Here is a 71438-nt window from a genome sequence, read left to right as displayed (position 1 = left end):
AAATATGACAAAGCTCTTTATAAAACACGCCAGGGCATCTTCAAACTATGAAGAGTGCAAAGATGACATAGTACAATGACCACTAAATTATGAATAACCCCAGCAGTGTAACAGCAAGCAGGGGTTTCATGCTTTCTACAGACTAATGCGGAGATTCAGGTTCTTGTATCTGATTTTTATTCTCACGCTGATGAAAAATGATATCTTCTGGTGAGATCTCACGTGTTCACAACTCAGTTTAAATAACACGTTGGGTAACTAAAAGTATCGCACGAGCGATCAGACTCAAAAAAGCCAATCAGGGGTCAAGGAAGAAACTTTGAGGGCGTTTCCTTCTGCTGAAAGTGAAAAGTTTCTCAAAGTCTGAGAGGCGTGCTTTGTGACATCACGCTTCAGCCAGAGGCTATGTGGAAAGCCTGTATTCACATACAGTGCGGATAGTCTGTCAATGATGCAGAAGATTATAGTTAAATTTTCGAAACTAAAAAATATTTAGTTTAATATTTTAGAATATACAACAAATTATCGTTCAAAGGACGTATATCTGCGTTTGAATTACGCCAGGAGAAGATCATTAAAGGTATCTCTATGAGTCTGTGTTGAGTTATTTGAACGCAACACTCGCAAATATGAGTTAAGGCCACATGCTCTTCGCAACCAAGTCTGAAAGTCAAAGTTTGCCCGGGTCGAGAAGTCCTTGGCTGTTTTAATCTGTGTAATGTATAAGAACCTGCCAGTGTGGTAATGGATGCCTGCCACGGTGGTGCTAAATTATTCACAGTCTGGGGAACCAGAGAGGCAGCAGGATCGGATAGACTAGGCTGTGTCATCGGGAGCCTCTGCCAACCTGGCTCCTCTTTCGGACCGTCCAGGCCGGCTTCGTGAGTTTTATCCAGGCAGCCACATGAGAAGACCGTGAAACAGCCCGAGGACTGGCGTTCACAGTGGATGGGACAAAGCCAAGGCCGTTGGGTCGACCGGTCAACCAGCAGGCCTTAGATACAGTTTGGAGCACGCAGGACCAAATCCATCCATAAAGTCATCCAAACATATCCATCCACGGTTTAATACACACTCAGTACTACTACTCAAAATGCTGCGCTGTCCTCGGTGCTGAAATGATTGAAACGGTCTTTGTGCTGCATAATAATTGCTACATTGCAGCCTGCTGTAAGCCTTTCACTCTGCTTGTCACCTATGACCTCATCGTTGGGAATGGTGGGGAGCTCGGAGGTATCCTGCATGAACTTAACACTGGATTTATAGAAATAACATAGGCTGTAAATGTCGGTGTGATAATACACATCTATATCTCAGGGGAAAGGAAATTACAAGACTCCAAATATCAAGGATGCCGTCGATAAATAGCCTTTTAATTAAAGAATTGTGGGGCTTTTTGGTTTTGCTTATTCTTAGACGCTTGCGCACAGAGTCCACGATTCTGCAACCTGTAAGTTGAGCAGAAGAGAGGGTGGGTGGGAGGAGGGAGACTGAAAGAGGAGGAGGGGAGAGGGAGGAAGCGGGAGAGGGGAATGCCGGGAGGCGCTGCTGATGTTAACTGTTCAGTCTGGTGAAGGAGAGCAAAGGAGCCGTGTAGCTGTCCGTGCCCCAACTTTTATGTCAGGGGCCACACTGCTAGCGAGGTGCTTGCAGGGAGGATGATGATGACCATGAACGGCAAGCAGCACTTCTCCATGCACCCGGCTCTGCACGAGCCCAAGTATCCCGGCCTGCACTCAGGCTCGGAGGGCATGCGCAGAGTCTGTCTGCCCGCCCCACAGGTACGTTCAGGTCAGGGGAGAATGACTGGAGTATACTGGGTGAGAGAAAGGGGAAAATATCACACTGGAAATGTCTGTAAAGTTGATTTGACAGGACTTTGTTCTATCCGCTATCTCTCCCTCTCTCTTCTGTCTGTACCCCCCTCCCCCTCCCAACCCCATCCTCCCCATCTCATCCACATGTCTATTCAAGCAATGCTCTTGCTTTCATATTAATTTTTATGACCTGCGCTTTGAGGAGGGTTCTCTTCTCTCCTCGGCGCTGCTTGCCTTTGGAAAATGTTTTTTAGATCCTGAGAGCTGCCTGACAGAATTCCCCACTGACTCCAGTATGCGCACTCTTGCTTGCAGCTGCAGGGCAATATATTCGGAGGCTTTGATGAGAGCCTGCTGGCACGGGCAGAGGCTCTGGCGGCTGCTGACAGCATTGTCTCTCACGGCAAAAGTCACCCGTTCAAACCAGACGTGACTTACCATACCATGAACAGTGTCCCCTGCACCTCAGCTTCATCTTCTTCCTCTACTACCGTGCCCATCTCCCACGTTCCTTCCACCATCGCCTCTCATCACCACCACCACCTCGGACAGACCCTGGAGGCCGGAGACCTCCTGGACCACCTCTCCACCAGCCTGGCTGTGACCGGGATGGGTGCCCCAGAGCCTCCAGGGATGACCACGCCGGCGCACCACCACCAGCACCCTCATCACCACCTGCAGACTATGGGGCAGCTGCACCAGGCGATGGCCACTATGGCCCACCCTCACTCCCTGTCCGTTCACGGCGGTATGGCTTGTGTCAACGACGTAGAGTCGGATCCCAGGGAGCTGGAAGCCTTCGCCGAGCGGTTCAAACAGAGGAGGATCAAACTCGGGGTGACCCAGGCGGACGTCGGGTCAGCTCTGGCCAACCTCAAAATCCCAGGAGTGGGGTCTTTGAGCCAGAGCACCATCTGCAGGTTTGAGTCCCTCACCTTGTCCCACAACAACATGATCGCGCTCAAGCCGGTTCTCCAGGCCTGGCTGGAGGAAGCCGAGGCTGCCTACCGGGAGAAAAGCAGCAAGCCGGACCTTTTCAACGGGAACGAGAGGAAAAGAAAGCGCACGTCCATCGCCGCGCCGGAGAAGCGCTCTTTGGAAGCGTACTTTGCCATTCAGCCCCGACCCTCCTCGGAAAAAATTGCGGCGATCGCCGAAAAACTGGACCTGAAAAAGAACGTGGTTCGAGTGTGGTTTTGCAACCAGCGGCAAAAACAGAAACGAATGAAATACTCTGCGGTGCACTGAGTTACACAGATCATGAATAAAATAGCCTACTACATTTTTGATCGAGTGATTAATAATAGCCTAAGTAACCTAACTAACAGGGATTTTGCAACGTGTCTCATTTTGGATTGCTCCCAGAAAGACTTTTACTTCATCCCCATTTCGTGTCACGCACTTTTTCGATTTTGTTATTAATACGGGACTGATAAATGTGTTATAGATCTGTAAGGAGGATGACTTTGATGTTGTTTGTCTTGTATCTTGCACACTCTAAATGTGGATTTTTAGGAAATTCACCCTGACAATTTGTCACATTCAGGGATTATTAACTCACTTTTTATAAACCATTACTTGGAGTTCATGGAGGCTGAATTTATGGGCTGTTTAAATGTTAAACTGATGTTATCTGAAGAGACAGACAGAGTCTTCAGGAATTCGAGAAGAAAAGAAAAAATACGATTTTGTAAGATAATTGGTTGAGACCTGAGTTTGTCCTCCACATCACTGGCTCATATACACTGAACTATATGTCGTTTTCACCGCTTTCTTTTTCACCTCTTTTCTTTTTGAAAACTTCAGTGGAATGTGTCCTCAGTGTGTTCACCTTTTTAAATCACTATTTTTTCTCGGTATTTTTCTTTTTTGCGAACTAATCAGCTCTCTTCGTGAACTGTGTGAAGGTAATTTACGCACAAGCAACAGTGACTCTTTCACAAGGTATATGACACTGTGAGTCTGGATATCTTTAATTATTTAGAAATGAAAATGACACCGTCTTATATATATATGAGGCACAGACGTGTGGCTTTGGCTGCTGCTATATTTTAATATTTTGATGTGAACGTGTTTTGGACCATTACAGGTGAGCTGTATATTTATCATATTGGTGAGATATATCCAGTATACAGGCCTCCATCACCTGATCTAACTATTTATTTTTTCTCACTCTTGATTTCATTTGGAAAAAACATGTGTGAATTTTAAACTTAATAAATTATCAGTTATTTTTTAAAATCCCACTGGGGCGACTTTATTTCTGTGACTTATGAAGCTGCATTCATTTACTCTTGAAGTTACAGCGCGAGAGCCGTTACCGTGACGAACAAATCGCAGGCCGAACCAATGGGCCATAACTTCATTGTAAACAGTTTGTTTTTATGGGACCTCGCCAGACTGTTTTATTTATAAATCCCCAGACCTCTGCTGGAATTAAATATGTATCGTTGTATATGATAGCCGACAAGGACCAAAGAAAGAGACGGGCCTCCGTTTCTACAGCGATGTTCACACCGCAGAGCGCTGACTGTGTGCGCCCTCTACACGCTACTTATGGCCCCTTTCTCTAATTAGCACGGTTTTAATTATGGATGCCCTCATGTCACCGTGCATGGGCTTTGAAATTATTAAGTAATGACGATGCAATATTAATTATATATTGGTATAAAACGAAGTAATGTGGAAGAGTTGGAAGTAGAAGCCTGACTGGGAACTCTGGGAACTCTAGGGAGACATTGGCTGTACCACAGTTTAACGCAGGAAAGATGGGAATGGTTTTTATGATTTTCTTTTCTGTTTATCTAAGTAAGTATTTAATTTTAATTTTTGCTATTTACATATTTTGTGTAGTTTAAAACAAATATTTTAATATTTTGATATAATTATTTGGGGGAAGCGCGGAATAGCCTATCGCACCCAGCGATTATTATTATTATTATTATTATTATTATTATTGTTGTTGTTGTTGTTGTTGTTGTCATATTTCTATATGGAAAATATCCCAGTGCTTTTAAAAATAGGCCCAACCAGTTTGTTTTAGTTTTAACAATAGTATTATTAAATTAAATTAAAATAAAATACATTTGTTAATAGTTTCGGATCAATTTACAAATACACGGAAACGTTTTGGGGTTTGTTGATGAGAAGTGAATACTCACAGTGTAATTTACGGGGAACAAAAAGAACTTGAGAGAAGACGGTAAAATAAAATGCAAATTCTCGCCCAGTTGATTTTTGACCTGTAAACGTTAATTTCATTTAATTAAGTGTTATTTTATTGGCCTGTAAGAAAACATTTCACTTTAATTGTTATTAAAAATACTCCATTAGCGTGAAACTCTTTTCAAGACCAGAGCCAAATTTCTCTCTAACGGCCGGCACGTTTGTGGCATAAAAATGAAGATAAAACAAGAGCTTGGCGGTGTGAATAATTCATTTTTGGAATACCTGCATTGATATCATAACGTCGTCCCTATGCGGTAAGTTGAGCTGAAGGCTTGTGCGTTAGCGGCATGTGGCGACTGAGGGCACCTCAATTATTCAGCAGCAGCTGAAAGGTATATTGCGTTTTCTCGTGCAATAACAGAGACGTGATCAGGGGCAAATTCATGCGTCATCTGCAAGGCTATATATATGTGTGTGTGTGTGTGTGTGTGTGTGTGTGTGTGTGTGTGTGTGTGTGTGTGTGTGTAAACTCACAGCTAAAATAGTGACGGGTGAAGGACTTGAGACTAGTAATAATAATAATGATGATGATGATGATGATGATAACAGTGGTAAAAAGAAACAGGGCTAACACTGCGATAAAGGGAGCAGAGCTCTGTGAAGATATAGTGAAGATGTTTTCATGCTGGGATGACTATTTTCAGAGGTGGCTGTACTTAAGTAAAATTTTCAGGTTTTTGTACTTTACCTGTGTATTTATTTTTGTGACAGCTCTTTACTTTTACTCACTACATTTCTAAACAAATATATGTCCTTTCTACTGCTTACATATTCAAAACAGGCTCGTTACTTTGGTTTAACACATTTGAGTGGAGTTATTAGTTCACGTCACTGTGGGTCTTCAAACATCAAACTGATCTGAGTCTAAACAGTAACACATGACAGGCAGTCCCGTTTGTGTGTTAGTTACCACGGAATGAAAGGTGCAAGGCCGTGTGCGTGTGCCATAGTTAAAGGGGTTAAAGGTTGTTTTCGTTTTGTTTTTTGGCACCGGAAGAACTGCAAGTGTACATAAGTTGCATTATCGTGATACTTCAGCATCTTCAGCACTTCAGCCCTAGGAAGAGGAGCCAGCATAAACATACAAACATTTTTTAAGCGGCAGGTCATTTCAAATCCAACGTTTCCATCAGCTTAACAAACATTAGTAGTTTGTCTCACAGTGTGTTGCTAGCTAAAAGTCCAGCTGCTGTATTTTACAGGGAGGGAAAAGAAAAAGAGCTAACTTCACTCAGAGATGGAGAAAGATAAGAAAGACAGGACAGGAGAGGAAGAGAGGTTAGGTTCAAAGGTAAGGCTGCACATTTAAAGCGTACATTAAGTCCTCATGATTTTAAATCCGATGTATGTTTTTATGTTATGTTTTTTCATATTGTGAAACGTGCTGTAAAACAAATTGAGGCAGACTGGATGGAAATCCGCTGCAGGTTAGTGCAGGGTAAACAGGTTAGTTTGCTGTACTGTGATGAATTTAAAGTAAAGAACAGCGTGAGGCTGGTGCACAGCTGCTGTGGGTTAATGCTCAGAGAAACGTTACTCTAAGTGCCTCAGAGATGAGTTTGAAGTTGATGATTAGATTCATTGACTGAATTCCACCTTCATACCAACTGTATACTGTCTAATATAAAGACAGCATATAGTACAGTTTACTGTCAGTGTAGAGGATGGAACTCAGCCAGGGCAATTCATGAAACATCTGTATGACATCTGGTTGAATATATATATATATATAAAATTGTTTTTATTGTTTGTTTGCCTAAGCCTAGGCTGCTGCCCTGGCGACCCGGCCTCGGATAAAGCGGATGAGGATGGATGGATTGTTTGTTTGTATTGTTTAAGTGAATATATTTACGAGAATCCAAATTTAGACTCATATAAAGTTTGTAATTCCATCTACTAATATAAATTAATTATTACATTAATATAATATAAATAGGTTCAGTTAGCTTTGCACAAAAACAGGTGGTAGAAACTTCAACTTTTACCTGAGTACTTTTCTAACATTAGTATATGTACTTCTACTTAAGTACAAACTGTCTGACTATTTTTGACAGAATGAAGATGAAAGCTCTGTTTAATTGCTCAAGAATAGGTGCACATATATGTACCCCCTCTCTCTTTGTCTCTCAGTTTGCTTTAAAATATGCACTCTCACAGGGTGGCTGTCATCCGTGGGAGCACACTAAGGGAATGTGAAGGGAGGGTAAAGCCAAGACACCCCAAACTCAATAATTCATCCCATGCCAGTAGCAACAAATGAGAATGTGACCAGAGCGAGGGAAGACAGCTACCTCTGGGCTCTCTATTAGTCACCTTCTATTATCATCAGAAGCCAAACCGCTGCTACACACACACACACACACAGAAATATACACACACCTGTGTGCAGCACAGACCTGGATACACATGCTCACAGGCACACAATGAGATTGTGTTACTCTCTAGAAACTTGAAGCCAAGATGATGGATGAATGTCTTTTAAAGGTACAGCAGGTGATGCTCTCTGCAGTTTCTGTCGCTTTTTCCATGGTTGGATCCACATTCTTTCTGTTTCGCTAATGCTACATTCTTTCAAATAACTCATTGCATTAGTGCAGTTCTGAAGTCCTTTTGTAATTAATTGTTTATTTACAGGGTAAGAAAAATCTACAGATTTTATAGTATAATATACTAAAGTCCATTTTTTGTTATAAAGCAAATTAAAGTATTTGCATTTCTGCAGTACTGTGCAAAGGTTTTTTGGCACTTCAGATTTAGATTCTTATTCATTCCATTAGGGACACAACTGACAGTCATGTATCATTGCAGTATTTTTAGCAACAACAATAAGAGTCCTGCAACAGATGTAATGTCCTCCACAGAGACCTTATCTCAACATTATGGAGTCAGTCTGAAATCACATAAAGAGACAAGACACTGAAGTGATGTAAATCCACAGACACATGGCAGTCATGTTGTGTGTGTGTGTTTACTGTACTTCATATAAAAGTAATAGATAAATAAACAGAAAATAAATCATTAATAATGGGGATAATCTTTTAATTCCACTGCCTGATGTGAGAGTGCTGCCTTTATTTTCTCTTTTTTGAGAATGTTTTGTACTGCTGGTCAGGCAGTTTGTGAGAATGGCTGACAGGTTTCCAAAATAACGGAATAATAATATTAATGGAGACAAAGTTATAGAGGGTAGGCTGAAACTAAAATGAACTTGCTTATAGCACTTCCTGTAATTATAGTAGTCTCTTGTTCCAAAGGAACTCAAATCAGTAATTTGACTTTAAAATACAAATATTCTGAAGCACCAGCAAACTGTCATTGCTTCCACAGAGAAAATTAGAAATGTAGGATAGAAAGAAATTTAGACTCTAACACCCTGTGCTTGAGGCCAATCGTATGCAGATACGATTCAGTTGTGGAAACATGTCTGAATAGTCTGTGTAGAAATGGCAACACTGGAGGCTGCAGGCGAGAGATCCTTCCTGCCTGATGACAGATGAGAAGCAATTAAAAAAAAAAAAAGAAATAGCAAAAATTAAAAAACATTTCTAGCAATTTCATTTCTTTCACAGAAGAGCACATTCATGTTCCAGCTCCAAAAATAGAAATAGAAATGTAGGGGTGTATATTAGAGGCACTCACAGAAACTCACTTATATGCACTTGCTAAATTCATTCAGCGGGTCTGAAGAACAGTATTATATACCCCATTCATTATTCAAATCCTCTCCATTATCAAAGTGCCCAGAGAAATAAAACTAACCCAGCCAGAAATAATTCACTGTGGCGTGATTTTTTTTTCCTCTACAAAGCACTTAGCTGGTCAGAAGATGAGCTACACACAAACCCAGATTAGAGTGTAAGAACGCATAATCACAATAAGGTCTTCTGAACATAATCAAACTCCATAACTCCACTCACATGTGGCTGTAGTGTGGCAAGACAAAGGAAAGGAAACGGGAGAAAAGGACTTGTGGGAGGCATAAGTTAAGAAACAGACTAAGGAAAGAGAAGATGGAGGAACAAAAGACAGAACATACTCAGAGAAAATGAAATTAGGATAAAATGAACGGTAAGAGGAAAATAAGGTAAAAAGAAAAAAATGGAATCAGCAGAGAGAGTAAAGGAAGGTTGGCAATGTGCAAATGAAAAAGGAATGTAAAGAGAAATAATGTAAAGCGAAAGTGAGGAAGAGCAAGAGTGAAAAGTCAGGAACGAGCAAAAATATGAGAGAAGGAAGGAAAAAATCCCTAATGGCTGACATGTCTGTTACCCTGACTGTCTGGATTTAGTTCTTTTCATTTCAAGGTTGATCACGTCAAGGTAAGCGCGTCCCTGCTGGCCACGGACAGTTTGACACTAAACACCTGTGACAGCAGGAGCACCAAGAGGGTCCACTATGAACAGGAGGACGGGAGGCGGGGCATGAGGAGCGTATACCAGCCAGCAGAGTACTGTAAATGCAAAAATAAAGCTAGGGGGAAGCTATAGTATGTGACTGACCTAGAGCTATAAAAAAGAAGAAATGAGTAGAAGCATGCACTACATTATCTATTTATTTGATTAATGATGCAGCTAATTAATATTCCTCAGATGTACAACCTCTCAAATGCTGCAAAAGTGTATTTTAAAGTTGATAACTGTGAAACCAAAATGAATCATTTGCAGTGTATGAATGATAATCATGCCACAATTAAAGTATACATGCCATAGATAGATAGAGAAGTGAAAAGCAGCTCAGAGTTGACATGCTCCATCATCCACATATTGTGTATTAACAGAGGGCACATGGGAAACTAACAATGGCAGTGCCACTGCCGATGTACTGTCTTCTCTCTGTTTCTCACCACAGGGCTGTGCCTTTGAAGACAGACATGAAAACTGAGCCAGGCCACTGCGGGGCCCCTGAAGGAGGTCCCCTAGCAGATGCAGCCACCCGCCCTCCCCCTGTCTGCTCCCACCGGCCCCAGGCCCTGAAGACAGCCCCGAGGCTAATCGACCAGGAACACAATAAAGAAGCAGCAGAGGCAGGCAGTGCTGAGCATGTATGTCTGTGTGTGTACAGATGAAGGGGAAGAACATAAAACGACATCCATCAAGCCCCTCTAAAGACAAGTAATGATCCAGAATCAGTATGGTTGTCGCACACTTAAAGAGTTTTATGTTTACACGAGCCTGGTCAATGAACAAAGAAGTCCTATTGTTCGCTATGAAGCAGAGAGGATTCTTTGAATGACAGCACGGTATCTCCTACATCCCATCAGATCTGCCAGGAAAAAAGCCGGTTTGTATCGTAGCAGAATAACAGGTTATGTTGCCTTAGGCTAAATCAAGCTTATTTGCATGCCTGCAATGATTCCCACATGGAGTTTTTAATTTGTAGTCCTGATAATGTTTTCTTTAACCCAAACTAATAATAGTCAATAGGCTTAAAAATCGTATTTTATTCTTTGATGACGATATAATAGCAGTATCACAGATTGCTTAAAAATATGGATTTTCCAATATTTCCGAACCTTTTTTATTGTGATTTTTTTACAGTATGAAATATTGTAATAAAGATTTATGTAAAGCTTCTACAGAAACATGATAAATCTGGAGAGAGAGTAAGTAAATAGATAAGCCATTAATAAAGATGAATAGTCTTAAGACTAATAACCAGAGTTGGTTAGAAAAAGGCAATATATTGGAAAAAAAAGTATCTAGACATTTAATTCATTTTTCCAATTTAAGGCATTTTTCATGAGATAATATGAAATAAAAAATAAACTTAAAAAACAAACCATACAACTAATGGCCACATACAAGCCTCAGCTCTGTGGCTACATATGTTTTAAGTTTATTTGGTTAGTTTGTTTGTAGTATCCAAATCTAACATAAAATATAGAACACATTACACAATGATTGTTGAAGGGAATTAATGCAAATGAAATCAAACACATTCAAAAATATTTTTAAAGCTTGCTCTAACATATATACACACATGTTTACAAAAAATAGCCCTAATATTAAACAATGTATACATGGATTTTTAAAGACAATTATATACCTCATAAAGCAAATCCTGGTTATTTAATACTTACGAATCAACACCTCTTGAATGTGGATCTGTTGTTTACAGTGGATAAAATATACTAATTTCCTACTCAAGTTCTGCATCTCACATGGATTTGAAACTTTACCTTTTGGTCCAGGGGCAGTCTCCATATAAAAAAATCCACTACTTTACAAAAACATTTAACATAAAAGAGAATAAATCACCAACAGAATTGTCCAGAATGCAGTGGAGTGAATTTAGCCTTTTCTTACTTTACATAAATACTTAAACTGGGCTCCTCTTGACCTGCAAAAACATGAAATAATATTTAAATAATATAATGCTTTCAAAATTTAGTAATTTTAAGTATATAATAGTAAGAGATAAAAAAAAAGTCAACTTCTGACCCCAACATACTGTGTCGCATTAAAATGGTAAAATACTGTAGAAAGGATTGCATTCTTGGCAGCATTTTCTGTTTCTAGTAAAATACTAAAATACACCCATAATGTTTTTTTTTCTTGTTTTTTGCTTTATAATGGAAAGCAGTAATTTAACTGGTTTCTCACAGCACTTTGTCAAATATTTTTTGTTATTTATGTAACACTGCGATTGCTGGACTTGTGCTTATGCGTCTTGTACTTAATCAAAAATGGTATTTATTCCACTAAAGGTTAGTTGGGTTAGTTTATATCTTATAAGAAAGTTATCACGCAGTGTATTGCCTCTGTTTATTCTCTTTACACAATGTTAAATGAATATTAGAGCTGATCTGTCCTTCAAGAAAAAATGGGTTACACATAGTTTTGGGAATATTTCAACAGTTCTATAAAAAGAACTGGAAAAGAAGAGTCTCTTTATAATTAAGTAATGAGGGAGCCATGGTTCAGTAGCGCACATACACACAGCTGAAAGCCACAAAGAGACCCAACCACCACCAACGGCAAGCCTCCCCATAGCTCTCACATTGCATCAAGTCACTGAGTGATGGGTAATTGTGTAAGGCAAGAGGGAAAAGAGTGGTGAAACGTGTTTCTTTCAGAGAGGGTACCAGCATTTGCACAAATGTATTTCTGGGGTGCCCCGATTAGTTGAGTGCATTCTACTAAAAAAAGAGGGTTCTTTAGAAGTTCTGTGGGCTGAATGATTTACAGAATCATTAATATTTGAGCAATCATTTGAACTTCTAAACGCTTCTGCAACGCTTCTTCAAGACCCATCACGGCTAGTGCACACAAATAAATGACATGTAGACTCATTATAGTTCCTCCTATTAAAAAAGTAAATAATTAAAAAATGTAGTTTCACATTTTAAAGTGCAGTTGAAAGTTGTCTTGGTCTTATTTTGAATTAACACCTCTAGACTTTTTAGGTACACTGCTGTGACTGTGAGTTCGGCAGCTTCAACCAGCTGCTTTGGGAGGGGCAGCCAATCAGAAGAAAGTCTGCTTAAAGGGAGCCATTTCAGACAGTGGATGACCTCAGGGTCTGCACCATGTTCTGGTGTGAGGGAATCCTGCAAAGTTACTCTGATAGAGAACAAGAATTAGACCATAACCAAGAACTGCTGAAAATGAAATTAATATGTTCCCTTAAAAGGACAGAATGAGAAACGATGGCATGCCAAAAGTTCAGCATTATGAAAATACAACCAGAAGCCATCAGAAAATGGGTACACTGTGGTCATCAGAAGGATAGACATGATCAGCAACAGTACTAAGGCTTCTACAGTTTAATGATGCTCAGTAGGTACAAAGGAACCCAAAGTGTGCCAAGAAGATATCAATTATCATTGTGCCATCACCACCACCACCACTAGCTTAGACTGCTGATACAATGTAGGATGGGTCCATGCTTTTATGTTATTTATGTCAAATTCCGAACCTGCCTGTGTGAATGTTGTAGCAGAAATAAAGTCATCAGACCACACAACATTTTTGAAACTTTCCAGTCTCTAACTTTGGTGGCACTGTGTGACTTGTAGCCTCAGTTTCCTTTCCTTAGGTGCCAGCAGTGCGACCTGGTGTGGTCTGCTGCTTGTCGATCGTCAGGGAACAGCACCCCAACACAGGAAGCCTGGATTGGCCTTCTGCTAAAAAAAATTGTTAACATCTGATCCTATTGATCTTACCCAGTAGGCAGTGCAAAGCTGATGAAGCCTGAGAAGTGAGGGGGCATGCCCAGCTGTAACTACCTCAAAGGTTAGACGTCTTCACTGCCTCCACTGATAATGTCTTGGTTAGATCATGTTTAATAAATTAGTTTATATTTAAGTGAACTTCTTGTCTGAACTCCCTTCCTGTCACCTATTTTAAGCCTTGGGGACTGCACATTGCCAGACTATAATATTGCACCTGTCCCAGTTGACATAAAGACAAACCCAGTAAAAGAACAGAATGCTGTTTAAAATACGGCCTTTAATGTAAAATCAACCAGGGAAGAAAAAAAATGACAAGAGGAAAGAAAAAAAACAGTGACACTATCACGCTTTCAGCCTGTCCTTCAACTCACTGATATGCTTGCTGTCCTCTTAACCATTACTTGAATCTCTGCTTAAAGGCAGTATAATCACAGCGTGCTTAAATGGCAACTAGATCTTCTCAACATACTCTCTTTTCACACATCTTCTGAAATTATATCTCTTCTCACCCATAGAGACATCCAATCACATTATTAATATCTAATCACCAAATATCCAGCCACACCTCAACATCCTCTCTCTATCCATCTGACCTTTCCACATACATGATTTAATATAGGATTTAAGCTTAAATTGCAAACTCACGTCATTGCATTTCTTCCATATTTGTTATATTGGTTAAACTTAAATGTACTTATTTTTTAAAATATTTGATTATATTCTGGTAAGTATTAAGCATCATTTACTATCAGCAAAAATCACATATAAATTATGCTCAGTTTGCCATTTTTATTTATTTATTTATGTTTACTTTTGCTGCTGTGTGATGTCATGGTTATCTCAAGTACACAGCTCTGACTGCCAGTATTGCACTTCCACCCACCTGCAGTTCAAACCTTCTTTTAGGGATGGGCAGCCAATCAGAAGAATGTTGGCTTAAAGGGAGTACAGATATGAACTGAAAATGAAGGCTTGAACAAAGTATATAAAACAACCCCCCCAAAAACTGTGTGTATGAATGTTAATAGTTAACAGTCAAGAAAACATTTGTGCTTATAAGATGAGCCCTTACTTTAGTGAGAGTTTCATTGTATTGTTCAAAGATATGTTTAGAATGTCATGATAGACAGGATTTCCAGTACAAGGATGGATTGCCACGACCACAGCAGACACCAGCATAAACATCATCATCTCATAAACAATTTCAAGAAACTGGCCTTGAAGACCTTGTTTCTGTTGTGTTGCTCAGCTTGTAAGCTGTTGTGATGTCTTGGCTGAGAGCAGATTATTTGTATTTGCTTTGCCCATACCTTCATCACATTCACCAGTTACAAAAAAATCCAAATGCAGACAGTAAGATGAAATGTGTAATTAATTTGTGATCAATGAATAGAATCAATGTTTCTCCAAAGAACAACCTATAGACAGTAGAGAAAAAAAGTGGTACTTTCAGAAGAAAGTTGATAACAGAATCCACAAAGTAGTAAACATGTTTTCAAGCAGAAGCCCTTAAAGTGGTTGTTTTGCTCAGTTGGCAGGTTGTTGTGAGATGTTGGTTCAGATCAGATTACTTATACTTGCTTTGCCTACGTCTTTGGCATGTTTGTCGGTTACAAATGCAATCTGAGGTGACTGTGAGATAAGGCTTATGATGAAGTTGCGGTCAATAAGCAGAAAAGGAACTGTTTCTCTAAAATGAACGTATATGTTTGTTTGCATTACATTTCCCCCCCTCATTATCATGTTGAATAAACCACTTTGAGATTACTTGAGCTTTACTTGAGTCATTCTGTGCTCCAGATGGGTTAATTGCTTTAATCGTGTTAATTGTGATGATGGATTGATATGCGTTAACGTTGACAACCCTAATTTATTCATGTCTTACTTGAATCAATGTGTCAGTTTACACAATTGTGACCTCTCTATGATATTCAAAACTTGTATTGCATTACCTTCTGGGCAATTCTTCCCAGACATTTTTACAGTTAGTTTGAGAGGTATATGGCTCAGGTTAGCATTTCTATAACCAGTGTTGGGGAGTAACGGAATACATGTACCGCCGTTACGTATTTAAAATACAAAATATGAGTAACTGTATTCCGTTAAAGTTACCGTTTAAAAAGGTGGTATTCAGAATACAGTTACTTTGTTGAAATAAATGGATTACACTGCAGTACTTTCCTGTTTCATTTTGTCGCGGGTCAGGACTGTTTGGGTTTTGTTTGACAGCTACGTTCTGTTGTTCCAGGCGGCAGCATTACGGTTGCCATGGTTACAGGGCGACGCTCTCTCTCTCTGCGACTGTGTAGTTCCCTGGGTGAGAGAGCGCCTTTTCGTTGTTGTTGTTGTTGTTGTGCTAAGCTAACAGGCAGAATGCTACAAGCACAGCTCTAAAGAATGTAGCATCATGGGCAGTGTAGTCCGTGTTGCAGGGAGAATGGACTGCCATACACGTTATGGGTCTGTGAGCGAGGAGGGAGAAAAAGGGGAGTGGAAAAGTACGAGTTGTCATCGAGGAAAAACGGGAGCTGGAAGCATGTAAATATAATAATAACCACTTCAGCCAAGAAGAGTGCCTGACGAGCCCAGTTGTAAGTAAGCTATTAAGACTCGACTGTACACCGTGTTCGTGTTTTCCTCCGAAAACAATAAGTTCCGTTGGAGCAGTCTTTCAACGCCTCTCTCTGTCTCTCGCAAGAAAAGTTGACCCACACAACAAAGTAAAGCTATTTTTCGGCTACGAGCCGACAGGGACCCCGCCGTATTAGTCAGAGGTCCCTTTACTACAGTTCGGAGTCGCGGACCTTCAGTAATAGTAATAAATCACACAGCAATAGTACATTCACGTTGTTGTAAAAAGCATGATAATATATTAAGTAATCCAAAGTATTCAGAATACGTTACTGTCATTGAGTAACGTAACGGAATACGTTACAGAATACATTTTGGGGCATGTATTCTGTATTCTGTAATGGAATACATTTTAAAAGTAACCTTCCCAACACTGTCTATAACTGTAAACCAGTTTGTACTGGCAAATATAGGCTATAAATTTCACCAATTATGGAATTCTACAACTTTGGACTGTTTGTGCTATCAAAGCGACCCATACTTCAAAAATAACCAATTTTCTACCCACCATATGTCACAAACCTGTCAAAATAGAACACAAAACTGTCAAAGTTACCCATTATTAGATCTCTAAATAAGTTTCACTTTAATAGGTATTAGAATTGACCTAAGTATGTGGGTAATAAACAATTTGAATATATGATTGAACTGCTCAACGTTTTAATGACAATATATCCATTCATCTCTTTAGCTTAAGGGTCATGGGTGGCTGGAGCCTATCCCAGCTGCCATAGGGCAAGAGGCAGGGTACATCTTGGACAGGTCACTTGTCTAAAAGGATGATAAAGGCATAAAAAAGAAAAGAAAATACTAATAGCTTACTAAACTATACTATAAGCTAAAACAAATATCCAGTTTCACAACCTTTGTTCTTTTTTGTTGTATTCCAAAAAGGAATTTGTATTTCTGGCCAGAATTGAATCGGAAACTTATGCTTGGCAAACAAATGGGCTAACCCGTACACTTTATGAATTATGAAAAACATTCAAGTGATCACATATCAGACAGTTCAAATATCTCTCTAACATGGTATTTTCTTGAAACAAAAGTAAAAGTCTGAAAAAGACTTGTCTGTGGAATCCATTTCAAATACAATACAATACAATACAATTTTATTTATATACCACATTTAAAAAACTAGAGGTATGCCAAAGTGCTTCACAATTAGAGCAATAATAAATACAAATACAAAACACAAAATACAAATAAAATATACTAACAGGCAGGTGACATAGCTAACCAATAATACACCAGGCATAGTAGGCACAACCCGAAAGGCTGAAGGTTAAAACATTATAAATATTAATAAAGCAAAAAAGACAACTTACAGTACACCAAAAATGCGGGCTCTAGGAGCCGGGGAAAGCAAGGCTAAACAAATACGTTTTTAATCGAGATTTAAAAGATTGAATTGAATCAGACGCCCGAATAGCTAGAGGGAGGTTATTCCAGAGGTAGGGTGCGACAGCGGCGAATGTGCGGTCACCTCTGGTCTTGAGCCGAGATCTAGGTCGCACCAGGAGCATTTGGCCTGCTGATCTAAGCGCTCTCCCGGGGGTATAAAAGCTGAGGAGATCTGTAAGATAGCTGGGCGCGGTGTTATTTATGATTTTAAAAGTGAGCAATAAGATTTTAAAATCAATACGAAATTTAATAGGGAGCCAGTGGAGGTCGGAAAGAACTGGAGCAATAGACTCAAACCTGCCAGTTCCAGTTAAAAGACGCGCAGCCGCATTTTGAACGAGCTGCACTTTGTGAACAAGGGCAGAATGTAGACCAGTGTAAAGGGAATTACAGTAATCTAATCTTGATGTAACAAATGCATGGATAAGTTTCTCAAGGTCCTTACGTTATAAGTAGGGCTTGGCCTTAGAGACTAGACGTAATTGATAGAAATCAGATTTAACTACAGAGGACACATGTTTGTCCAGCTTGAAGGAACTGTCCAAGACAACACCCAGGTTCCCCACAGTGTCAGAAAGGGAGTCAGCAAAGGGCCCAAAAATACCAATAAGTTCAGCCCGAGAGGAGGGAGTATCAAAGATTACAATTTCAGTCTTCTTATCATTTAGAATGAGGGAATTGCTCAGTACTTCATTCATACAATCGGAGAAGTGTTGCAATGACGACGTGACATCCTCAGCTAGTTCAAAATAGATTTGAATGTCATCCACATAGAAGTGGAAAGAAATATTGTATTTATCAAAGATTCGGCCCAAGGGTAACAAGTATAAAGAGAACAGCATGGGACCCAGCACAGACCCCTGGGGGACACCAGAGGTAACAGGGGCAATGGAGGAAGCGTAGGTACCTGTGGTGACAGAAAAGGACCTTTCTGAGAGATAGGATTTAAACCAGCTAAGGGCACTGCCCGTGATGCCCACCAGATCCTCAAGCCTCATTAAAAGGACATTATGGTCCACCAAGTCAAAAGCAGAGGACAAATCAAGCAAAATTAACACCACAGGGCGCCCAGAGTCAGCAATTGAGAGAAGATCATTAAAGACTCTCAGTAATGCAGTTTCCGTGCTATGGCGTGGCTTAAACCCCGACTGAAATTTTTCCCCAATATTATTTGCATCCAAATAAGTTTGAAGTTGGGAATGAACAATCTTCTCCAAGATTTTAGACAGAAACGGGAGTTTGGAAATGGGTCTAAAGTTAGCGAGGTCATTCTGATCAAGGGAGCTCTTTTTAAGTATAGGTTGCACTACAGCGTGTTTAATAGCAGCCGGAACACAACCCGATAACAGTGACAGGTTAATTAATGATAAAATACAGGGCCCAATAATGTTAAACCAATCTTTAATAATGCGAGATGGTAGGATGTCATGAGCAGCGTTTGAGTTTTTTAGGTGATCTTATACCCTTAAGAGTAGGGAGCGAAATTGGATCAAACTGATTGAGGTTAATAGAGAATCGTAATGCTGGGGCCTGACTCATCACAGGGGGGTCTGAGACTCTTAGAGATAAGATTCTGCCTGTAAAATGAGTTAAAAAAATTTAACAAAGGGCTAAGGAAGCCAATCTAGGCATTTCAGGACAAGGATTGATCAATGAGTTAAAAGTCTTAAATAAAATACGTGGGTTGTGACTATTATCCGCAATGGCACCCGACAGAAAAGCCGCTTTAGCCAACTTAGCAGATTTCTGAAATTCCAGGCAGGTCCTGCGAAGGATATCAAAAGACACCTGGAGCCTATCTTTTTTCCACCGTCTCTCAGCTTGGCGGCAAACGCGTTGTAAAGCGCATAAAGAGTCATTTAGCCACGGCTGAGAGCAGCTTCTAGGCCATTTTACTTTCATAGGGGCCACAACGTCCAGTAAAGAGGAGCAGGTAGAGAGAAAGGAGTTAGCAAAATCATCAACTGAAGAGGGTGTAGAATGATCAAAGTCAGGGACAACAGATTTAGAGAAAGCAGCCGAAAATTCAGCCACAGTCCCAGGATATATTATGCGCACAAGACGTCGAGGACCCTCAACGTTCTGGTCCAATTTGCATAACTCAGCATCAAAGATGACTGGGAAATGATCGGAGATTCCAATGTTGCTGATGTCCCTGATACAAATGTCCAGTCCATAAGAAAAAATCAAATCAAGGGTATGTCCTTTAAGGTGGGTAGGTGCATTAACCCACTGGATAAGATTAAAAGAGTCAACTAAGTTTAGAAAATCCTTGGCAAACACATCATCTTTACAACAAATGTGAATGTTAAAATCACCAGTGATAAGAACATGATCATAATTTAGATAAAGAGATGCTAAAAAGTCACCGAAGTCGTTAATGAAAGTCTTATTATATTTTGGGGGACGGTAAATCACAACACAGAGAGTCAAGGGGGGACCAGCAAGTTCCAGCAGCTGAGCTTCAAAGCTAGGGAACATAGGGGAAGGCAGGTGCTGTACTCGGAATTTATTCCTAAAGACCACTGCCAGTCCTCCACCCCTGCCCGAAGGTCTCGGTGAGCTAAAAAAGGCACAATTCACAGGAAGGAGCTCTGAGAAAGGGAAAGACTCACCGGGACGAATCCAAGTTTCCGTCATGAATAAATGAGTCTGAAAAAGACTTGTCTGTGGAATCCATTTCAAATGGATTAGACCTCCTTAGAATACATTTGGTGAGGTTTTCCAGCAAATCAGGTAGTAGCTGTTCTTTGTCTGACAACTAGAATATGAAAAAAATCTTAAATTATGAAAACCCATGACTTTTGAAATACACTTAAAAGAGTTATCACGTTAGCCAGTTCAATGATCTTGAAGGTATTCAGGCAGCTTGTGTTACGTTTCCCATGACATTTCTTCTCTGAATACATTTGGTGAGGTTTCCCAGCAAATCAGGTAGTAGCTGTTCTTTGTCTGATGGCCGTACTTTCTTGAGTACTTCTTTGCAGTTTATCTGAAAGACAGGAATCTGTGTTCAGTATATATGCTCAGTTTTGCAGATGCATTTGTCTACCTAAAGTGAGAATAGCACATTGTCTCTAAATATTTACAACACAGACTGACGCTTTTCTTTCCAAGCTCCTTAGACTATGATGACCTGGATGACTGAGAACCTTCACAGACTACACAGATTTGTTGTTCTTAAGTTGGAGATGTGTCAAAATAGATAACTTACATCTGATTTCTTAATGAATATTTCCAGGTTTCTCACAATTTCTTTCTCGTTGTCATTTTTGGCATGCTTTTGTAGGATGTCATTCACTTTGCAGAAGAAGTTATTCTGTATGGAACACAAGGACGGATTTATAAGCTTTTAAAAACACATGCATTTACAATTATACAAGTTGGCTAATGTTTTTTCTGCAGTTTGTCAAAATAAATAAATAACCAACTCAAACTGCCAATCAGCAGAACAATTCAAGAAAACTGAATGAATTAAAAGGAACATTGTTTCAAAGACATGAAAAAATGTCTCCTCACTCCACATCCACTGTCAGCCAGGTCAGACACATCCTCCACACAGAACCTCTGTAAGAGCCAAGAAAAAATTACTTTGTCAGCTAACACTTTTAACATATTGAATCGTTTGTCTAGATAAGGTACCAAAAAATTTAATAGAATTTAATAGAAAAAAAGTATTTGTAACTGAACATTGCAAACACCTTTTAAAGGTTTTAACAAGTTAGGGCACCAAAAAAATGTTACAAAAATTTCAAGCTAAGTGTCACTCAAACAATTGTGCTTATGCGATGAACCCTTACCTCATTCAGATCTCTGTTGTATTTCTTAGTCAGGTCAATGATACGGTTTAGGTTGTCGTTACTGACAGGATTTGCAGCATATGGATTGATCAGCATGGCCACAGCAGACATCAGCACAAACATCATCATCTCCATACTTGTTGTTCGTTGGCTGAAAAGCAGAAGTCCTTGAAGTTGTTGTGAAGTGCTGGCTGAGAGCAGGTTATTTATACCTGCTCTGTCTACGCCTTCATCACATTTGCCAGTTACAAAAAAACCAAAAAACAGTCTGCAGCTCCTTGGCGATAAGATCCATGATTAGTTTGTGGTCAATGAGCAGAAACGAAACTATTTTTCTCAGAATAACCAATAGACTTGGTTGCATTACAGAAAAGATGAAAAAAAAAAAGGTACTTTCAAAAGAAACTTCATTACAGACTGTGATCCACGCAAAGTGATACTGCTGAGAAAAATGGGGGAAGACTCAAACAATCTTAACTTTGATTTGAGGTGTGATTTTAAATCTGGCCAAAGGGGGGAGTCCGGTGACGTAGGCTGTCAAGATGGCAGCTTGAATGGGGAAGCTCCGTCGCAGTGGCAGCTAATTTGCGTTAGACTTAGAACATTGCGCTACACAACACTTACAAAATATCACCCCAGGGCTGTGGGAAGCTTGAAGACTCTTTGTGAAAGCTCATAATGCAGAGTCACTAACAAAAACTTACGCTTCAACGGCAAGAAGGCGCTAGCAAGGAAACCTCGGCGAAAGCTAATGATGTGCGCCCGCCCTCACCTTCAATGTCGGATACTATCCAGGCTGCTACAACTGAACAAATGGCCAAGGACATTGCAAGTCCATTGCAACCGAGACACAAGAGAGCAAACTCAATTCTATCCAAATTGCTACGAGGGCAGTGGAGGCTAAGCTAGAGGATATGGCTACTCGAATAAGCAACGCCGAGTCTCACCTGGATTTCCTTGAGGATGCTAGCAGAGTGCTAAAGGAAAATCCTCCTGCTACTAGTGACGAGGTAAACGCTCTACGACAGAAATTAGATGATCTTGAAAACAGAGGATAGAGAAAAATGCTGCACTTTCCTGGCTTTCCCGAGGGCTGTGAGGGTTCGGACGCTCTGACACTCGTGCACAACACAATTCCACAACTCCTTACAACTTCCTGGGCGGGCTGGAGATTGACTGCGCACACCGCAGCCTAGTGAGACGCAAAACTGACAGTCATCCCCCAAAGATCATCATCGCCTGATTTCTACGGTTCCAGGACAGGGAACGGATCGTGGAAGCTGCGCCGAGGCTGGGGCAGCTGAGCTGGAACAACCACCACATCATGATCTTCCCCGACTACTCCAAACTTGTCATGGACAAACGAGCAGCATTTAATCCCTGTAAACGGTTGCTGCACGAAAGGAAAATGAAGTTCTCCCCACTTTTCCCAGCAGTGCTGGTGCTGAAAATGACGGCGGGCAGACGTGAGTTTACCAACCCAAAAAAAGCCCAGGACTACATTCTGTCTTTACCTTAAGGGAGTTATTTACAGTCATGGGCTTGGATTTAAACACAACCTTTTTTTTTTGCCCTAGTGTTAATTAACACACTATACACGATATACTTTGTACAAACTGTTTAGTTTCAATATTATAGGGCTTCGTGGTTTGATTTCTTGATCAATCAGCTTGATCATCAGCTTGATCAATTGCGATTGCAAAATTCTGGCCAAGGTACTAGCAACCAGATTAGATAAGGTCAAGACTTACCTAATACACCCCGACCAAGTCGGTTTTATTTGGACTCGCAGCTCTGCCGATAACATTAGATGCCTAATTGATATTATGTGGGCAACCCAGAATAAATCCCCTACGGGGGACTCTTCTCCAGCTATAGCCCTCTCCCTAGATGCAGAGAAAGCATTTGACAGGGTAGAGTGGTGTTTCCTATTTTGTGTAATGGCTCAAAATTCACAAGGTGGATCAAACTTCTCTACAACAATCTAAGAGCATTACTACTAATGAACCGTATTATATCACAGTCCTTCGACCTCCACAGAGGTACAAGACAGGGCTGCCCACAGAGTCCTCTGCTTTTTGTTCTAGCTTTAGAGCCTCTGGCAGCGACAATACGTAGAGACCCTAATTTTCCAGGTATCCAGGTCCACAATAATAATCACAAATTGATGCTCTATGCTGACAATGCTCTGGTCCTGATATTGTAGCCAGAACACTCTCTACCTGCTCTCTAAAGAATTATTAACCGGTTCTCTAATATATCAGGATATAGAGTAAATTGGTCAAAGTCTGAAGCGCCCCCTGTGACAGCCTTCTGCCCCAAAACCCTGTTCCAGCCAGGGGATTTCAGCTGGCCTCAGACTGGTATTAAATACTTGGGCATTACGTTCCCCCCTTTGTTATCTAACATAGTTCAGGTTAATTTTGAACCTCTATTGAACACGTTCAGAACCAACATAATTAGATGGTCCCCTTTGTTTCTCACCCTTTGGGGCAAAGTTAACATCATCAAAATGAATTGTGCTCCAAAATTTAATTACCTACTACAAACACTCCCGCTAAAAATCCCATGGTTTAGTCTTGAGAGTACTTTGTGGTCACCACTCCCTCCGATGCACATTTTAACCACCAAGCTCTCACCAGATATACAAACCCACCCCATTCTTTCGTTCCTGTAGACAGTCTGGAAGAAGGTGGCCTTGCTATTAAATTTTAACTCCTACCTTCATACTAAGGCCTCCATATGGCTCAATCCCAAACTCTGCATTAATAAGTCTCCGTTCTTCTGGAGACTGTGGGTCCAGAGAGGGATACTTGTTCTTGGAGACCTGTATCAGGGGAGAATTCTCAAGTCCTTCAACGACCTTAAAGCACAGTTTCAGGTGCCACAGAGTCAGTTTTGGAGATACTTGCAGCTCCGGCACTTATTGCTCAAAACCTTTGGTTCTTCCTCCTCACCACCTCCAATTATTGAATATCTCAGCTACATCAAAAAAATCTTTGGGGGAAGTCATGAAGTCTCTAAATATTACTCAATGCTTGTTAAGGGCACGAGTAAAGGGCTACCTGCCCTCCGATTAGCTTGGGAAGCTGACCTTGGTGTGGTTTTTACAGATCAGGAATGGACTACAATTTTGCAGAATAGTAAAAAGGTGTCCAGGGAACTTAGAACGAGACTAATCCAATTCAAATTACTACACCAGATTTACTGGTCGCCACACAGACTGTACAGGGCAAACCTCATACAGTCCCCTGAATGCTGGGGATGTCAGACTGGGGTGGGCACATTGACCCATATGATTTGAAGCTGACCTAAAACCCAAATCTTTTGGACTGAGATACATGACTTTATCAAATCAACCATACGATGGGATATTCCTTTTTCACCAAGACTACTCGTTTTGGGGGACCCATCACTCCTTAAACATGCTCTGCCTAAGGCTGCTGAGTGGGTACAGACTGCATTGATGCTGGGGCGTAAACTCATTATCTCCCAGTGGAAGGCCCCTTCCACCCCACCTGTCTCTGTATGGCATGTTCAACTAGGGAGACTTGCTGCACTAGAACAACTCTCATACAGGCTTCTGAATAAAGTGGAAAGCTTCCACCTGAAGTGGGATCCATATCTGTTCAGAGTAAAAGGATCAGACTAGAACTTAGAGTGGCACAGACATTGGGATTCTGACGAAGCACTCTCAGGGATGACAGAGTGTGGCATGCAGCAAGACCCACGTAGTCAAAGGATGGCTGTGTTTTTGTTTGTTTTTTTGCTTGTTTGTTTATCTCTTGTTTTGTTTGTCCCCCTTCATTTTGGGTTTGTATTCTCTACTGTTCTGCTGATGCTTTTTTCATGTGACGTAATCTGTATCTACAGTGGACCGTAGTGTTCTAAAAATACAATAGAATATTAATCACAAAAAAATCTGGCCAAAGGGCCAATGATTTTGGTTTCCACGGAAAATTGTTACATCACTTCCTACACATGATGGCGCAACATCTAAACACAAGAGGAGGAGGGGGAGTAAAGTGTGCCTGCTCTGTGCTGACACAGGAGCGGCGAGTCCGGCGACCTGGCTGTTTCGTCTTTTCCCAAACCACAGCACTGCAAACAAGAGCGGAACTTAAAGTAAAGAATCAATCTCACCAGGCTAGTATTGATCCGATATCGATGCCGACTTGGTATCGATACAATCGATATTTGGATCGAACCGCCCACCACTAGTACAAAGTGTGCCAAGAAAATATCACTCACATTGCATCACCACCGCCAGCAGCCTAGAGCGTTCATACACGGCAGCATGGATCCATGCTTTAATGTCATTTACACCAAATTCTGAAGCTACTGTCTGAATGTCACAGCAGAAACTAAATCATCAGACCAAACCACATTGTTCACATCCTCTATTTCCCAACTTTGGTGAGCCTGCATGATCTGCAGCTTCAGTTTCGTGTTCCGAGATGTCAGGAGTGTGACCTGGTGCAGTCTTCTGCTACTGTACTCAATTTGATTCAAGGTTCAACATCTTGTTGCAGTTGTGTACCTGACAAAATGCTGGTGATTATATATATATATAACTGATAGACGTTTTTCTGTCAGGTTCGGTGGCTTTTCATCCACATCTACACCCCTTACATGTGGGGTCCCTCAAGGATCTATCCTTGGCCTAGTCCTCTTTTCTCTTTACATGCTCCCATTGGGCTCTATTTTCAGGAAAGATGGAATCTTATTTCACTGCCGATAATCCTCAAATCTACTTTCCTCTTAAAAGAATTCTACAGACTCTCTAAAAGTTTTGCTAGACTTCTTTGATGACATTAATTCATGGTTTGCTTTCAATTTTTTGAATATAAACGATCAAAAAACTGAGATTGTACTATTTGGACCTTCTAACCCTTATTTTTCTTTTAAGGGTACGGTGGCCCTGAAAGACCAAACGAACTGCAATTTAAGAAAACACCAGCAATAAGAAAAACGCTGCAAAAGCACACAAAATGCAACAGAAATAGGAAAAACGACAACGGAAAAAGGAAAAAACTAAACAGAAATAGGAAAAATGACTACGGAACTAGGAAAAACGAAAACAGAAATAGGAAAAAACATATTTCCAAAAGCACAAGGAAAGTGTTTCTGTGGAGACAACCCGTCGGACCAGTTGCAGGAACCAAAATATGCTAAGAATTGCGCTGGGAGACTCTTAAAAGAAGTGGAGGATCTATCAGTTTTGTGAGGAAAGAAAAGGTGAGAGGTAAGTTTGTTAGCCTAACTATTAGCCTAAAAATCCGTCATCAGTTTTATATGAATCATGATAAAACACACCTCCCATGTTTTGGGTTCTCAGGGCCACCATATAAGGGTGACCTTGGGCCTCTGGAAAAGTCTAGAACTCCCATTGCAAAAAATCTGGTAGTGTTCTTTAATAGCAATTTTTGATTTGAGAAACAAATAAATTCTGTTGTAAAAGCCAGCTTCTTCCAGCTCAGGGCCTTTGCAAAAATTAAGAACATTTTGTCATCTGCCCACTTCGAGAAAGTAATTCATGCATTCATTTCATCCAGGCTTGACTCCTGTAAAAGTCTTTATTTTGGTATCAGCCAGGCTCTGCTCTCTCGTCTTCAGCTTGTTCAGAATGCTACAGCCCGACACTTGACAGGCACTCGTAAACATGACCATATTTCCCCAGTCTTGGCTCATTTACAGTGGCTTCCAGTACTTTACAGTACAGTAGAAATGATTTTAAGATTTTACTGTTTGTTTTTAAGTCTCTAAATGGATTAGCTCCATCAGACCTCTCTGCTCTTTTAACTAAAACTATTCCAAATAGGTCAGCTGATAAGTTGCTTCTAGTTGTCCCTTGAAGCAGGCTAAAAAAACAGTGGAGACCAGGCCTTTGCAATTTCTGCTCCCAAACTTTGTAATAGTGTCTCTTCAAATTAGGATCTGATCCGTCTGAAAACACATTTTTAATCACTAGCTTTTAATTGTGACTGAGTTTTTGTTTTGTTCTTTGTGTGTGTTTGTTAGACTTATAGTCAAGACCGCCTAAACCAAGACCAGGGCAATACCAAGACCAGAGGGCATCGAGACCAAGACAAGACCAAGACAGACCGAGTCAAGACAAAGATAAAGTCGAGACAAGACAGAGACCGAGACAAAAAAAAAAGTCTTTATACTGCAGCCAGATGCTGCTTCGTTTATGGGTGTCAGGCATATTTATGTGTTTTTGCGATGCACCTGCACAGCCCTTCTCACCCCTGTCTACTGTCTCACTCACTTACTGAGAGGACAGACGCACGCTCCACTTGACTGTCGCGTATCTCACCCTCTCTGTTTTTCACATAATGATATTATCCTATATCCTCGCATGTGATTGGCCACAATATGGAGGAACTGGAGCATAGCTGAGCCACTGTGTGAGAGCTGAGCAGTGAAAGGAAATTAAGTGAGGAGGTGGCTCTTGCTCAATGGGAATCGACTCTTCTGATTCACTACAAAGCACTCTCTAAGCACGGCTTTTAGAGCTGATGCTTTTGCGCATGACACATTATCGAACGTTGTGTATCATGGATACTGATTAATATTAATACTGTTACATATTAAACCTAGCCATATTTTCAAATTATGAGGAAAGTTTATATATACGTGATACTGAAAGCTTCAAACCACTATGAATGCTCAGTTTGCGAGTTCTTTTCTATTTACAGAGCTGTGGGATGTCACAGCTGTGGCTGTGAGTTAGCAGCTCCACCCACCTGCTTTGGGTGGAGCTTGTGGTTGTTTTGATTAGACTGCCAATCACAAGGAAGCTGACTTGAAATGCATGCAGTATCAAAGCCAAAGGTTCACTCCAGAGCATGGATGGCATGGGGAACTCTGACAGAGACCAAGAACTGCTGCAAATGAATATAATATCTCCCTATTAAGATGTTGAAAGGGCAGAATGATATGAAACGATCTGCGAAAGGTTCAGTTTTATAAAAATTCAGGTTTAAAATAAAGAAAATAAAATGTTTGTTACAGTAGATTGACACAAAGCATTTCCACACAAATTCCACTTCTGGGCAAATGTGATTTATTGTTCTGTAAACACTTGTTACAATGTGGTGTTAGAGAATTACAATAAAAATATCACTCAAATATATTATTAGAACCAGAATTACTTTTACTTAAAAAAGAAGCAAATTTGCAGTTGTACAAAAACACATTAAGTTGCTTTCTTAAACTTTGTAATGATCAAAGACAGCTACAGATATATTTCTGCTTTTGCAGTTAAAACATAGTTCAACCAAAATAAATCTTTGTCTTGTACTGAATTTAGTATCAATAAATAATAAAAACTGCATAAAAAAGACAGAGAAAAATCAGTGATAACTTACCAAACTATATAAAAAAAATATATAATATGAAAAAAATGCTTGAATTATGAAAACCCATGACTTTTGAAATACACTTAAAAGAGTTATCACGTTAGCCAGTTCAACGATCTTGAAGGTATTCAGGCAGCTTGTGTTACGTTTCCCATGAAATTTCTTCTCTGAATACATTTGGTGAGGTTTCCCAGCAAATCAGGTAGTGGCTGTTCTTTTTCTGACGGCCCTACTTTCTTTAGTACTTCTTTGCAGTTTATCTGAAAGACAGGAATCTGTGTTCAGTATATATGCTCAGTTTTGCAGATGCATTTGTCTACCTAAAGTGAGATTAGCACATTGTCTCTAAATATTTACAACACAGACTGACGCTTTTCTTTCCAAGCTCCTTAGACTATGATGACCTGGATGACTGAGAACCTTCACAGACTACACAGATTTGTTGTTCTTAAGTTGGAGATGTGTCAAAATAGATAACTTACATCTGATTCCTTAATGAATATTTCCAGGTTTCTCACAATATCTTTCTCGTTGTTATTTTTGGCATGCTTTTGTAGGATGTCATGCACTTTGCAGAAGAAGTTATTCTGTATGGAACACAAGGACGGATTTATAAGCTTTTAAAAACACATGCATTTACAATTATACAAGTTGGCTAGTGTTTTTTCTGCAGTTTGTCAAAATAAATAAATAACCAACTCAAACTGCCAATCAGAAGAACAATTCAAGAAAACTGAATGAATTAAAAGGAACATTGTTTCAAAGACATGAAAAAACGTTTCCTCACTCCACATCCACTGTCAGCCAGGTAAGACACATCCTCCACAAAGAACCTCTGTAAGATCCAAGAAAAAATTACTTTGTCAGCTAACACTTATAACATATTGAATCATTTGTCTAGATAAGGCACCAAAAAATGTAATCGAATTTAATAGAAAAAATATTTGTAACTGAACATTGCAAACACCTTTTAAAGGTTTTAACAAGTTAGGGCACCAAAAAAAATTTCAAGCTAAGTGTCACTCAAACAATTTTGCTTATACGATGAACCCTTACCTCATTCAGATCTCTGTTGTATTTCTCAGTCAGGTCAATGATACGGTTTAGGTTGTCGTTACTGACAGGATTTGCAGCATATGGATTGATCAGCATGGCCACAGCAGACATCAGCACAAACATCATCATCTCCATACTTGTTGTTCGTTGGCTGAAAAGCAGAAGTCCTTGAAGTTGTTGTGAAGTGCTGGCTGAGAGCAGATTATTTATACCTGCTCTGTCTACGCCTTCATTACGTTTGCCAATTACAAAAAAACCAAAAAGCAGTCTGCAGCGCCTTGGCGATAAGATCCATGATTAGTTTGTGGTCAATGAGCAGAAAAGAAACTATTTTCTCAGAATAACCAGACTTGGTTGCATTACAGAAAAGATGAAAAAAAAAAAAAGGTACTTTCAAAAGAAACTTCATTACAGACTGTGATCCACGCAAAGTGATTTCTTGGAAGTATACTGCTGAAAAAAATGGGGGAAGACTCAACCAATCTTAACTTCGATTTGCGGTGCGATTTTAAATCTGGCCAAAGGGCCGATGATTTTGGTTTCCACTGAAAATTGTTACATCATTTCCTACTGTACAAATTACAGTGAATGGTAGTGAAGATTTTTGACTTGAGTATTTCATTCACAATCTGATACGTTAATTAAATGTTTCCTTAATCCCTTGGATGGATTCTTACTTTAATGTTGTTATACTAAATTCTGGTTCTACCATCTAAATATTGCAGCAGAAATCGAGACTCAACATACTTGGCGATGATTTAAATGGTTTCTATTGTAGAATTGTAAACTGTAGCCTCACTATGTTATTCTTAGCAAACAGGAGTGGCACCTTATGTGTCTTCTGAGGATGTACCCTTTCTGCGTCGAAGTTCAGTGCAATTGGGCTACAGTACAAGATGTGTTGTGCATTCAGAGATGCTCTTCTGCATACGATCAATCTAACAATTGGCTATTTGACTTAGAGTGTTCTTCCTATTAGCTTAAAGCAGGGGTGGGCAACCACATGCCTCGAGGGCTGGTGTCCTGCAGATTTTAGAAGTGTTCTTGATCCAATATAGCTGATTCAAATGGCTAAATTACCTCCTCAACATGTCCTTTAGTTCTCCACAGGCCTGGTAATGAACTAATCATTTGATTCAGGTGTGTTGACCCAGGGTGAGATCTAAAACCTGCAGGACACCGGCCCTCGAGGCATGGAGTTGCCCACCCCTGGCTTAAAGCAGTCTGGCCATTCTCCCCTGATCTCTGCTATCATGAAAGTATTTTCGCACAGATAATTCGGTTTTACTTTTTCAGTTCATTCTCTGTAAACCGTAGATTGTTGTGTGGGTAAATCCCAGTAGATCAGCAGTTAATGAAATACTCATCTGGAACCAAGAAACTCGTCACGCTCAAAGTGACTTAAATCACTTGTGGTCCTGATTCTGATGCTGTGTTTAAACTTTAGCAGGGCATCATTACCATGGCTGCATGTATAAATATTTGCTTTCCGCCATGTGATTAACTGCTTAGATATTTTTGTTAATGAGCAGTAGAAGAGATATACATACAAAAGTGGCCAGTAAGTGTATATGCATACACACAATGTTAGACTGAGAGGTGGTGGTATCCTTAATATTGTTATCTCAGGTACACAGCTCTGTCAGTCAGTACAGCAGCTCCACCCACCTGCAGGTTAAACCTTCCGTTAGGGATGAGCAACCAATGAGAAAAGTAGCTTAGGGAGTGTAGTTTTCAAGCAAAAGGCTAATTTCAGACAGTGGATGGACTGAGAGTCTGCAGCTCGGTCAGTATAAATGAATCATGCAAAGTTATGCTAACAGAAGCCAAGAACTAAAATAGTGAGCCACAAATGACGCCATCATCAAAATGTGATCTTAACAGCCAAATGTGTGTAAAAGTTAATTGTCTTGCTATAAAGCCCAAAGCATTTCCATACAAACTGGGACTTGTGGATAAAAGTGATTTATTATTGTTCTGTAAACACTTGGTTCAATGCAATGTGAGACAATTGCAATAAATATGTAATACAAATATATTAAAAATCCTTAACTTAAATAAAAAATAAATACGCAGTTGTACAATAACATGTCAAGTTGATCTGTTGTGCTGTTTGACGACAGCTACACATAAATTTTTACAAATGCAATTAAACACAGCTCAGTCAGATATGTCTTTGCTAATGTACCGAATATAGCTACTATTAAATAACATCAACTGCCTAAAAAGGAAGAAAAATACTGTCTTAAACTATAGAATGAAATAAATATCCAATGCTTGAATTGTGATAAATTACAAAAAGAAAAAAAAAAAAGAACAAAGAAAATGACTTGGAAGCATTATGGCAGACAGTCCACAGATCTGGAAGGTATCCAGGCGTGTTTTTATTTTCCACTGAAGTTTCTCTTCTGAATGCATATCTTGAGGTTTTCCAGCAAAGCCGGTATTGGCTTTTCAGTTCTTGCCTTCGGCACAGTCTTCAGTACTTCAGTGCAGTTCACCTGAATGACAAGAAATCAGCTGAGCTCAGTACAATATGTTTTATTGTTTTGCAGATTCTTTGTCTCACCAAAGACACAACAGGTAGATTTAGTACATTGTCTCTAAAGGTGCGTAACACAGATTTGATGTATACCTTATATAGGAAATATGTCAGAGAAGATATCTTACATTTGTGCCGTTAATAAACACTTCCAAGTTTCTCACAATCTCCTTCTCTTTATATTTCTGCTGCTTTGTGGCATGGTTTTCCAGGATCTCGTGCACTTTGCAGATGAAATTATTCTGTATGAAACATAAACAAGTATTAGCGTTACAAATAAACACAATTAAAATGTTAAAAAGAGATCACTGTTCTTATTGCAGTCTCTCAAAAAAGAAACCTGAATGGAAAGCTTGCAAACTGTTTCAAAGACATGAAAAGTAGTCTTCTCACCCCACATCCAGATTCAACCAAGTGTGTCACATCCTCCACATAGATACTCTGCAACGTTGGAGAGACAAATTGTCACAATCAAGTTTTAAAAACTTGAACAAAGCAGAAAAAATAAAAGTAAACTAACAACAAGAACAACAAAAAGCTCTATGAATGCTAAGAGGCAGTTAAATGTATAAGATACGGTCTTACCTCATTCAAAGTTTTACTGTATTCTTGAACAAGGTCAATGATATTGTTTAAGTTCATATTGTAGATGGGATTTGCAGCACATGGACTGATAAGCAGGGCCACAGTAGACACCAGCACAAACGTCATCATCTCCATACTTGTTATTAGTTGGCTGAAAAGCTGAAAAGCCTTTAAAGTATTTCTGCTCAATTGTCAGCTTGCAGGTTGCTGTGAGGTCTTGGCTGATGAACAGATTATTTATACTTGCTTTGCCCACGCCTTCACCACAATTGTCAATTACAAAAAAACCCCCAAATGCAGTCTGCAGCGATGGAGAGATAAGACTCATGATTAAGTTGTGGTCAATACGCAGCTTGAGAAAGGAGAACAGTTTCTCTGAAATGAGTCTATACGGTGGGCTGCATTACAAAAAAGGAGAAGAAGAAAACAACAACAGACATCTATTTACAATGGTTACTTGAAAATATTCTCATAAAGTTGAGAAGACTTGACTAGTCTGAAGTTTGATTTCTGATGTGGTTTTCAATCCCGCCCTCATACAGGTGCTGGTTTTTGTTTAGACTGATTACTATTTCATCCGTTTCTACTGTACAGATTACACAGAGTTTGGCAGTAAACATTTTTCGACTTGATTATTTAATTCATGAACATCTGATGTTTTAGCCGTTTCCTCAATCGTTTGGTCAAACAGTAACTGTAATCTGCAGTTTTGCCCTAATTTTCTTACCAAGAAACAAGTCTGAGATGATTTGAGCTTCGTGATTTATGATCACTATTTTTTTTTTATTAGTCCTTTATCTATCCACGTAAAAATCTCATTGAGATTAAAAAAAGAGAGACCTGGCATCATGGCAACAAAAGTCAAAAATGCATGTACCTCATAAGTATATAACATTTAAAACAAATACAATATCCCCGTACGAACATGTGAAAAATATACAATAACAGATCAAATTAAGAGCGATATTAAAAACAATCACACTGAGTAAAAGAGTTATTCCCTCGTTCCTTTAAGATGGACTTAAACTCCCCCAAGGTAACCAATTCTAATAATTTTAGTTCCTTCTGCAGATTATTCCAGGAAGCAGGGGCAGCGTATTTAAATGCCCTTTCCCCCAATTCTGTTCTGATTTTTGGGACAGATATTGTGAAAATTAAGGCTGTACTGGTTGTGGTTTTTACACATATAAACACATAAATAAGAGGGAACCAGCCCAAGGAGAGATTTATAGGTAATATGGTGCATTATCCTGATGGAAATGCACCATATCATGCTGAATGCAGTGCATCCACTGCTAACCTTTGTATATTGTATATTTTATTTTATACATATGTACACACACACACACACACTTGTATATATACATATTTGGTATGCATATTCAACATTAATGAATCAATGGTACGGAAATGGAGAAAGTAAGGAGAATGAGTTGAGCAAAGTTTGACTTATCTGGCTGTTCTGTTTCACTTAATGCGCCTTATGGTCTGAAAAATACAGTAAGCATATTCCTACGAGAATCCACCCTTGTGTATATGCAACTACCAGCCATTTTGTTAGGTACACCTGTTCAGCTATAGCATCATGTTGACCTTTGAATCAAACAGACTAGCAGCAGATTCTGCTTTTGACATCTAAGAACAGGAAACTCAGTCTACAGTCCACAGAGGCTCACCAAAATGAAACAAGGGGACTGGAAATCGATTTTTTGGTCTGATAACATTCAGACAGTGTTGTGTGGCAGGTGTTTTGTTGCCAGACTTGGGAACGCTTGCGGGGTGGCTCTAGCTCAAGAGACACCGCAGACATTCTTATATTTGTTCTTAGAATTCTCATTCTTATATTTTGCTTTGTTCTTATGTCATTGTATTTTGCACACCTCTGTTGCTTGTGAAGCTTGCACACAAGAATTTCACTTACATGTGCTGTACCAGTTTACCTGCACATGTGATGTGACAATACAAGTGATTTGATTTGAAGTGGTAAATGGACCGATTCTGCTTTTCTACTCCCAGAACATTCAAAGTGCTTAATCCAACATGCCTCATTCACCCATTCACACCTGCACTTTCTTCTATGCTTAAATGCTTTCCATCTACCAATCGCACACATTAATGCTCCAATGGATGCAGGTTAGTATTTTGCATAAGCATATTTGCCATGCAGATCAAAGCAGCCAGGACTCAAACCACCAATCCTCTGATCAGCAGATGAGTAGATGATCTGTGGTGTCTCTTGCGCTAGAGCCACCCCACAAGCGTTAAAAAGTCTGGCAACAAAACACCTGCCACACAACACCGTCTCAATGTTATCAGAACAAAAAAAAAATCGATTTCCAGTCTCCTTGTTTCATTTTGGTGAGCCTCTGTGGACTGTAGCCTGAGTTTCCTGTTCTTAGATGTCAAAAGCATTATCTGTTGCTAGTCTGTTTGATTCAAAGGTCAACATGATGCTGTAGCTGAACAGGTGTACCTAACAAAATGGCTGGTAGTTGTATATACACAAGAGTGGTTTCTCTTAGGAATATGCTTACCGTATTTTTTCAGACCGCCAAGCTCTCAGTCAGAACATGCTATATCATGTTTAGGTAGAAACTAGTGAACTAACGTCCTGCTAATTTCCTACTCCATTAAATGTAATAAATTCTGTTTTCATGGATGCCTGGATGTTAAACTTAATTGTTACACCTGGTGAAGCAGCAACACTCATCATTTTTATTAAAGATGAAAACATTTAGACAGTTTTTAACTCTCAGTGATGCTGCAGTATTTGTCTGACTTTGGGACCTAAAGCGGACGGAGTTTTGGACCCAGATTATTCCATGAGGCTCCTGACTACAGTAGCCGTAATGCTCCAACAATCCATCAAGTGGTGCGGCTTCGTAGCTTGCCAAAGTTGTACTGAAACATTTTTTGACAGATTTTTAAGCGCCTTGTACCACATAAAATTGGTTTGAGGTCAGTAAGCACACTACATATGATTTTTGAGAAAACTTGAAGGATTTTAAGTGTGCCTTATAGTCCGAAAAATACAGTACATGAATCTAAGGTACACAGTTGTGGCTGTGAGTACAACCAGCTACTCCTAAACCTTCTATGTAGGAGGAGCTACCAATCAGAAGACAGCTGGCTTACAGGGAGTGTAGCATTGAACCAATCATGCAAAGTAATTATAACAGAAGTCAAGATACTGAACTGAAAATATTGACAAGTATGTCCTCTTTTCAGACAATAGGGACTGAAGGACTGAATAATACGAGACAGCTTGTCAGAAGTAAGGCGTCATCAAAATTTAATATAAAAATAAAACAGGATCAAAATGTCTGTTAAAGCTGACTGTCTTAACATAAAGTACAAAGCATTTCCATACAAATGCAGCTTGTGAGAAAAACGACTTCTTGTTCTGTAAACACTTGTTTCAATGTGGAGTGAAAGAACTACAACAAACATCCAAACATATCAAAATGTGAACTGAACTTGTTTTAAATAAAATATAAATATGCAGTTTACAATAATGTGCAGTTGCTGCCTTAACTGTTGTAAAGTTTAATGCCAGCGACGGATGCATTTTTACTTATGCAGCTTAAAAATAACTCAACCAAAAACGTCCCTGTGAAAGCACTGAATGTAGTTGCTATTAAATAACAAATAAACTGCATAAAAGAGAAAACTATACCAGAAAATAAATATCCAGTACTTTAACTGTATCAAACTGTGACTATGAAAAACATTTGAAGACGTTACCAGATGTCAGACAGTTCACGGATCACGAAGCTAATCAGGCATTTTTGTTTTTAGATTCCCATGAAGTTTCTCCGGCGAATGCAGTTTGCAAGGTTTTCCAGCAGAAACGGTATTGGCTTTTCGGTTGTTGCATGAGGCACGTTAATTAGTTCTTCTGTGCAGTTCACCTAAAAGATAAGAAAACACCTGGGTTCAGTATGATCTCGCTCACTGTATTGCAAATGCCATTAGTACATAATCCTTACATATTTGTAACATAGATGGGACATTTTCATTTGGCAAAAAGATATCTTACATTTCCTTCTTTAAAAAACACGTCCAGGTTTCTCACAATCTTCTTATCCTCCGTTCTGTCATGCTTTTTCAGGATGTCATGCACTCTGCAGAAAAACTTATTCTGTATGCAACAGGAGCGAGAACATATTCACTTCAGACGTGTTTAAAATGAATGACATTTAAAAATGTAATCCAATAAAACTGAATGCTCTACAGGGAACACAGTTTCAAAGAGATGGAAAAGGATCCTCTCACCCTACATCCAGATTTAACCAAGTGTGTCACATCCTCAACATAGAACTTCTTCCACATTAAATAGAAAAAATATTTGTCAACATTTAAAATTTTAACAAGTCAAGGCACCAAAAACGTTATAAAATGTTCAAGCTAAGAGTCAAAAAAATACTCGTTCTTATGAGATGAGCCCTTACCTCATACATAGTTTTATTGTATTGGTCAGCCAAGTCAATGATATGGTCTAGGTTGAGACTCCGGACGGGATTTGCAGCACATGGACTCATCAGCGCAGCAGACACTAGCACAAGCATCATCATCATCATTTCCATACTTGTACTTAGAGTGAAAACCTTTAGAAGATGCGTCCTCAAAAAAAGCCCTTGAAGTGGTTGTTTGGCTGTAGTCAGATTCAAGTTTGTTCTGAAGTCTTGGCAGATAACAGATTACTTATACTTGCTTTGCCCACGCCTTATCACATTTGCCAATTGCAAGAAAAAAAAATGTACGAATTGTGTGACAAAATTCTTGATTAAGTTGTGGTCAATGAGCAACTTTGAGATAAAGGCGCTGTGTTTCTCTGAAATAAATCTACAGCAATTAAATAATCTTACCTTTGATTTGTGGTGTGATAATAGGTTAATAACTTTGGTTTCCACTGAATGTTCTGTAATTTTATTCTCAGCTAATGACAAATGTACACCAGCTAAGATTTTCAAGTTGAATATTCCATTCATCACAATCTGATATGTGACTTATGTGTTCTTTAGGGTTTTTTTTTTTTTTTTTAGCTATATATGAATTTCAATGTGTAATTTCCCCCTATTTTTTTAAGCAAAGCATGTGCTGTTGCTGAAAATGCCATCTGATGGCTGCTGGTCACTAGTCAGAGCAGTATTTCAATAAATATGTAGAAAAGTTTCGACAGTTTTTAGCAGTTTTATTTTTCCCCCAAAACAAATCCAAACAGCTCTTTTCCTCACGCTGGATTCCAGCACAACAAGCAAATTCTTCATGGATTAGAATCAAGCTTTTTGTCCTTAAATATTTCTGATGTTAACAGAAGCCTATTGCTTTTGTTTTGGCACTTCTTCTAACAGTTTCTTAAGGATAATTACGGTTATAATACGTTTATATAAGGTTATTGACGACTGACTTCAAAAACAAACACTATCAACCAAACATGCCTTTGCATATCAGTTAAATTATAGTCAGTTATTAAACAAATGATGTGCGAATGAGTTTTCTTCATGCCTCCTGAAAAGCAAACCTGAACGTGGTCTTTGCCCAAATAAAATCAAAGCAAAGAGATAAAGCATTAGTTTACATTTCCAAAGCAGCTTTTCGAATCACTTCAGTGCTCAGTGAAGATAGGATGAGAGGGAATTGATGCTGCACTTTGTGATTTCAGAGTTCTGATCCTGGTTCTTACGGATACGATAGAAATGTTCAATGTAGCTGGATCGCCCGAGCAGCTCCACAAAGTCCTCGTCGTGAGTGATGATCAGCAGCTGGAAGTTGCGCTGGCGAGAGCGACTCTTAATGATTCTGAAGAAAACAGCAGGAGATAAAGAGTTACATCCCACTGCAAGGAAGACAGTGGCTGCCAAGGTATACAACTAGAAGTCTGTGTTTAATGTTTTGACAGGTCGGATGCTGGTTTCTCTGTCCGATACATTACACGGTCTGCTCCAGTAAAGCCAAAATAGTTCAACTTTTACAGAGGAATGGGCATGACAACCTATACATCCTGTAACACTTCAGTGGGCACTGTGTAGGGACACAGTATGAGGCTTGAAGGATAGCACCAATCTACATTAAAACAGAGGAGTCTGTTTTTTACTACTGCAATAATTAAACAGTTCTTTTTAATTCAGTATCACCAGCTGTGCACTTCTTTTTATTTCCTGGTTTGAAGCCCATCTACTCCTCAGTATCTATAGCAACATATCTACATCAAAGGGGCCTTTTTGGTACAAAGTTAACTTGGATTTAATGACAGCTTTTAAGCCCAAGTGAGGTTCCAGATGTGATGAGGCGGCTTATAAATGGGACCGAGCACATTAGACATTCCCTAAGTGTGTACTTTGACACTTTGCTACTTAAACTATTTAAAGGATTTGGTTTTGGGGCTAAAGAGACAGCTGTCAGTTAATGTTAGGAGCTGTTGCATCCTATTAATGAGGGTTTTCACAAGTATAGCAGTAAGAATACTGAATCCGTATATACGCACTCTACAAGGGCATGTGCCAGTGACTCGATGTTCTCTCGGTCCAGGTTGGTTGTGGGCTCATCCAGAGCTAGGATCCCACAGTTCAGACAGAACGTCTCTGCCAGAGCTAGACGGATTATCAGCGATGCCAGTACCTAGACACACACAATCATATTTTTAAAGAGGAAGACAACAAAATGGTCACATCATGTTTGATTCACTGAGAAGTTTGACCTTTTTACTGCATGTCACATGCAGGTTTCATGCGATGTAACCACAAAACCGAAAAAAAAAAAATCATTTTTTTACCTTTTGGCCAGCGCTGCAGCGTCCTCTCATATCCAGAGCTGTGTCTCCTTTCACCATAACTACTCTGTAGTTGTAAACCCTCCGCCTCACTCCAGCAGATGAATTCTCATCCACATCAGATCTGATCTCCACATACTCAATATCTGGAGAGAGAAGAGAATAGATAAATGACAGTAAGGAGGGGGAAAAACAGTATTTCTGAAAATACCACAAATTAATAATAGCGCTCTCTTGTTAATGTGAGACACACCTTGACCCCTGTAGGTGCTGCGCCATAGGTCTCGTATGATCTTATTGATTTCATCCATCTTCATACTGTGGAATTTCATGATGGTTCTGTGGAAAACAAATAAAATTAAAAATTAATATACTGCTCAAAAAATTAAAGGAAAGGATCACAATGGGGAAAGAAATATTATACTGGATATATCTACTGATATGGACGTTATGGGAGTAGTTAGTATTGGCACCACATGCCTGCCTGACAATGTCAGGGCTCCTAATGAGATGACAGATGATGTCCTGGGGGACAGATGATGACCAGATCTGGACCAGGGCATCGCTGAGCTCCTGGACAGTATGAGGTGCAACCTGGTGGGGTTGGAAACACAATGTCCCAGATGTGTTTTTCTGATTTAGGTCAGACGAGTGTGGAGGCCAGTCAGTGGTATCAATTGTTTCACTCTCCAGGAACTCCCTACATACTCTGGCTACATGAGGGCAGGCATTGTTGTGTACAAGGAGCAAACGAGGACCCATTGCACCAGCGTAGCGTCTGACAATGGGTCCAAGGATTTCATCCCGGTGCCTCATGACAGTCAGGCGGCCGTTGCCTAGCCTGTAGAGGTCAGTGCATCCCTCCATGGATATGGCTCCACAGATCATCACTGACCCACCACTAAACTGAACAGTGTGACAGGGACCATAATGTTCTCCATGGCTTCTCCAGACCTTTTCACATTATCAAATGTGTTTAGGGTGAACCAGCTCTCATTTTGAAAAGCACAGGGTGTCAGTGGTCGATCTATCAGTTCTGATATTCTGTGCCAAATGCCATTCACGCCTAACAGTGCCCGGCAGTGAGCCACTAGAGTAGGCCCACTAAAGGATGCCGGGCCCTCAAGCCACCCTGATTGTTTGTTCAGAGGCACTCACACGAGTGGCCTGCCAGAGTTCATTTTGTAGGATTCTGGCAGTGCTCATCTGGTTCCTCTTTGCACAAAAGTAGCAGATTATGATCCTACTGATGTGTTAAGAACCTCTAACAGCCCTGTCCAGCTGTCCTGGAGTAATTACCTGTCTCCTGGAATTACCTTCATGCTTTAGATATTGTCCTGGAAGACACAGGAAATCTTCTTGCAATGGCAACTACTGATGTGCCATCCTGGAGGAGTTGGGTCAATATCCCAAAGTTTATTTGGCTTGATGCTATACTCTGATTAAAAAGTGTTCTTTTAATTTTTGAGCAATATATAAAGGATAAACCTAATTAAAGATAGATGTATTTATCTACCAAAAAGCCACTTCTACTAGACATTGCTGCATGGGACATCTAAGTTTATTGAAGTGCTATTTCCCTATTCGCAATCAGGTAAAAAGGTTATAACAGGTCACATCCTACCATTATGTGTGAGGTAGTTATTAAGCAATCCCCGTGTCTGCACATCTCCAGATATTTATCATTTATTCGACAGTGGATAAATGCGAAAAAAAAACCCAACGTTTGCACAAAATTGAAACATTCAAAAAATAAGCATCTGATCAACTGATTACAAAAAATGAAAAACAACAGCAACGTTTTTTTAATCTTTCAATAAATGTATCTATAATATTGACAGGATATGAAATCATACATAAGATACACGCTCAGCTGGATTTTTTTTCACTTTCCGGAATACCAAGAAACTTTTGGTCTATAATCTAACAAACTGATTAGAAACATGAAATGTGGTTTGCAAAAAAAAAAAACCTAGCGATAACAGTACAACTAACGGTATGTCTTCTGTAGACCATATATAGTGAATAAACCATAAAGTAAAAATAGAGATAGTAGGGCAAGTATCCGCCTGTCCAACCTATTACATCTTCTTTACAGAACTTCTCATGCAACAAAAGGAAGGTGTGACTAATGACTTCCATTATGTGAAGGTGGTGTAATATTTGTCCCTTTAAAAAGTAATCCCATTTTGAGTTTTATTATCTTGTAATATAATAATACAGCATTTCTTTATATGAAAATACTGCATTAGCATTAGGTAACATTTAGTCTCAAGATGTCTACTAATATCCTAGAATATAACAGAAGTAAGGCAGGGCACTGTCTATCATCCATTGACTTTAGTAGGCTGACTTAATCACACTAGGTTTCAAAAGTTCAGGATGTTTAGTGCAGAATTCTGCATTTTCTTGATGAACTTTGCTATAGAAATACTAAAACTGTTGTATTGTGATGATCTTCCAGTTCAGAAAAAAATCCCAAAAGGTTGATTCTGTTCACCTAGATTGCCTAGATAGACATGTCGAGGAGGTAATTTAGCCATTTGAATCAGCTGTGTTGGTTCGAGAACACATCTAAAACCTGCAGGACACCGGCGCTTGAGTGACGAAACATTTCAGTGGGAGAAATGTTTCGTCATTCATCCAAGTGACATCATCAGTATCAGTTCTCCCACTGAAAACGCTACGTCTAAGACGAACAGAATCAACCTTTTGGGATTTACTTACCTGGATGATTGAGCATGCATCAAGACTTTTACAACAAAATGTTATTAAGTATTCTTTGTAGAACCTATTGCACATATAGGAGAAACATGAAGAAAAGGCTTTACATTACGCCACTGTCAGTGCGCCCCAGGGCGGCTGTGGCTACAATGTCGCTTGCCATCACCAGTCTCTGAATGTGTGTGTGAATGGGCGGATGACTGAACGTGTAAAGCGCTTTGGGGTCCTTAGGGAGTAAGTAAAGCGCTATACAAATACAGGCCATTTACCATTACATTGCTTCAACACAGGCATGTTTTCAGGGTTGGCAGCAGAGCATAAACTGGACAGACAACCAACTTTGACCAGGGGGCATTCAACTCAAGTCATACTGCTAAAAACCCTTGCTATGCATATTTACAACAATATACACACAGTAAGTTCATAGAAGACTGTAGCCATTATTCTATGAATTTCTATGTATAAAAAGTGCCAAAATATCTGTCTTGGATTGCAGGAGAAAAAGAGGAGAGACATTTTCTCCAAGTCCAGAAGTGGACCAATCAACTCCCTGCACACTATGATAATGCAGTGATAGTGACTGTGAGCCCACAATATCCTCAACACATTCAATTAGTTTTGCAATTTTGAAGTAGGACCATGAATTAAAACTCTGAAGCTGAAGAACGACCTCATTTTAATTTGAGATACGTGAGGGGTACTTCCCAAAATCTGACGTGCATAGACTCGTCTGTTTAATGTCCGTCTCAATCAGGCTGAGTAACATGAGTTCTGCACACGCACTAAATTACTGTTGTGTATCATACAGACGCAGCAGAAGAGGTAATTGTTGTCACTCAGATCTCCTGAGACTTTGCTTTGGTAATGTAAAATGACATTCTGCACTCTCATTGGTAATCACTTCAAAAAGGGTTAAAGATCATTAGTGGTTACTTCACCCCCTTTCACTGGAAGTTGCTGACTCTCATTATACGGTAGCTGCAAGTCATTTCCTTTGTTGACGAACGTTTACATTCACAAATCTACAGAGCCCGCTCTACATCTGTGACCCAGTAAACCTGGTATCTCTTAGAGATGCCCTCGCTTTCCCAGATGTGTTTAAATACTGCTTGCAATGTATTCAAAACTGACGATCTAAGTTGAAAAGTATGAAGCGAGATGGGTCTGAAGGAATCAGATTTCCTTCTTATACAATGACTCACGCTCCTGTACCGACATTTACAAATTTAAATTATACTTGGATAACTTTTCGCTTTTAATGATTGCTAAAAGTTAGAGTGTGAGGCTTGAACTTTCATGGACTTCTGAAGAAGGGCATGAAAGAAAATGTTTAAGAACCGCTGAGCCAACACATATAGACTGTTATTTTGACCAGAATACAATGAAAGCTATGCTGACTCTTCAATAATTAGCAAACACAAACTCTTTAACTTTGACTTTCAACTACCTTCATTTTATTGAAAGTCACATTATCAGTGACTTCTAGCTTTTGCTCAGTTCTGCACAGACAATTTTTGCACACTGATTCATTTTTTTGCGTCCAAATCAAAACATCTTACCATAGAAACCATTTTCTCTGTATTCAAATAGAAACTGTGACCTGGATGTAATGTCTGATGGAAGGCTCTATGCCTTGCTTGCAATCTTGATAACACTGCAGGCTGTCATGCCTTTTCTAACCCACACTTATGGGTAAATGATGCTTCTGCTCTCTTCAGATACCGTACTCAGATGGTATCAGTGATGGTGAGCTCACACATCCTTACCAAGGCCTTTTATCCTTATTAAGTGTCTCTCAGAGTATCCTGATCTCCAAGAATAAACAGTTTGCAAACATGAATATATTTTTAATAGAAAGAAAGGATAATTTAAAAAAAAAAGCCTGATACATTGACAAATAAACGTAACCTTCAGGTGCTTTTGATTTGCTATAACACAGTTGCATTTAAATAGAAAACCCAGACATATCTGTACAACTCACTGTGTACAATGTCATGCTTTGCTACCTTGCTGATAAATTTTCAATTATTTGCACATTTCAATCATGAAAATCAGCACTGCAAATGCTGAAGCCACATAAAAATGATGGCATTGATAGTTATGCGGTGATACAAAATAGGAAGTGAACTCTCTGCTCTATGAGATGTTTTTTTTCTGTGCTTGGAAGGCTTGCATGTCGAGCAGGATATTTTTCACCACAATAGCAAATTTAGGTTAATCTAATAAGTAAGTTTAAGTAAGTAAGTCTAAGTCTTTTTTTAGGTCATTTAAAACCTGTTGGAAAAAAACGTCATCATTAGATAAGACTTCTTTTGAACCTTCAGAGTAAATGGATTAGCAGATAATACTAGTGATTCATCTACTATCCATTAACTGCTTAGTATGCAGCACTAAAACAGACATGTACAATCTTTGTTTTTTGCATTAATTCTTGATAAGATCTTACTTCGCCATTACTCAAGTCACAGGTATTTAACTGTGCTTAACACAAAAATAATACACATGTTAAATATTTTGTGCACTCTGAGAAAAATAAGTCAACTCTTGTATCTCAACAGTATTCCTACTAGACTCTGGCTGGGCCACTCTGAAAGATGGATTCTGCTGTCTTTCCTTTGATGTTTACATTCACTGTCCTGCTGCATTACCCGGCTTGAGATAGTAAACCTAACATTATGTTTTAGGATTTTAGGCGGTCATTTCAAAAAGCATAAATAGTGGTGAGTGCTCTTTGGAAGTAAATCAAAATCAGTTCTATTAATCCAGAAAAAAACCCTGCCCTGGTAGTGGTAGACGCACATCAGGTACAAAGCTACACAGTTAACAACTCTGTTGTGACGTGCCACATTTATTCCGGTACAGCTTTAACTCTTGCTGTGGGGGGTTGATCTAATCGTTTTTATACTGTAACAGTTTCTGTGGGGGGTTGTTTTTGAGTTTTATAGTCATCTTTGCTGGAAAGTCTTTACACAATGACGTATGAGAAAACATGGAAGCATAACTCGGCATTAAGTCGAGATGCTTTTCAAAACACTCGGAAAAAACAGGCTCTGCAATTATTTAGCATTTGTTCCTGAAAAGTTATTCAAACGATTAACTGTGGATTTAAATTCTGTTTATTTTTTTCATCAATCTTACAATCCATTAGGATACAGTGAACTGGAAAGGTGAGAAAGTAAGTGTATTGTGAAAGTTCACAATATGCCAGGTCTGGGGTATCAGATACAATTTGTTATGGGAGCTTACTTAAGGTTAGCCATGTAAATGAAGATAACATAGAATAACACATAACTGAAGATAACACAGAAAGATAATATATCATCTTAGCACCCTAACGTAAACTACCTATATCTGTAATAATCTATGGGCCTACAATTAAAAGTCAAAAGCCTGTATTGGCTTCTATTTATAAAAGGCTTTAGCGACCTGAACTCAAAACAAGTGCTCGCATCTGCACTCTGCACACGCAAACATGCTTTCAAACTGCTGACTGCACCGAATAGTTGAACTCTTTGCACACAACAAAGTGTACTGTTTCATACCTAACTCTAAGTTAGAAAAAGTTTTTTCGCCATGAAATGTAGTGGGGGATGAGTATGTGGCAAGCAGAACATATAGGTCAAGAGCCAGATAATTCCGAAAACTTAACTTTTGCAAGTGTTGCATTATGTAAATCGGGCTGCTAATTAGTCTGCAAATTGTAATTATAGGTGTAATTTAGCATTATTAGGCAGGTCAATATATATATTTTTCTAAAGATAAAAAGCATGCAGTAGCAAAGTGTCAGAACTAAAAACCAATGACCTTTCATTGAAACTGATGAAACATTATTAAAGTTTAAAATAAAATGTGCAAATGATTCATAGCTGTAGTTTATGAATGCAGTCACATAGAGTCTTGAAAAAAGTTTTCCCAAGATAAATTAACAGCATTATAAAGGCAACTATAAAAATAGACGAAGAAGTTGAGCAGCAAAACTAGCTTTTTTAATATATTAATTTAAAACTAATCTGCTTTTTGGAATCCATAGAATCTGTTTAGTTACTCAAGAGCCTGGTACTTCACATGAAAGACATGACTCATTTTCAAATTATTTTATTTATAGAATGACTAAAGGCCACCTACTTCGTGCAAGACAGTGAAGTAATCTTTTTTTTTTTCCCTTCACTGAGGCGTCAACAAGACCACCACAGGAGGCAATACGTTCAGTCAACGTCAAAAAACAGAGGTTATCTGGACAAGCTGATGTGATGTAACACATCAAGTGGAAAACTGCCCTGTGATCTAGTTGAAATTCTTGGAAGCACCATCCTCTGGGGTAAAGCGAGCCCTGCTTGTTATTAATAGGCTGTACAATTAGACATTTTGCTTCCCACAATTAACTCATTCACTGCCATTGACGTCTATAGCCGTCACTTGCAGTGAATGAGTCAATGGGTTTAACTCATTCACTGCCAATGGCTGGCAGTGAATGAGTTAAATGAACATGATCAAATAATATTTCAAATGTGTGCTATGCCAACAAAGCGCAAAGCAAAAGCACTCAAGCGCTCTTCAAATCACCGCTTGATGGCGTGCCAATCACAGCTGTTTGCTGGCCTGCGAGACATGATGCTTCCTGAATGCACTTGACTGAAGTGATATACTACGGATAACAGACCTGCATATCTGCACATCTATTGAGCCCACAAAGACGCACTGAAATCACCAACACAAGTGCATTCCATTTGGCATGCTATCCACTAAGCAAAAGAAGTACTTTCAGACCTCACAGAAATGATCAACCCCATGGACAAAAAATAATGTGATTATTTTTCCAAAGTCCCAATAGCTGTCATGTATGCAAAACAAGGCAGATGAAAAAGAGAAGGATCTCTCAGTTGTAGCTTTACTACAAGTTTTATTCACATCCATCATAAAGCAAACTTTAAAGCTTGCTTCTAGGAAAGGCAAACAAAATAAACACCTTATTTGACTGCAAAGATTAATTAACAGGAATGCAACACAATGTAAAAGTGTAAGCAATGCCCTGTTGATTTAATTTAGTTAGAATTCTTTTAAAACATTTTTCTTCCAAAAATTTTGATGAATTTAGGTTAATAAGGAATACTTAGATAAAGATTTTTCCAAAACAGTAAAAAAAAGATAAAGTTAATAAAAACGTCACTATGCAATACCAGTTAAACTGTATCAGATTTCAGCCTGCACTCGGCCACCAACTCAAAGTACTGGAAGACACTGACATCACTTCCCACCCTGTCAATGCTGCTGACGTTCCAGCTATGAAGCTAAAAACTCTGCGGTAGTTCTGGTGACCTAAATTCAAAGAGCCTCATCAGGAAGACAAGCACAAGATGTGTCATTACAGTAAAACTACAAAAGCTTTTTAGGACAGAAGACGTGCATAAAACTTACCAATATTTCTTCATGTAGGCAGGAAAGTGGTAATATTTACACATGTATACATTTTTTGAGCTGTGTAAAAATATAAATCAGAATAGTATGTATAAATTTGTGATTACATCAACTAGGATTGGTAAGATTGACTTTGCACGCCCTTAGATGAAATCGTGACATGTTTTAATTTAATCTGGATGACCTGCTCTACATTTGCTATGTCAGATACCAACTTATACAACCAGTCAAAAGTTTGGACACATGTCATTTTATCGTTTTTTTTCTTATTTTCATGACTATTTACATTGTAGATTCTCACTGAAGGCATCAAAACTACGAATGAACACATAGAATTATGAAGTAAACAAAAAGTGTGAAAACATGCTCAATATTTTAGATTCTTCAAAACAGCCACCCTTTGATTGCTGCTCTGCACACTCTTGGGATTCTCTCCATGACTTTCATGAGGTAGTCACCTGAAATGGTTTTCCAACAGTCTTTAAGGAGTTCCTAGACATGCTGAGCACTTGTTGACCCTTTTGCCTTCACTCTGCAGTCCATCTCATCCCAAACCGTCTGAATTTGCCACAGGTGACTGTGGAATGTTGCAGGATGCTTTTGTAGCCATGCTGATTCAGTGTGCCTTCAATTTTGAACAAATTCCCAACAGTATCACCAGCAAAGCACCCCCAACCATCACACCTCCATGCTTCACGGTAGGAACCATGCACGTAGTGACCATCCGTTCACCTTTTCTGAGTCGCACAAAGACATCGGGGGTGGAACAAAAAGATCTCAAATGTGGACTCATCAGACCAAAGCACAGATTTCCACTGGTCTAATGTCCATTCCTTGTTTTTCTTGGTCCAAGCAAATCTCTTTTGCTTGTTGCTTTTCCTTAGAAGTGGTTTATTAGCAGCTATTTGACTATAAAGGCCAGATTTGCGCAGTCTCCTCTGCACATTTGATGTTTAGAGGAGACTGCTACTAGGACTCTATTTATCCTCAGCAGCAGAGGTAACTCTTGGTCTTCCTTTCCTGGGCTGGTCCTCGTGTGAACTAGTTTTGTCGTAGCATTTGATGGTTTTTGTGACTACACTTGGGGACACATTCAAAGTTTTAGCAATTCCCTGGACTGACTGACCTTCAGTTTTTAAAAGTAATGATGGGCAGTCTTTTTACTTAGCTGATTGGTTCTTGCCATAATACGAAATCTAACATGCCTTGACACATGCTCAATCATCCAGATAAGTAAATGTCAAAAGGTTGCTTCTGTTTGTCTGGATGGAACGTTTTCATTCGGAGAAACAATCCATCACTCATCCAAGTGACTTATTTAGTCTCAGCTGACTGCAGGTTTCCCCAACCTTATAAACAGTACATTTATACAATGACTGAAACTGAATGGACAAATGGCTGTGAGGTCAGTTCCTTGATCATTAGTTTGCAAATTGTCAAGACCACTGATCAACAACCACAATGACAAAACATTTCTCCCACTGTAAATGCTACATCCAGATGAAAATAATCAACCTTTTGGGATGAATTCTAACAATTGTCAAATAGGGCTATTGTGTACCAACCTGACTTCTGCACAACACAACTGATGCTCCCAACCCCATTAAGAAGGCAAGAAATTCCAATAATGAACCCTGACAAGGCTCACCTGTGAAGTGAAACCATTTCAGGTGACTACATCATGAAGCTCACTGACAGAAGGCTAAGGCTGTCAACAAACCAAGGAGTGGCTACTTTGAGGAATCTAAAAAATAAAACCTATTTAGAGCTGCTTCTTTTTTTGCTACACGACTCCATATCTTGCTTCATATATTTAGTGTCTTCAGTATGTATCTACAATGTAGAAAGTAATTAACTTACAGAAAATCCATTAAATGAGAAAGTGTGTCCAAACTTTTGACTGGTCGTGTATGTTACTAGGTCACATTGAGGTTCCCCCCCCCCCCCTTCTTTCATTTAAACCATCTTGTGACATAAAAAAAATTAATAGACTTGGAAAGTTGGTTTGCACTTTCTAACCAGCAGCCATGAATCCAACATTTTATAAAATGAAATTTTTAGTGTAGATGTTAAGTGTGACTGAAGAAGAACACATCTCAGCAGATATTAATAAAACTATACTTTGATGTGGAAATGAACCTCCCTCTAAGCGAAGTTTGAAATTGAAGCAAGTGAATTTTTTCCCTCAGATATGCATAGACGTCCAATTAAGGCCTAACTAGTTAATGATGTTCTGACACAAGACCTACTAGTACTGTTCAAACTGCAACAATGCAAACAGTACATCAACTCAGAAAGAAAGGTTCCATGTAATGTCTGAAGTTTACAACACCCTGCTTAACTCAACTTTTACAGCCCTGTAGTCCTACCAGAGCCCTGATGTCTACAAGCCAACAGCTCTTGGACATTTCTAGAGAGAGGCTAATAAGCAGAGGTGATAGGGCCTGTTTATCTGTGAAACAATCTGCTTTCTCACATTAAAGCTGCGCAATCTCTCAGTCATTTTGAAAACGCTGAAAAAACCTATTTATTTTTACTTGCTTTATCCTGGCTTTTTATTGTGCAAACACAGACACATTTACTTCTATAATTTTTTTTTTATTTAATGATTTTTGTTTTTTTAAACTGAGGTTTGTATATTTATAATTGAGGTTTATGGTTTTTATTGCGTATATCTGTTTATATTTATTGTAGACTCACTCATAGATATGTATTATGTATATTTTGTGTAGCATGTATAGCACTTCTTGATCTCTGATGAAGACTCACAAGTCTCACATTAACAAGTTACTGTTCTAATACAAGGGAACGTGTCAAAAACTCTGAACTCCTGACACACATTTCACTATGCATTTCATGTTATTTATCTGTGGTTTTACCCTGAAACTAATCAATCTCATCTGTTTCAGTATGTGTCACCATACACTTCCATTTTCCCAAGCTGAGTAAATAGCTGACTAAACTGCTTAGCCATGTTTCTGCAAGTGACACTCTCTTATACGTGAGGGAAAAGCACAAAAATCTGCACAAGATAGAACTGCGATAATTTGCATCAGTTGACACCGTCATTTCCTGTTGACATTGCAAAGTATCACAAAATATGGTAGAAATCTTTCTTTATTCAACAAAGCTGTCAAATGAAAACTATTTACAGAATTTTAAAAGAAGACCATAAATCAGATGTTATGTATGGAGAACTATTTTTTGTTAATAACCACAAGCTGTATATATGCATATGTTAGGACAAAACTTACTGATCAAGAGCCTTGTAGTAGAGATCCAGGTCCTTGATGACCAGTTCTGTGGTCCTCATTGTAATCATCTTGTTTCTGTAGCGCTCATCAGCTTTGTCATACTGATCCTCTCGCAGCTCTTTCCTGTAAGCAATATTTTCAAATTGCACTTTTAGTTTAATGATAAATCGTTGAATAATAGAGAATGACATGGTTTTCTGTTACTGTTTCTCAACACTACCCAGGGCTTTGATAACTTAACTTTAACTTAAACCATTTTTAGTACACTAGGACACATCAGTACTACAGTATTAGTGCATTAGATGTCAGTCGTCTAACGCAGCGGTCCCCAACCCCTGGTCATTTAGTACCGGGCCGCGAGAGTTGAGGCGCAGATGCGAAATTTGTGGTTTTCAGGGTTTTTATCGTTAACTCTGTTTCCCTGGGTCTTTTCCCGTGTGTTATGAATAAATTTTCTTTTTTTGGTACCGGCCACACAGAAAAAATAAATAACTTCCTCATGCACGATCACCTGTCTTTGCCTTTAAAAGAGTTCGAGTGCTACTTCCTAATCACAAAAGACCCACGAACTGACACGGAATGGATCTGCGACCCATTTGTCAATAAACCGGGTGAATCCAGCATGTCTGTGCAAGAAGAAGATCAACTGTTGGAGATCACAACAGGCCTTAAAAGTATGTTCGAGACATCAACTTTGCCGGTATTCTGGATAAAAGTTGTGGCAGAATACCCCAAGATTGCCACAACAGCACTAAAAACTATGTTTCCATTTCCAACATCATATCTGTGTGAAGCGGAGTTTTCTGCAGTTACAGCTACCAAAACAAAATCGCGGAGCAGACTAAGCATAAGCAACACACTTCAGGTGTCACTGTCCCCCCTTACGCCCAGGTGGGATCGTCTCGTTGCAGAGAAACAGGGCTCTCGTTGATTTAGCATTATGGCGAATTAGATATTTTCAAGTACTTTATATTTGTTTTGTAGTTGTGTGTCTTATTTTGAAAGAAATATTTAACTGTTACCATAGCGACCAGAGAGCGTTAAGGTTACTCTAAATGTTGTTGGTGTATTTCACACACTCAGACAATGTTTGCCAACATCAAGTGTAAAATGAAAAATTGGTATGCAAGATTTTGTTCAATCAAATATACACTGAGACAATAAAAGATGATCTTAACTTACCTCTTATTTTATGTTTGCATATTTATGTGCCTTATGGTTTACCTACACATGTCAAATTACATGCTTGAAAAGTGGATTTTGTAAGCTGGACTAATTCACATAGCTTAACATCCCATTGCCTTTGAGTACATTTTTACAATTATTTCATGTTTGATACAGCCCTTAAATACAGCAAAATATTAGTCCAGTTATGCTCCACCACATTCATGTCATTAGAGTCAAATGCCAGATCCTTCCCAGTAGGGCTGGGCCATATTATACCGTTAAAGGTAATACCGCTGTAATGTTAGGCAATGACAAGAAAATGAAAATTCACGATAGAATGTGGATAAAACGCGCATGCGGAGTGCCTTTGTATTCATACACACATACGGAGAATGAGAAAGGCTAAAACAGATTGTTGAATGAAACAGATGAACCAGAATTGGTTTGTAAAAATGGTGCAACTTCAGTGACGTGGAACTGGTTTGGTTTTTGTCCATCAGATAGCTCCAAAGCACATTTTTTTGTAGAACATGCAAGCAGGCCGTCGTTATTACCGTATTTTTCGGACTATAAGGCACTCTTAAAAGCCTTTAATTTTCTCAAAACTTGACAGTGCACCTTATAATCCGACGTTACAATTGTGGAAAATGACATGTTGCAGGCTCAGAAATGGTAAAAATGGGTTGGTGGCTAAGAACCTCTGGGGTCCTAAGATGTACCTGTGTGCCTTGGTTACTGAACACCTGATCATAGAGGAGAAACTCTTGGACAAACAGACAGAGGTGTATCATAATAGGATGACTTCACACACTCGGCTGTACACTCTATGGTACACATAAGTATTGGTATTAATATTCTGACAGGGATCTGAACAATACACAGTATTTATAAATGAAAACAAATAAAGTTCTAATTCACAGCAGTCTAATCCAGAATATATACAGATATAGCAGAGGTGTTATTGCTGCGAAAAACATCAACAATAATGGTTAATCATGCTGTGTTTTTATTATATGATAACATTTATTTCTACTGAATTAGCTCAACGTCTCTCGGGATGGAAGATCTATTGGAGATTCACTTCTTGTCATCCTCATTTGTTTTACACAGAACCTGAATGGACAGCTGCTTTTGGGATATCATGTTTTTCCACAATTTTCCAATCAGTTTTCTTATCTGTATTATTTCCTCATTTTCTGCATGACCATATGTGTATAGAGTAAGCTCTGTATGTGTAAGTGCCGCATATCTGCATGTTTCACCTATAATGCAGTATCTCCTCCTCAAAGCCATTCTGTCGGCCCAATGCAATACTGCGGTTTCTTTTCAAATCCTCCAGCTTGCGCTCTGCTTCACGCCGTTCTCTGGAAAACCACAGAAAGAGATGAAGGGAAGGAATTTAAAATACTACAAACAGCTCTGTAACATTTACAAGTGTTAAGTGTGGCATTTCTGATGTGACGGAGCCTGAAACTATTTTAATTGCTTGGTTGCTTCACCAATCATGTGGAAAATTGATAATGGGTGTGGTGCTCTTACTTGCGTAGCTGCATGACTTGCATGTTGCCCATGTCCTTCATAAGAGCCTCACGTTTACCCAGAACTTCTTTCAACTCCTCAACACGTTTTCTCAATGTCAGGTTGTCCTGTAACCAGCGCTCCTGGACCTAGGATTCATTAAGAAGGTTTAAACTTTTAAAAAGTGCTTGCCGTACTCATGTAGCTAGAGTTAGGCGAATCTAAAATAAAGTTTCTTAACTTCGTTTTAAAGTTACGAAACATGAAACAGTGTTTGCTCTGTTATCCTGTACCTTTTGAGTGTCTATGTCCTGACGGATGTTTCCCATTTCCTTATTAATTTTCTCCTTGTGCTTCTCAGCTTCATGGAGCTGAGTGTTAGTTTCATGGAGCTCAGACTCTTTTTGCTGCAATGATAGGGTCCGTGAAAGGGTTAAACACATTCAGAAATAATAAAATCAACACATTTACAGTCAAGCTTCTACAGCTAATCTCACAAGAAACAATGCTAAAGTGTTAAAATGAAAAAGTTGGTGTTTCAAAGTTATATAAAATATATGCGCACCTTTTACTCCGAGGCTACAATTCAATATATGTCACAGAATAAATCACTGGGGGTGGGGGTTGTGATGCATCTTGTACAACAATGCCAAACATGTTACCTCTTTATATTCATCTTTGCCCTCATCGACATATTTAGTGATGTCTTTTTCCAAAGTGGTGATCGCCTTTAATTTCTCTTTAATGGAGCTGATCTGTCAGAAACACAGTCAGAATTCAGACTTAGATGAACAGATATTCACAGTTTATTTGTGGCAGAACAAAGGTCTTACAAAAACATAATGCTCTGTCATTATCTATTAATATGTGTATGTGTGTGTGTGTGTGTGTGTGTGTGTGTGTGTGTGTGTATACAATACAAAAAACTATGACATGACATGCACAGCAAATTAAATGGAAAAAAAACTTTAAATGAAAACTGATAACAAGTAATTGCTCCGTAAATGTAAAGTTCTGTGCTGTTTTTTCATTATAGAGAAAGCACGTTCCAAAAGAGACAAAAGTGAGACTGTGCCCACCTTCTCCTGCCCTTCTTCCTGCTTCTGCCTCTTGCGCTCCAGCAACTCTTGTTTCTCCTGCTGTAGCTTCTCCAGAGTGGCAGACAGAGGGGACAGCTGTTCCTTTGCCTCCTGGTAAACCACAAAGTGGAACAGGAAAAAAAACCCACACACAAAAAAGGGACAACATAGAAAATTTATAGAATTTTTTTTAAACCATGCAACTAAAAATAAACAATGTTCACCAAACATCTGGTAGCCATATATAATGAATATATAAGACTTGATTGTATGATTATGGTACATTTCTGTTATTTTGTATTAAGAGTATGAGAATAAAGTGTGAAACATTTTAATCTTCATGTGAATATAAAATATGTAAGCACAAAAAAAAAAAAAAAAAAAAATACCCTGATGTCTCTGGTCAAGGATTGGATCTCAGTGGTGAACTCGGCACACTGCTCCTCCAGCTGCTGCTGTTTCTGCATGTCACTGCTCAGCTGGAGCTTTTCTGCTCGTGTCTCATTCACTGCACTTCTAAGCATCTGTATCTGTTCCTGCTGGTCCTGGATCAGCTTACGTTTCAACTCCATCTTGCTGGAAGCTGAAAATATACAAAGAGGTAAAGAGAAAGAAAAAACAACTAGCAACTAGAGACACATCAACAAACCAGCCAGGGACTCATATCACACGATTTCCAGCATCTTTGGTCACTGATGACCGGCAGGGTCAATGCATACCATTTTATTCATGAACAACATGCATACAGCGGTGCAAGCGATCAGTTATATGAGAGTAAATCGCAGGTGGAACAAAAATGTTTTTAACAATAAATCCAATCAGTAACTTAGATGATCGTCAACAGGCTGAACGAGGACATCTTAAAGAAGCTAACAAATGGCTAGCAGCCTCGGTATGAGCAAAGAATCAAAGCAGTAAAACTGTTTAAGCTGTTTCAGTGAGAAAAGTAATCTAGTGTTTGAGCGAAATCAATAAAACAGCCCTTCTCGAATAACTGCTTCTATATCTTCATACCCCCCTCCCAGTCACACTCCTTATGTAGGTCCTCAGAGCATGATAATTGAGCCAAATTCTTAAATTAAAAAAAAGAAAGAAATAAAAGATTTTGAGTGCCAAAGTTAGAAAATTAAGAATGTAAGAGACACAATTTCCCCGTGAATGGATGTGCTTGCTTTGTGTCATCTTACTGGTGTCTAACTTGTGCTGAGTTTCTTGTTTCTCCTGACTGACTTGTTGTGTGGTTCTGGTCAGGTCTACTCCTTGGAGTTTTGCTGCATGCTGAGCGATTTTCCTCTCCACGTCCTTAAGGTCCATCTGAAAAGCAAAAGAAAATCCAAAAAAGGACATTGCTTAAATGGAACTCTAATAACAACATCAATCAACAAGAATAATTTATAGCCAATTAAATATCAGGAAAATAAAGAAGAGAATGAAGAAAGGTGAGAAAACAAAGGCCCACAAAGGTTTAAGCTGGGTAAAGAGAGATCAGGAAAGATATAAGTGCAAGTCCAGAACGACAGGCAGGAGGTTAATACCAGATATCTGTCCATGAGAGAAATGTCCTGCAAGCAGGCCTTGGCAGTTTCTTCCTCAGACATCAGCGTGCCAAGCAGAGTCTCCTGCTCCTCCACGTCACCCTTCAACCTCTCAATTTCTCTATTCACAGTCTGTAGACGGTTTTTCAACTCCGGTAGCTCCTTTTCCTGAAGCTGTACAATGGACTGTCTGAGAGACATGACAATGAAAAGTAAATATACTTTGAAAGTGTGACACTTATTAAAAACCTGTATGTACAACAATGTCTCCTTTTGACACCTTGTTATTAAAGTCTACAAGCATATTTGGAGGCACATTTTCAAATATCTGTCACAAAACTATGAAAGAAGAGTTTTGGAGTCATGTCGTACGTACACTTGAGTTATTATAATATACAACTGCAGAACACAACAGAATTATTATTCAACATTATTAATAGTTAAAAGACGTCAATCTCCACCCCAAAAAACCAAACCAAACCAAAATAAACCTTAAGGGCATTTGAGCGGATGGTGGGGGTGCGGGGAAAAAAGAAAACTCTTAAACCCCCACAGTTCTCACGATTCATCTTGTGAAAAACCACCTTTTCATCAGTCTCTGCCATAGAAATGGCTGTTAATATACTAATTTATAAACCAATAGTCAACCTTTTGTTATCTGACAAAGTTGAATTCATGTAAAAAGAAAAACGCTTTAAAAAGGTGTACTACATCCCACAAAAAGGTAAGTGTTCTCAGACTAACAATTCTGATAAGGTTGCTAACCTCATTTCACTTGAATAAAGGCAGCCTTTGAGAGACTGTGTAATCGCTGGGTAGATTTTTCAGATAACGTTCCTGAATGGCTCAAATCACGTATCACTGACAGGAAATTCTTCATCTTTGGCGGAGATTGAGTATCACTCTGTGATGTTCTACACGGCAGTTGTCATTGAAGTTGACAGTAGTTACATTTCTCACATTACTGTACATGTTGCTATTTACCACCCTTATCAGACAGCATAACATTTGTTACCATGACAATGATGTACTGAACTATCTGGCCATACATTTAAATGGTAAATGGTAAATGGCCTGCATTTGTATAGCGCTTTTCTAGTCCCTAAGGACCCCAAAGCGCTTCACACTACATTCAGTCATTCACCCATTCACACACACATTCACACACTGGCGATGGCAAGCTACATTGTAGCCACAGCTGCCCTGGGGCGCACTGACAGAGGTGAGGCTGCCGGACACTGGCGCCACCGGGCCCTCTGACCACCACCAGTAGGCAAACACGGGGTTAGTATCTTGCCCAAGGATATTTGGCATGCAGGCAGGAGGCAGCCTGGGATCGAACCACCGACCTTCTGATTAGTGGCTGACCTGCTCTGCCACCTGAGCTACAGCCACCCCCATTAACAAAAAGACATTAACAAAAAGATTACTGCATTTTATCTTCATAAATAGATTTTCAGAAGTTTGCTACTACAGTTTTTGACTTTTATGTCCCAAACTGTGGAATAGCCCACCTGAAAACATTAGGAAAACAAACCGCTGATAACTTTGTGAAACTCTTGAAAGCAAACTGTTGTGTCTATAATGTCTGTTTTCTGAAGGAGAGGAGAGGAGAGGAGAGAGATAACACACATATAATATAAGATATCCTGTCCCACGACACACAGTGGCCATACTATATGTGCTGAAAGGGGACACCTCTTAAACTAGTGTTTCTACTTAACTTAAGTGGAAACACTCATCAGAGTTAACTAATTTAACTTTATCTAGTGTTTCCACTGTAAAGCTGCACCTACTAATGAGTTTAGCTACATTTAGCTGAGCATTTAATCATCTTATTGCTTCCAAGTTAAAGAGACCTAATAAAAACAAACATCCCTTTTGAGAGACACTTGGCCTACTTCAGTGTCCTGAATTTGAACCACAGGCAGCCAAGACATTTGGTGCATTGCAGGGTCACTGAAGACAGGCTGTGCCTCATATGATAATACAATCAAACGAAAAAGTAATGGCATATCAGATGACTCAGAGGCTCGACTCAGACTCTGGTTGTAGAGATCACAGCTATATAAGGTGAATTAATTAAGTATGCACACATAAAATCAGCTCACATGAACTCATTGGATACATTGTCACACGGCCCTGTAGCAGAATATTCACACCCTTTGAAAGATGGCAGCTGAGAAAAGTTTTTCCATCTCCATTAATAAAACGAAGCAAACATAATGTACAGGCAGCCACAAGGTGGGGCTGAAAACCCTCGAAAAATTTAAGTACGTGACTATTTACATAAGATTATTTGTAAATATGACACTGAAATGTTTTCGTTTTTTGTATACATGTTTCTCTGACTATCATCACACTCACTATAAAAGTTAACATGAAAGGTTGTCCTGACAACAACAAAAAAGTGTCTGTTGGCTTACTAAACTATGTTCATCTCAGAGATTTAACACACACTGTATGTGTGTGTGTGTGTGTGTGTGTGTGTGTGTCCGTGTCCAGAATTTAGAACTATGACACTCTAGCTCCATCTACTGGAAAGGAAAGAGAACAAGAGACTGTCCACAGGCTAATTTATTTCCTTGTTAGGAAGAAAAATGGTAACTCTGTAAATTTTGGAAAAATCAATTAAAGATATTTACTTTTATGGTCATTTATTTATTTAAAAAATCAAACTCAGTATAGGAACCTTATGCTACACAGTCCTATAGACTGGTGTTTATCAGTCTATATGCAGTGCTGCTTAAATGCCTTTTGCTTATTACAACTGGGTGACTACAGAAAAGACATCAGGGATTTGTTCTTTGCACTGTTTTATGGTAGAGTTTTAAATTACTATGATGCTAAACAACAACAGTTCTGATCTTCTATTTTTTATTACTCTTTATTTTTTCAATTTTTTTCTAGTTCTAATATTGTTGAGGGTATCACCTGACATTTGTTTTTACTTGAGTTTAGAAGCAGAAAAAAAAAACCCACTCAAACTCAGATCAGAGACCCCTCTGGTTCAGTACCTCACAGGTTTGAGAGCCATCATCTCATCTTTCTTCCTCTCCTTCCTCTTCAGGTCCTGCTCTGTATTTTTCAGTTTGTCCGGCACCAGGCGTAACTTCGACTGCATGTCGTTGATAACCTCCTGCAGATCAGACTCAGAGGGGAACGTCCGCTGGCACACTGGGCAGCAGGGCTCCCTGTCCTCTGTCAGCTGACTGATGAATTGGGTGTACACTGCTGTGGCTCCAGCTAGCATGGCTATACCAGGACAGGTGCAGAAAGAGAAAATTTATTAATCATTTGCCAATTATTACTAGAAAAGACGCCAACCAACCACACTGTACATTAGGCTTTTAGTTAAAATGGGCATACACACTAAAGTCAAGTAATCACTTCCTTGGTTAACTTACTGCATACCCAGAGAATACATATATAGTTATATTCAATAGGAAATACTTTTCTTGATTGTGTGATGCTTTTGAATATGTCAACCAATTTTAACAAAGTTGATTCACTCGAGATTATAGCGCAGATGGAAAGATGTTGTTACATTAATTTATAATGTAGTCAAACGCACAGAAGATGCATTTAAAGAGCGACACACTGAACCTGTTAAATCCACCCAGCAACACAAAGGATTCTGTATTTCTTTAGAATGAACCTCATCAACCTCTGTAACATCTTATCTACATAAAAGATAAAATGTATATTAATGATGGACATGTTCATCACCTGTTGATCTGCCAAGTTTTAAAGAATAAGTCTGGCACTTTGGCTGTGGCCATCTTGGGTTTTTTTGTTTTTTGTTTTTTTTAGACAAGACATGATGATCAAGGACTAATCAATAAGTAGCTACTCTGCTTTATCCTCATTTTTACACTACATTGGGTTATTACAATGAACACCACTATATAAAACGGGAATAACAACTAGCAACTTATTGGGAAAGTAATTATGACAAAGTAAGTTCTATACAACTGGACTTTTTGCAGCCAGAGCACTAGTGAAAAAGAGGCATTTTTATAGTTTACAGTTAAGGTCCACACTGCAATTAAGGATCTTGTCAACTCCAAGGTGCCAATTCTAGTTAATTTTTTAGGCCATTAACCTCTTTGTTTGGATATCTTCTCCAGATCTTCTTGCAGTTTGCCCAGGTCCTGGTCTAGATCTTGACTACCACACACATTGAAGAACTTCTCTTCGTCACTGGTTAACTGCTGCTCCTTCTTACGCAGCTCAGCAGAAATGTGACTTTTGTTCTGCTCACTTGAAGCCAAGTCCTTACTGAAATGTAGGAAAAAACAGCAATATAACACCAATCAGTCCCTCTGAAAAACATCTTTTTAAAAGCATTTTCTTTCATCGTGTGTGTGCTTCAACGTAAATGCATTTTGCTAACTTGAGTTTTGCAAGTCTGTTCCTGGTGCTGTTAATTTCCTTGGACTTGGAATAGATCCAGTCCTCCAGCTCTCTCTTGTTGGGAAAGTGGCCCAGTAAGGACACCAGATCCTCACTGTGACGGGACTTGAACTTGCGTACCTGCTCCTCCTTTTCGCCCTAAAAGATTAAAAGAGCAAACGGAGAAATGAGAGTCTACAGAGAAAGGAAACATGATGTGGCAGCTGGCATAAAAGGGAACGACGAAGAAGGGAGGTTAGAGGTTAGAAAGAAGGTTAGATTACCATGCAGGGTTACTTGGTTTTACTACCACTACAGTACAGTTGGATGAGTTTCTGCAACATTTTTTTAACATCACCTTCGAGGGGGTCAACTCTAAGAAAGGCTGCAGTAATCAACGTTGACTCTTTTTCTTTAACTGTAGATGACACATTACCTTATTCTTTTTCAGCATGTCCATCTCCGTGCGTGCAGTCATGTGTGTGTTGAGCGTCTCCATCTCTTGATCTAGCCGTCTCTGTTTGCGGTCAAGTTCAGCTTTTTCTCTCTGGAGCTCCGAAACCTCAGCCTTCAGCTCTTCCACGTTGGAGTTCTGGATTGCACTCTGCAGCTCACGCTCCTGAACAGGAAAACAAACATTGAAAAAAATGGCATCAATTATACAACAAAAGACCACAGTGTGTCAGCAGTATAGTTCCAGTTAAACTTTCTATGGCAGAAATTTTAAAACTTCATTCACAAAAATGATAATAACAAATCGCAGGAATAATGCACAACTGTTTGACAAAAAAATTTCTGAACATTATGCAAACAATCTCTTCGAGAAAGCTCAGGAAATGTATATCTCTCTGTCTTACTCCCTTTCTGTGTGTCCTCTCTGTTATCTGTTATTCGAGTGTAGAGCAGGGCGATATGACCAAAAATATTTATCACTATATACATTTGAAAATTTGCGATAACGATATAACTGACGATATAATTGACACTAGACAAAATACTTTACGACTCCACAATTTTATTAGTGCAAAAAAAACCAAAACATCAATATATTTTTACTTAAACAAGCAGCTGTTTTTTTATGTGCATTAAAGTTATATAAATATTTAACAGTACAAATGCAAATTCCTTACTGACAGTTTAACCAAAAGGCATTTCCAGTGGAAATTGGCCGACATATCCTCAGCATAACCATGTAGAATATCCACAAAACTTAAAAAGAGGTTATACACACACAATACGGTAATATTATGTTGAAGCACAGTACGTATCACTCCGCGAGGCTCCTGCCTACGATAGCCGTAATGTTCCGACAACCCATCAAGCGGTGCGGGTTCGTAGCTTAGCAAAGTTGTACTAAAACATTTGACAGATTTTCGAGCACCGTGTATGACATAAAATCGTTTCGAGGTCAGTAAACACAACCAGAAGTCATACATAAGGCACACGGGATAATAAGGGGCACTGTCAATTTTCAGAAAAATCAAAGGATTGATTTTAAGTGTGCCGTATTTTCCAAAAAACACGGTAATAACGACGGCCTGCTAGCATGCTCTACCAAAAACAGCGCTTTGTGGTGTATCTGACGGATGAAAGCCAAACCAGTTCCACACCACTGAAGTTGCAGCATTTTTACAAACCAATTCTGGTTCATCCATTTCATTCAATGATCTGCTTTCGGCCTTCTCATTCTCCGTCGCCGAAATGCTTTTTCCGCCATGTGCGTATGAAAACAAAGGCACTGCCCTATTCGAGTGTTATCACCATTACTGACAAAACATCAAGTTACAACCTGAGCATTGTTACTTCTTTGTCTGGTGTGAATAAAGAGTCAAACATGCTACAAATTAAAAACATTTTTTGAGGGAATGTGTAGGGAGGGCACCAACATCTTTTTCCAGAATAACTGTGTGTAGGTTCACATGCTCTGTGTGCCCCAAACAAAGTGTAATCCTTAATATGGAATTCTGCAAATTAACCAAAAAACAACCACCTTTTAAAATTCACAGCAAAACAAAATACTCTCACCACTTTAGCCAATTCATTTTCCAGATCCTGCAGTCGAGTAGACGAACCCTCCAGCCTCTGCAGCTCTGCTCTGACACTCCTCAGTTCTTGCTGCTTCTTTCCCTGCATGTCTCTCTTCAGCTCCACTGTTCTCTCCAGGCCAGTTTTCTTATCCCTCATTTCATCAATAGACTGCTGCTTCTGCTGCTCCTTTTCCTGCAGATCGACCTTATGACACAAAAGCAAACGCAGGAATAAGGCACCATGAACATGACCTGCATATTTATTTTTAATTGCACAGTCCAAAATTCACGAGTGATGTAAAAACTTCTGTGAATATAGTAAGAGTGGAATTTTCAGTGGCTTCTTGTGTTCAGTAGTTAAAATCTTTCACAAAAGAGAAAACTGCACATGAAATGTCAACATCGTCTTAACAGTTTCTGTCTATATTACTGAATGTTTTATGGAAAAACCTTCTAAGACACTAGTGAATAATAAAGATATATTTATGTATTAAGAGTCTCTGCAGATGATCAGACAGAGAGAAAACAATAGCACTGCTTAACAGCATTAACCAGAAATGAAAAAATGAAAATATTTAAAAGAATTCTTGTCCATTTTGTTTTTCAACTCTGTTTGTAAATAACATGAATTCAGGAAAACTCTTGGTTTTTTATTTCAACTGAGAATTTCTTACCATAACTTGGCCAAGTGTCCCTTTTTCCTGCTCCAGTCTCTGCGTTACGTGACGATGAAAGCTCTCAAGCTGAAGAGCAGTGAAGGGTGGTCGGTCATAGCCCTCCATCTCCAGGTAGGTTGACAGAGAGCGAACCTGTGTGGGAAAGGGGAGGAAAAGGGAGGAAAAATATACCAACATGTGTGATTTGTTCAAGGAACAACCTAACATTCGCTTGACACTGCTGTGATGAAATTTTCCTAGTCTCTGTCACTCGATTATATTCATTTAAAGCCTCCATTACAACAACTGCGACTGTGCCCCCATTACCTGAGTGTCACGTTTCCTGATGTTTTGTGTATGGTGGTCAGCTTCCGACTGTAGACGACCTGGGAAGAAGGAAAAACAAAAGCAAAATAGGTGTAAGAAGCTAGTCTTGTACTAAAGAAAAATAAAGTTTATGCTGAAAAAAATAGCCTTAATAATACGAATATTTTCAGCCTAATCATTTATTTAGCATTGAGTGTGATATTCTGCCAGAATGCTGGAATATATTCAATCGTGCGTGTGCTTTCACATTCAGATACAGATGTTTAGCTACCCTGGTAGCACCAGGTGTACAGCTGTGGGTACCTTGTTCACCCAGAAGTTCAGCTTTGATTCTGTTGAGTCTCTGACACTCTCTGCCAGCTCTCTCCAGCTCCTTCTGGCACTCGGTCAGCCTTCGCTCCTTCTCCCTCACTGTCCCCTGGTGGTTCTGGTAAATGTCCTGCAGCTCCTCATCTGAACCCTGAAACACCTGCCACACACAGTAAACTGGTTTCAGAGTGGCTCACCGAGTGTAATTAATATAGACATTTGGACCTGCTTTTATAAATGCTTTAAAATAAAAACAGTATATAGTGGTAATAAATTTGGTCTTTCAGTCATAAATCTGCCCCAATTGCTCTGGTTCCATATAGTTCAAAGTCCTGATACTGTTAACTATAGGAATAGATCCCATCACCCAACAAACAGAAGTGAAAAGATAGAGTAGTCATGCTAGCCAAAGGTTAACTGGCTCATTGTTAAGTTAAACAATCTCATTCACCCTCTGTAGCTTTTTTTTTTTAATTTTTATTAGTTCCTCACTGAAGATAATGACACATCATACAAAGTGGACTCTAGAGTACAATGAGGCAACTGCTAAGCTTTTCCTGCAGAAGAAAATTAGCCTGTGTGGCAAAGTCTGGCATATTTACATGAATACATAAATATAATTAAGCCTATTATAAGGGAGAAAAACATTAATAATACAACCTCATTAACTTTGATCATGCATTTTATTATTTATCTCATACTTAATTTTTCAGTCTTTTTCATCCCGGCATTCCTCCTTTACGAAAAGTTGTCATTCCTAATTGTTCTTCTGCTTTAGGTTTTTCATCACAAAATAAAATAAAAAAAAATATATATACTACGTATATTATCAAATTACCTGCTCCATTGTTTCCTCCAGCTCCTTATTGTCCTCCTCCATCTGTTTCTTCCTGCTGTCTAAAGCCTTGATCTCATTATCTAGCTTCATCACTTTCCCGAGTTTAAGGTCAATATCCATCAGTCGATTCTGAAAAAGACGATTACCATTATACCTTAAATATTATTGTGCTATAAGCTTTATTCAGCTGATTCAGTGAATGAAGTTACTTAAAGCATTACTGGTTGTTCATTTGCAGTGAAATACAATAAACTTGTAACAGACTCCTACAGGGATGTATTTGCAGTGAAATATAAAAAATATATTTGGTCAGTTGATTTAATAAGAATAAGATATTTAAGTTATTTTATATATTTTATCCCCTTCCAAGGTGCTCATTGCACCCATATGCTTTGACACAGGATTAAAAAAAACAAAACAACAACTTTTAATCATAGCACACCCAAATAATTTATCCGTGTTCCTCAACTTCTTCCACTCAAGAAGAAATACTTGCAAGGTTTGAAATCTGCTTGCACCACAATATGTATGCATGTATACATACACTTCATTAGGTAAACCTCTTGCACTGCTCAGTGGCACAAGTATGTAACCAGCAAATCGCATGGCAGCAATGCATTTAGACTTAGACACATTCATTGCAGACACAGTCAAAACAGCCTGGTGAAATTTAAACTGAGCTTCAGAATGGGGAAGAAAGGTGATGATGATGGTCTGAAAAAGAGAAAATCTCCAGAGATCGGCAGTTCTCTGGCTTAAAATGCCTTTTGATGTAAGCGGACAGAGGAGAATGACTGGATTGCTTCCAGACAACAATAACTTAAATAACCACTCGCCAAGATTTTCTTGGCACATTTTGGACTCCATTGTAACAATTGAGCATCGTTTAAACACCACCGCCTCTCTGAGTGCTGATCATATCCATCCTTTTATGACCACAGCGTGCCCATCTTCTGATGGCTGCTTCCGGCAGGATAACACACACTGTCACAAAGCTCAGATCTTCTCAAACTGGCTTACTGAACATGGCAATGAGTTCAGTGCAGTCAAATGGCCTCCACCGTCATCAAATCTCAACCCAACAGAGCACCTTTGGAATGTGATGGGATGGAAGCTTGGCCTCATGGATATGCAGCCAACAAATAAATAAATACACAAAACACACATACACCAGCCCACCTCAAGCGGCTCAATCTGGTTCTCTATCTGCTGGACGCTGGCTTTTGAGGCCATCAGTTGGGCTTCCTTGGTGTCCACAGTTTCTCGAATTTGCTGGGCCTTCTCCTTGTTCTGCTTCAGGTAACGCAGCTCCACCTGACACTCTTTGACTGTCTGACTCTGTTTGAGTCGCAGCTGACGCATTGTCTCTAGAGCTTTGATATACCTGATCAGGAGAGAGAAATTGACATTAACAGAAATTCCTTTTAGGCTAAAACTGGGTAATGCAACACTTGTGTCGTCCATTTACTTGGTTGCAGCAAAAATGGAGTCAAATTTGTCTTTGAGTGCTTTTCCCTCACTAAGGGGCCAGTTAGACTCTTCTTGGTGGCAGAAGATGACATGATTTAGGACAGGCTTCGACACACCCAATGCAGAAATCATCTCCCGGTCCAGCTCACCACACTTAGAAGACAAGCTGACTTTCTCACCATCTCTGGATGAATTATAATAGACAGTCGCATAAGAAAAAGGTCAGGAAACCTTAGTATACAATCCACAAATATTTCTCTTTTTTTTTTACTTTAAACAAAACTTTACATAAGAAACATAAGATTTTGGCTTACTTCCATCTGGTAATGACCTGCTCTAAGCTTTTGAAGGTGTAGCTTTTTGCCTTCTGAGTGCATGACATAGAGCGTTGGATGGTCACTTTCTCTCCATTGACATCTGAGAATAGGAGGCGAATTTGAGCACGCACATCCGTCTCATGGGCATCCTGGAATCATATGAACATCGCTATACGTGAATAAAGGTGAAAAAATCATCCAACAAGGACCTGAAGAAGATGTAAAGGCTAAGACTGAATTTTAACATGTTCAGAAAATGCTAAATTTGAGAAATCATAACAATTCTTAAGGTATGAAGACAAACTAAACCTGATAAAGATATTTAGCACCAAGCAGTTAGGAGTTTTATTGTCATTTTCACAAGTGACTTAAATCAGGCTTTTTCACACACTTCATCCCTGTCTTATGTTTTCTAGTATTAAATTTGCATTTAAAACATATAAAATATTACAAATACACAAACAAATCTGTTGCAAAAAGTAATTTCAGATGCATGCCACACATTATGAGTCTTAAGTGTACCACTGCAGTCAGAAATAGAGAAATGTACTTTTAGTTCAACACAAACAAACCTTTGGATCATGAACAAATGCACCTCCTTTAGATCCAGGGGGAAGTTCTCCAGATGTTGCATACTTTAGGCATTCAATAATAGTCTGAAAGCATCAAAAAGAAATGAATACATGACAGCAGCATTTATCATTCTGGAATATTATTCTTCAACTTCCTGTAAGCCTTTGGAAAATACAAAAAGTGCTATGTCGACCCTTGTGTTCGCTGTCATGTTTCGATAAGTCAAGTATTGCTTTTGTCAGAAATGCTTTCGTACTGTTTTCCCTGCTCCATTGGGTCCGACCAGAACAGTCAGAGGAGTGAAGAAAGAGATGACTTGTTTGTCTTTATCCTCAATCCCAAAGCTCCTCACCCCCAGGATGCTCATCTTGTCGATCTTTGACATTTTTGCTTTCTGAAAGAGAAAAGAAGGAGAGGTGATGAAAATAAGACACACAGGGATTCTCTTCCCTGTGAGTCAACGAAATATAGTAGGAGTGACAGATTATTGGTTTCTTATTGGCAGTAGCCACATTAACAAACAGGTCTTATCAAAAGAATAACTAACATCAGATGATGTGCTCGCTGCAGCGTTTGTGGTTTTCAACTGTTATCAGTTTGTGCTGCGTAACCACTAATCTACACTGACAAGTCTTTCAGCAAAACAAACCTTCCGCTATAATATTTGATGACTTAAAAAGACCTGAGCTGAAAACTGGAATCTTTACCTGTTATGCTAATTAATTTCTTCAACAACAGACTATAATAAAGCTTAACTACAGAGTTAGCGGTGATTAATTATTTCAAAGGTGCTTCGGCGTTCAATAAACTGAAATAAATATTCTTGTAGGATACATTTAAATAAAGTAGCTATCTTAGTAACATGTACCCGACGTTCAGTATATTGGGTATATCTGGAAAGCTGGCAGAACAAAGTACTTACTAAGTGTTGGTTAACTCAGGAGGCTAGCTTTCATGCTACGTCGCAGTGTTTTTAGCAGTTAGCGCCACACTGACCCACAGCAGCGTGACACAGGGTTTAATTTCGCTCACAACAGTAGTGTACAGCCACAGATACGACGTGAATTCAACTCACAACAGACAATTTTTACCCCCGTGCAACTCGGACATGTAACTACAGTTTTCGCGCTGCTTGGGAAGGAGGCAGCGTGAGAGAGGCAGAGGCTGACTTCCGGGAGGAGGAACGTCAATATAGAATATGAACATAGAGCGGCAAGCTTACGCCATAGATCTGTCCATCTGTAGCCCGTGTTTGTGTTTTATTCTGCAAGTTACAGTATGGTCGAAAGTTCTTAAAGTTAGTTATTAGTTTCATTAGTTAGAATATGTTTGTTTCTTTTGCAAACGTTTCACCCTTTTTAAAGTAGTTTCCCTTTTGCAGTTATTTTTTTTATTGTGCAAATGTTTAATTTCATTGTATTTTTTGTAGTTTTTAATTATCATTTAAGTAATAACTTTTTTACTCGTTTTATCACAACATGGGGGTATTTGTTCGATTCTAATATCTGGAACGGATGTAATATCTGGAACAGAGGTGTCAAACATAAGGCCCAAGGGCCAGAATCGGCCAAAACAAAGACTCCAATCCTGCCCGCTGGAGTGCTTTGGAAAATGTGACTTTTAACTGTAGGTCTTACACCTTTTCATGCTGATAGGCCTCTCCCACAGCCATACTACACTAAAGTAATTAAGTAATAGATCAAAAATTACATTACAGAAAATAAATTGTTTTCACTATATAAATATAGACTTTTTTTTTCAATGTGTCCACAGTAAAAATAAAAATGTAATTGTACATATTTATTTCTTAATTTAAGCTTTTTGCTGACAGATTTCTTTCATTTTGTACGTCAGCATTTCTTCATTGTGTAGAAAAACAAGCTGCTGTAGCAGTTGCACTTGCTTTTCTTTAACTAAGATATCTCTAAGATTAAATATGCAATGAAATTTCTATACAGTGACAGAAAGGAAAGTTTCACTTTTCTGGTCATCTTAAGATTAAAATGGGCTGCATGTGGCCCATCATGTAAAATGAGTTTGATATCCACGACCTAGAACAAGGCTGAAAACACTTTTTTAAACGTTTGTTTTATATCTGTGCAGTGTAGTTTTAGTTACTTTTCCAAACCGTGTTTGTTTTCAGTTAACTAGTTTTATTTGGTTACTCGGAATATAAAAACATTGCTATACACTGAATGAGTTCATCCTTTCTCCACACAGGACATAACTTTCTCTTCTTCTTTCAGCTGCTCGCTTTAGGGATCGCCACAGCAGACCATCTGCCTCCATCTCACCTTTTCTTTAGCATCCTCCACTTTCAAACTAACCCTCCTTCACATTTACATCCATAAACCTGGCTGCTACATGTTTTCCATTACATCTGCTTTCACTCCAGTGCACATGTCCAGACCATCTCAGCCTTGCCTCTCTAACTTTGTCTCCAAACAGCTCAACCTGAGCTTTCCCTCTGATCTACTCATGTCCATTTTGGTCACTCCCATTAAAAATTTTAGCATATTAGCAGCTCTGCCTTCTTTTTTTTTTTGTAGGTGTTACCATCTTCAAACCATATATCACAGCAGGCCTCACTGCTATCTTGTAAAACATTCCTTTCACTCTTGCTGTTGTCCTTCTGTCAGAAATCACCCCTGACACTAATCTCCACACACTCCACCCTGCACTCTCTTCTTCACCTCTCTTGTGCACAGTCTGTTGCTTTTGGATGGTTGACCCCAATTATTTAAACAAAATGACAAAATGACAAAATGCCAGCCTTTTCTGTGCCACTTTCAGTGTTTGTGTTATCTACCATCTAGTATCTGTTTGAATGTTGAAAACATTTTACACCTGCATGGAAACTTTTCTGCAGCTATAACCCCATTCCCACACGTCGCCCTCAGATTCAGAATGAGTAGCTCCAGTCATGTGAATGTATACGTTTTGTCACAATATGTTGAGAGCAGCGTTTCTCCTGGCCCCATTGTGGTGATGTTATCAAAGGATGGAACAATGTTCACTCTTAAAAATAATTTAAAAAAAATCAAGCAAACAATTTAAAAAAAGCTTAGATGTGATATTTATCATTTTGTGGTTATAACTGATTATCCTGTGCTTGTATATTCAGCAACATGTTTAAGTAAACATGCCTTAAAATATGATGTAAGTAGCTACTTAATTTGTTGGTTGTCGCTTTGTAGTACATAGTGTTAAAAATTTTAATTAAAACAAGTTTTTGCATGTAATCAATAACAATATATACATTTTTAGAAAAAAATATAATTATATTATATTATATTATTGAAAAATCCTGGACCGAAATACTTACTATTCCCTGTGACTAAGCTCGATCTGTTCTTCTTCACTAGATATACCACAGGAGGGCAGTGTTAAGTTGCGGAAATTTAAGTGCTGCCCAAGGTTCTCTCTTCTCCTTCTCCCCTCGTCACAGCTTGGCAACCATTTCTTTCAGTATTCCTGTGACAAGATAAAACATAAGACAAACGTAAGATAAATTTGCAGTGAGGAGGTTGGTCACTAGTATCCCAGCCAGTTTGATCAGTTAGGATGCCGATGGTGTTTATTTCTAACATGCTAACATTTCTACATTTAACATCACAAATTAAAATCAGCTGTAATGTAATGTAAAAGCTAAAAGACACATTTTTCCATATTGTAGTCTGGAAGTAAAACTGGACAGAAAACAGATGGCTTCAGAAAAAGAGGGAGAGAAGGAATCTAATTGGAATAAAGGGAGAGGAGTTATTTTCAGCATGTGTTTGGGGTTGAAGAACAGTTTGAAGACATCCGCAGGGACCTGCAGGACTGGTGTTCCCCACCTGCAGCTAACCCCTAAAACCCAAGAACATCATCTCTCTGATGTCCTCTCATTTCCCTCCCCTCTGAAAAACTGCAGCAGACACACACACACACACACACACACACACACACACACACACACACACACACACACACACACACAGACACACACTTACTTCCGCGAACTGCCTTCTGCTTTCAGCCCACTGATTCAGTCCGTCTGTGTTATCAGACTGACTCATTGTGCCTCAATCTGTCCAGCTCCTGGCCTTCTTTCTATTTTCATCCTGTCCTGACATAAAATGCCATGACCTTGTGCCTTGCACTGAACCACTGGAGATCTATCTATCTATCTATCTATCTATCTATATATATATATATATATATATATATATATATATATATATATATATATATATATATTCAGTGTTGGGGAGTAACGGAATACATGTACCGCCGTTACATATTTAGAATACAAAATATGAGTAACTGTATTCCGTTACCGTTTAAAAAGGTGGTATTCAGAATACAGTTACTTTGTTGAAATAAATGGATTACACTGCGGTACTTTCCTGTTTCATTTTGTCGCGGGTCAGGACTGTTTGGGTTTTGTTTGACAGCTACGTTCTGTTGTTCCAGGCGGCAG

The 71438-nt window shown here is 39.0% G+C and overlaps 4 protein-coding genes and 1 long non-coding RNA gene across 8 annotated transcripts; 1 reads left to right on the top strand and 4 right to left on the bottom strand.

The window, feature by feature from the left end:
• Nucleotides 1–1602: 1602 nt before the first annotated feature.
• On the top strand, nt 1603–3217 carry pou4f3 (POU class 4 homeobox 3). Its single transcript, XM_085471411.1, has 2 exons — nt 1603–1781; nt 2133–3217. Exons 1-2 carry the CDS (start codon nt 1659–1661, stop codon nt 3063–3065), a joined length of 1056 nt encoding a protein of 351 aa, XP_085327537.1. The 5' UTR covers nt 1603–1658; the 3' UTR covers nt 3066–3217.
• A 24882-nt stretch (nt 3218–28099) lies between these two features.
• LOC146700456 (uncharacterized) lies at nt 28100–29761 on the bottom strand. Its single transcript, XM_085470674.1, has 4 exons — nt 29474–29761; nt 29205–29252; nt 28900–29004; nt 28100–28677 (listed from the first exon to the last, which is right to left on the bottom strand). Exons 1-4 carry the CDS (start codon nt 29606–29608, stop codon nt 28546–28548), a joined length of 420 nt encoding a protein of 139 aa, XP_085326800.1. The 5' UTR covers nt 29609–29761; the 3' UTR covers nt 28100–28545.
• A 1661-nt stretch (nt 29762–31422) lies between these two features.
• Nucleotides 31423–34176, bottom strand: LOC146700455 (uncharacterized). The gene is made up of 3 exons (XR_014922568.1): nt 32409–34176; nt 32144–32257; nt 31423–31974 (listed from the first exon to the last, which is right to left on the bottom strand). It is a non-coding gene; the product is annotated as an uncharacterized LOC146700455 (long non-coding RNA).
• A 1699-nt stretch (nt 34177–35875) lies between these two features.
• On the bottom strand, nt 35876–37590 carry LOC146700454 (uncharacterized). 2 transcript variants are annotated; one of them, XM_085470672.1, is made up of 4 exons: nt 37052–37590; nt 36876–36923; nt 36640–36741; nt 35876–36511 (listed from the first exon to the last, which is right to left on the bottom strand). In XM_085470672.1, the coding sequence occupies exons 1-4, from the start codon at nt 37184–37186 to the stop codon at nt 36395–36397; spliced, it is 402 nt and encodes a 133-aa protein (XP_085326798.1). In that variant the 5' UTR covers nt 37187–37590; the 3' UTR covers nt 35876–36394. The 2 variants fall into 2 exon arrangements, with proteins under 2 accessions (XP_085326798.1, XP_085326799.1); XM_085470673.1 differs by having other exon boundaries at nt 36876–36920.
• A 189-nt stretch (nt 37591–37779) lies between these two features.
• On the bottom strand, nt 37780–71039 carry rad50 (RAD50 homolog, double strand break repair protein). Of its 3 annotated transcripts, XM_085470670.1 has the most exons (29): nt 70969–71039; nt 70302–70450; nt 67233–67370; nt 66976–67059; nt 66401–66552; nt 66085–66270; nt 65796–66000; nt 64617–64745; nt 63773–63938; nt 63470–63528; nt 63161–63295; nt 62485–62691; nt 60896–61078; nt 60461–60618; nt 60170–60345; nt 59082–59319; nt 56065–56254; nt 55717–55843; nt 54919–55112; nt 54530–54640; nt 54113–54205; nt 53744–53857; nt 53472–53599; nt 53195–53296; nt 50766–50888; nt 39626–39711; nt 39376–39518; nt 39088–39221; nt 37780–38402 (listed from the first exon to the last, which is right to left on the bottom strand). In XM_085470670.1, exons 3-29 carry the CDS (start codon nt 67359–67361, stop codon nt 38216–38218), a joined length of 3939 nt encoding a protein of 1312 aa, XP_085326796.1. In that variant the 5' UTR covers nt 67362–67370; nt 70302–70450; nt 70969–71039; the 3' UTR covers nt 37780–38215. The 3 variants fall into 3 exon arrangements, with proteins under 3 accessions (XP_085326796.1, XP_085326795.1, XP_085326797.1); XM_085470669.1 differs by lacking the exons at nt 70302–70450; nt 70969–71039 and adding an exon at nt 67899–68142; XM_085470671.1 differs by lacking the exons at nt 70302–70450; nt 70969–71039 and adding an exon at nt 67524–67541.
• Between the last annotated feature and the right edge of the window lie 399 nt (nt 71040–71438).

The sequence above is a fragment of the Copadichromis virginalis genome, linkage group LG10, assembly GCF_057382275.1.
Source record: "Copadichromis virginalis isolate Kocher_CV1m ecotype Utaka linkage group LG10, C_Virginalis_male_GT1.1, whole genome shotgun sequence".
Lineage (NCBI taxonomy): Eukaryota > Metazoa > Chordata > Actinopteri > Cichliformes > Cichlidae > Copadichromis > Copadichromis virginalis.
The sequence above is the reverse complement of the archived record's forward strand: the minus strand, read 5'-3'. Positions and strand labels throughout refer to the sequence as shown.

Excerpts from the sequence above, each read along its gene's own strand:
- rad50 (XM_085470670.1), bottom strand. The coding sequence starts at position 67,361 with ATGTCAAAGATCGACAAGATGAGCATCCTGGGGGTGAGGAGCTTTGGG. Across the intron at positions 66,553-66,975 it reads CATTTGTTCATGATCCAAAG|GATGCCCATGAGACGGATGT; the intron begins GTTTGTTTGTGT and ends ATATGATTCCAG. Across the intron at positions 54,641-54,918 it reads CCTTGACCAGAGACATCAGG|GAGGCAAAGGAACAGCTGTC; the intron begins GTATTTTTTTTT and ends GTGGTTTACCAG.
- LOC146700454 (XM_085470672.1), bottom strand. The coding sequence starts at position 37,186 with ATGGAAATGATGATGATGATGCTTGTGCTAGTGTCTGCTGCGCTGATG. Across the intron at positions 36,742-36,875 it reads TGGTTAAATCTGGATGTAGG|AATAAGTTTTTCTGCAGAGT; the intron begins GTGAGAGGATCC and ends TGTTGCATACAG. Across the intron at positions 36,512-36,639 it reads TGTTTTTTAAAGAAGGAAAT|GTGAACTGCACAGAAGAACT; the intron begins GTAAGATATCTT and ends CTTATCTTTTAG.
- LOC146700456 (XM_085470674.1), bottom strand. The coding sequence starts at position 29,608 with ATGGAGATGATGATGTTTGTGCTGATGTCTGCTGTGGCCATGCTGATC. Across the intron at positions 29,005-29,204 it reads TGGCTGACAGTGGATGTGGA|AATAACTTCTTCTGCAAAGT; the intron begins GTGAGGAAACGT and ends TGTTCCATACAG. Across the intron at positions 28,678-28,899 it reads TATTCATTAAGGAATCAGAT|ATAAACTGCAAAGAAGTACT; the intron begins GTAAGTTATCTA and ends CCTGTCTTTCAG.
- pou4f3 (XM_085471411.1), top strand. The coding sequence starts at position 1,659 with ATGATGATGACCATGAACGGCAAGCAGCACTTCTCCATGCACCCGGCT. Across the intron at positions 1,782-2,132 it reads TCTGTCTGCCCGCCCCACAG|CTGCAGGGCAATATATTCGG; the intron begins GTACGTTCAGGT and ends TCTTGCTTGCAG.